Genomic DNA, 72,089 nt, shown 5'->3' with positions numbered 1-72,089 from the left:
AACCACCAGAACTGTTAAGACCAACATGAAACACTTTTAGTTTATTTATTCAATTTATGTGGCCATCCATCTCAGTCAAGTGGATTTGGGTAGCTAACAATTCAAAATCCTAGCAAAAAACCCTACCCCCCCACCCCCAAAATAGAAAAAAATAGAAAATTGGCAGGCCAAATAAAAATGTCAACTAAAACCAACAATCAATATAAATTCATTTCAAAAATTTCAATAACACTAATTGACAAACTTCAGTAGCCTGACCCCCAAGCTTGGGAACATGTTATATTTTCATGGCTTCGTGAAAGGCCAACAGGGTCATGGCAAATCAAATGTTTGAGAGGATGATGTTTGGGTCCTACTCTGTAGTATTCTTTAATGGATGGGACTCATAATGTGTTTCTCTTGTCAAATGGGATGGGTAGACAAAATCAGGGAGGAATGGTTAGCAAATAACCTGGCTTTATATCTTGAATGCATTGGACAACCAGTCCTGTTCACAGAATAGAGATATTTCTACCAACTGCAATTTCTATGTTCTTTTCAAGGCTAGTATTTATTTATTTATTTTTCATATTTTTATACCGCCCTTCTCCGAGGACTCAGGGCGGTGTACAGCATAAATAAAACATAGATATCGAAAAATTTTAAAATACAATATTCAATTAAAAATCTAATTCAATAAGCTGCATGTTAAAATTGTTGAATAAAAAGTGATAAATAAATCAAAACCCCTTAAAAAAAACCCTAAAAACCCTCAATATTAAAATTAAAAACCCCTAAAAACCCTCAATATTAAAAGTAATCATTAGGCCAGCCTAATTAGTATACTGTAGAAGGGGAGGAGGAGGAGGAGGAGGAGCTAGCAGTCTCAAGAAACTGTGTGCTTCTTTCAGAAAAAGAGCTCATTTTTTTCCCCAGATAGCCAAACTAGATTATGCTTCATCTGGAGAGACCTACCTCAAGGCCAAAGTCCAACATGCAGCAAAACCGTGACTTTATCCTGGAAATGGTGAGCATATTTCTCATGGTTGCACTGCAAGTAAACTTCCAATTCAACTCATTTTAGAAAGACCATGAACCAGGCTGTTGGGCAACTATCTGTGGATTAAAGGAAAGGGAGTCTCTGCATATTTTACTCTGCTAGTCATTGTAGACTATAAGAGACACAATTCATTTCCATTTCAAGGCCATTGAGCTAATGTTGTTGGAAAACATTTCCACAGTCATGGAGCACTGTTACCTTTCCACAGAAATGGTACTTATTTATCTACCCTCATTTGCATGCTTTTGAACTGCTATGTTGGATACTTTATAGGACGCTATAAAGGCAGAGAAATATTGAAGTTTTGCCACACTTAGTGGCACAAGGTAGATCCAAATAGCAATTTTAGCCTGTGCTTAGTGGTTTTTATTCTTTTACTGTCCTCCAGGAATGCTCTGAGTATGTCCTCAACCATTTAATTTCCTTTAATTCCCTGGTAAGGAGAGTTTGGAGATCTAACAGAAAAAAGAAGGATGCAGGGGGGCAATCTGAACCAAAACACCTGCTGTCTTCTTGTTCCAAGCAGTGGGCCTTTGTCAGACTGTGCACCAGACCTCACTGACAACCCCAAGTTTCCTCTGAAATCCATAATTACTTGGGGGCAGACCTATTAAATAATCCAGAGTCTCTGTAATGGAGACCAGTGAGCACCAGAAAACTCCAGGGCCAACAGAGTGATCTGATCATGTAATGGAATATGTGGATAATTTTGAGGAGTGAGAGAAAGAGATGCTGTCTAGTGAACAATCAGACATCAGAGAAAGGACACTGCAATTCTTAATGGTCATAGGAAATTAATTTAGGAAGGGTTCTCCCTCCCGCCTGCAAATGATCATATGGATAAAACTGGTGGCAGGAAATTTGTATCTTCAGGCTTTCAAGATGTTGTTAATGTATCTTTCAATAAAGTAGATTTATCTCACCTAGTCATGTTTTCTGTCTCATCTACTCAGGAGGCCTGACAGTTCATGACAGAGGGATGATAGCAATCTTCCCTAATTTCAAATCACATTCATATTGCTATGTTTTTTTAAAAAATGACCTCAGGCATATGTTGGGCCCTCAATGACTTGGGTCAGGCCAATGTCTGGCAGTTCTCATGCTGCCATGAACTCCAAGCTACTTCTGACTCAAGGAAGGCATGAAGGTTGGAGTCTCCAAGGACTATAAGCCTGGGAAACTTCAACACCAATGTAGCCATAGATCTCAGGCAGTGAGATTGCTATGCAGTTGAGAGACTGGTTCCCTAGAGTCCCACCTAACAAATAGGGTTCCATATCCATTTATTTGTGGAACAGTACCTCTGGATACTACCAGAATGTCTTTAATGAACACATCCACTTCTTCTCTCTTGCATGGGCTTCTTGGTTAATGCCACATCTGAAACCTAAGTGGGCACATCTCTGAAAGAACAACTGTCTCCAGGCCCAATTAGCCTTGATCATACATGCCAGGTCATACTTCTTATTTTTGATTAAATTACAGATGAGGGAGACCTTCTTATAGACTGATCTGGCATTCAGAAGCAGCAACCAAAAATACTTGACAAATACAGTAAGTGAATGGTTTCTAGCTATTTCATCTGTTTCTTCAAAGTCTTTTAATTATGCTGTTATAAATAAGTAAGTATAGAGATCTGATTAATTCAATTTGAATGCAGATGCCCCAAGGGAGTTCTGGAAAAGCTAACAGACCCATTCTAGCAAGCATATAATCATCATATCTGTTGACAGCAATTAAAATAGAGCAATCATCTGCTAACCACCATGTTATCTAAAAAGAAAGAAAGAAGGAAGGAAGGAAGGAAGGAAGGAAGGAAGGAAGGAAGGAAGGAAGGAAGGAAGGAAGGAAGGAAAAGGAGAATCTGGAGCATTGGATTGTACTCTTTCCTTAGAACCACTAAAGATACTGAAATAAAGGAGTTATGAAATGGATGTAACATTTAGAAAATGGAGCAACAGGCCTTGAAATTTCATCAATATGTTTAGTTTAAAGAAATTTAGAAGAAGAAAAAAAAAACAATTTACTGTTTACTACTTTTTGGAGCAGTTCAGCTTGCATGGAGAAAAATAATCTTGCAACAAGACCTGCCCTATAGGGGCTGTAAACTCTACCAAAGCACCATGGATGATTTAACACCATTTACAATTCAGTCTGAATTATCTGATGCCATTGCTTCTGATCGTTTGTGGTGGAATGCCCTCTCAATTATTAAAGAAGGCTCGGTTTTTAGACTATTTAACTGACCAATCTGTTTTATTTGCTTTCAGTACTGAAACTTGGTTATGCTCTGATGAGACTTGGTTATGCTCTGCAGTCACCTTTTCTGAAAATGGATTTCAATTAGGACAGGCTCTTACACTTTCAGGTTGGAGTAGTGACCTGACTTTATTGTTTAAGTACTGTAGGCTTGTGGCTACAGTACGTAGACAACATATTTGTCTTTGTCTGCAGCAGTTATTAGTTGTTCTTTCAAATCTTTAGTTCTTGAACTGAATTTTCTTTTACATTGTTTAATTGTAATTATATATCTAGCACCAATGATCAGTTTCTCTGTGACCTTTGTCATTGGTAGAACAGGACATTCTGTTGTTGGTCCTTGGGGAGATCAGTATTTTGGATATCTTGTCTAATTTTGGAAGTCAGATTTATTCTGCACTGGCTTCCTGTGGTTTTTCAGGTGTGCTTCAAGATTTTGGTTACCACCTTTAAAGCGCTCCATGGCTTAGGACCCGGGTACTTACGGGACCGCCTGCTGTTACCCTATGCCTCCCACCAACCCGTACGCTCTCACAGAGAGGGTCTCCTCAGGGTGCCGTCTGCCAAACAGTGTCGGCTAGCGGCCCCCAGGAGTAGGGCCTTCTCTGTGGGAGCAGTGACGCTCTGGAATGAACTTCCCCCTGGCCTACGTCAAGTGCCTGATCTTCGGACCTTTCGTCGTGAGCTTAAAACACACCTATTTATTCAAGCGGGACTGGCATAATAGTGTTGAATTTTAAATTTGGGGTTTATTAATATTTTAAAATTTTAAAATCTAAATTTTAATTTATCAGCCTTTATAATCTGCTATGTTTTAAATGTTGTTTTAATTGTATATATTTTGTTTTATCGTTGGCTGTACACCGCCCTGAGTCCTTCGGGAGAAGGGCGGTATAAAAATTTAATAAATAATAATAATAATAATAATAATAATAATAATAATAATAATAATAATAATAATAATAATAATAATAATAATATTCATGGTTAACTTCCTTTGATCTAAGGCTGTTAATAATTGCTGTTACCCATTTCCAAGATAATTTATATAGATATATACATATATGTGTACATAGATACACAGCACACACACACACACACACACACACCCATACCCCCACACACTTATTCTAACATTGAAATGATCCAGGTTTCATTTCTTATGCAGGGGACTAGCATTGTCTCTATTATGTCTATAATATAGTTTCTAATTTTTTTTCATTTCCTTTAGTTAAAGAATTAGTGAAAGCTAAAATGTTTTCCTTAAATTTTGTGTCATTTATATTTTTTCTTCTTCTTTGTTTTATGCATCTCTTCTTCCCTCTTTTCTACCCATTTTAACGAGACTGGTTAGTCAATCTTTTATGGTAGGATTTTTTAAATCTCCCTGAAACAGTTCTCCCTTCCAATCTCTCTCTCTCTCTCTCTTTCCCTCCCTCCCTCCCTCCCTCTCTCTCTCTCTCCTTTGAATATTTCAGTTTGTCTAGTGCCTTTTCTTTTACTTTTCCAGAATTATTGAATAAGTCCTTAATTTTTCCCTGATCTTTCAGCAAATTATTTCACTAACACAGTCCAATTATGATTCCACATGGATCATTCTACAGAGATAGGGCTGACTCCTCTTGTTAATGATTTTCCTGTGACCAAGGCTAACAACCTTTCCTCAGTACTGGTGCTGTTCGAACAGTCAGCAGCACCTGATTTCCTTAATCATTAAGCACACTTGTGTTTCTTGAGTTCTTTTGGTATTAAGGTCATGATTGCTTTCAGTCATATTTTCACTGAAAAGTTATATGAAAGTATTTCTGCTCTCAGAAATAAGTTAGAAATTAGTTAATTAATATCTATTTCTATTAAAAGACCTGAATATGCCAAAACTTACATATATGTGTGTGTGTGTGTGTGTGTGTGTGTGTGTATCTATATATCTATATATCTATATATCTATATCTATCTATCTATCTATCTATCTATCTATCTATCTATCTATCTATCTATGTAGGCCTTTGGTTATTCGGGTTTTCTCCCGCGTAAAATTGGAAGTGTCTTGGCGCTGTTTCGATGGTCTCATTTGCTCCTAGAAGCACGAAGCTGAAAACACCAGTCTGAAGATGATGAATGAGACTTCGTCAAAATGTCGCCAAGACACTTCCAATTTTATGTGGAAGAAAACACGAATAACCAAAGACCTACACCCGCAAAAACCTTAGAAAATATAAATATATATATATATGTTTTCTGAGGTTTTCGCGGGTGTTTGTATGTAGGTCTTTGGTTATTCGGGTTTTCTCCCGCGTAAAATTGGAAGTGTCTTGGCGACGTTTCGACGAAGTCTCATTCGTCATCTTCAGGCTTCAGCTTCGTGCTTCTGGGAGCAATGTGTGATTGCAGCTGTTTCTTCCTTTTTAACTGCTAGTGGGGGTTTGAACTGATTGGGTGGGAGATTGGCTGTGCTCTGATTGGATGGGGGGGGTTTTGTGCTCTGATTGGCTGGGGGTTTGTGCTCTGATTGGATGGGGGTTTGTGCTCTGATTGGATGGGGGTTTGTGCTCTGATTGGATGGGGGTTTGTGCTCTGATTGGATGGGGGGGGTTTTGTGCTCTGATTGGCTGGGTGTGTGTCCTGTTTGGGTGGGGGCTTGGTTGTGCTCAGATTAGTCTGATTTGCAGGGGGATTTGAGCTGGTGAGCTGCATTGCTGTTGTTTGGCTTCGTGTTTGTGGTCGTGCTACATCTTCATAGTGGGTGTCTGTCTGCTGTATGTATGGATTGGAGGGGTTTGAAATGGCTAATGTTGCAGCTGCGGTCTGGCTTCTGGTCCTTGGTCGTGCTTCCTGATCAGTGTGGGTTTGGGTCTGCTTTCTGGGTGGATGTGTGGTGGTGACATCCTGTGTGGACCTCGTGAGTGTGGGTCTGGTGTCATTCCTCGTGTTAGGGACTCGTTTGTATATATATATGTTTTCTGAGGTTTTCGGTGTTTGTATATATATATGTTTTCTGAGGTTTTCGGTGTTTGTATGTAGGTCTTTGGCTATTGGGTTTTCTCCCGTAAAATTGGAAGTGTCTTGGCGACGTTTCGACGAAGTCTCATTCGTCATCTTCAGGCTTCAGCTTCGTGCTTCTGGGAGCAATGTGATTGCAGCTGTTTCTTCCTTTTAACTGCTAGTGGGGTTTGAACTGATTGGGTGGGAGCTTGGCTGTGCTCTGATTGGATGGGGGTTTTGTGCTCTGATTGGATGGGGGTTTGTGCTCTGATTGGATGGGGGTTTGTGCTCTGATTGGCTGAGGGTGTGTCCTGTTTGGGTGGGGGCTTGGTTGTGCTCAGATTAGTCTGATTTGCAGGGGATTTGAGCTGGTGAGCTGCATTGCTGTTGTTTGGCTTCGTGTTTGTGGTCGTGCTACATCTTCATAGTGGGTGTCTGTCTGCTGCATGTATGGATTGGAGGGGTTTGAAATGGCTAATGTTGCAGCTGCGGTCTGGCTTCTGGTCCTTGGTCGTGCTTCCTGATCAGTGTGGGTTTGGGTCTGCTTTCTGGGTGGATGTGGTGGTGACACCCTGTGTGGACCTCGTGAGTGTGGGTCTGGTGTCATTCCTCGTGTTAGGGACTCGTTTGTATATATATATATGTCTTTGGTTGTTTGGGTTTCTCCGTGTAAATTGGAAGTGTCTTGGCGGCGTTTGGGAAGTCTCATTCGTCATCTTCAGGCTTCAAGCCTGAAGATGACGAATGAGCTTTGCTCCCACGCCGCCAAGACACTTCCAATTTTACACGGGAGAAAACCCAACAACCAAAGACCTATATACAAACACCCGTGTAAACCTCAGAAAACAAATATATATATATATATATATATATATATATATATATATATATATATATATATATATATATATATATATATATATATATATATATTTGTTTGGCTTTAGCCAAACAACAGCTATGCAGGTCACCAGCTCAAATCCCCTGCAGCACAGACTAGACTGAGCACAACCAAGCCCCCACCAACACAGGACACACCCCAGCCAATCAGAGCACAAAAAAAACCCCATCCAATCAGAGCACAGCCAAGCTCCCACCCAATCAGTTCAACCCCCCACTAGCAGTTAAAAGGAAGAAACAGCTGCGATCACACATTGCTCCCAGAAGCACGAAGCTGAAGCCTGAAGATGACGAATGAGACTTCGTCGAAACGTCGCCAAGACACTTCCAATTTTACACGGGAGAAAACCCGAACAACCAAAGACCTATATATATGCCCCACCACATACATTGGACAAACCAACAGAAGAATAAGTGCACGCATTGAAGAACACAAGAACTCATTCAAAAAAGAGGAACCAACTTCTTCCCTGGTCCAACACTTTAAAGTTACAGGACACGATATTGACTTTAAAAAGACCAGAACTATCGCCAAAACTGAACACTTTAACAACAGAATAATCAGAGAAGCCATCGAGATAGAAAAACGCCCACACAGCATGAACAAACGAGATGATACCTCCCGCCTACCAGCCATTTGGAAACCTGCCCTTATTGACAAACGTGTCCCTAACACGAGGAATGACACCAGACCCACACTCACGAGGTCCACACAGGATGTCACCACCACACATCCACCCAGAAAGCACACCCAAACCCACACTGATCAGGAAGCACGACCAAGGACCAGAAGCCAGACCGCAGCTGCAACATTAGCCATTTCAAACCCCTCCAATCCATACATGCAGCAGACTGACACCCACTACGAAGATGTAGCACGACCACGAACACGAAGCCAAACAGCAGCAGTGCAGCTCACCAGCTCAAATCCCCTGCAACTCAGACTAACTGAGCACAACCAAGCCCCCACCCAAACAGGACACACCCCAGCCAATCAGAGCACAAAAACCCCATCCAATCAGAGCACAGCCAAGCTCCCACCCAATCAGTTCAAACCCCACTAGCAGTTAAAAGGAAGAAACAGCTGCAATCACACATTGCTCCCAGAAGCACGGTTGAAGCCTGAAGATGACGAATGAGACTTCGTCGAAACGTCGCCAAGACACTTCCAATTTTACGCGGAGAAAACCCGATTAACCATAGACCTACATACAGACACACGTGAATACCTCAGAATATATATATATATATATATATATATATATATATATATATATATATATATATATATATATATATATATATATATATATATTTGGATAATTTTATTATGCTTCATGTTCTGGACATTATATTGAATTGTATAGCCAATTTAATAAATATTTCCATGTGTTAGAATAGTTATTTCAGATTTTATAGCCTCTCCTAGCTAATACAGGTAGTTCTTGACTTTCAACAGTTCATTTATGATCATTCAAAGTTGCAATGGTAGTGATAAATGTGACTTATATGACATTTTTCACAGTTACAACTTTTGTAGCATCCCCATGATCATGCGATCCAAGTTCAGATCCTTGGCAACTGGTTCATACCTATGACCATTGCTGTGTCCCAAGGTCATGACATCACCTTTTGCAACTTTTTGATTTATCAGCTGCTGTGATTCACTTAATAGAAAGGTCATAAAATAGGGCAAGAAAGGTCATAAAATAGGGCAAGACTCACTTAACAACTTAAGTTAATGACAGAAACTAATCAAGGAGAGAAGCAACCTATAACTAAGGAGAAATTTCCTGACAGTTAGAAATTAATCAGTGGAACAACTTGCCTGCAGAAGTTGTAAATGCTCCAACACTGGACATTTTTAAGAAAATGTTGGATAGCCATTTGTCTGAAATGGTGTAGGGTTTCCTGCCTGGGCAGGGGGTTGGATTAGAAGACCTCCAAGGTCCCTTCCAACTCTGATATTATTATTATTATAAACACACTCCCTGAATATTTATTCAGCGAATAGCTAAGTCTCTGTTGTTGTTGCTGTACGGTTTTTTTAAAAAATCATTCTTAAACAAAGTAGGAGTTCATATGATGTGAGCAGAACCAAATATTAATTTTCTTGAAATTTTGTGATTTCCTCAATTTTGTTTATGAGGGATTCAAAAAAGCAGCCGCTCTGCAAAAAAAGAAAAGAAAAGAAAAACCCAAACAAAGCAAAACACACAATCAAACTAATTGTGTTGTGTTTTGGTAACGGAAAAGCCAGGGTAGAAAGGTTGGGTGAGGAAATGAGTTATTTCAAACCCTTTCATGGAAGAATAGTGAGCCATAAATAATCTGTTGATTACATTCTCATCTCTAGCCTTTGTTAGTTCTAGCATACTGAGCATACATGTTTAGAATCTTTGGTGAAATCGGTGAAAAGCAATTGTTTGTTCTACCCTGATTTCTCCTCTTTCTCCCAACTTTCCAGTTCTTTCCCAAAAAGATTTTCTTTCCCATTTCAAAGCCATGTATTATTTTGATTCTGATTCTTACCTTCCCTGTGGTTTCACATAGTGATCTAGACAAATAAATATTATTCCTCATTGATGCCATTTTTATACTCGTCTGGTCCCCACATGTGAAGCTTTGTTTAAGGTTTCTCCTTTTGTTAATCTGCGCTGTGGAGACTTAGTTGAATAGATTTCATTTTTTTTTCTTTTTTGCCTGTTACTCCTCAACCCACATGTTGATCCTAATTATTATATTAGATTTCATTGCCTTTTCCTTTCCATCTGCAAATCAGCAATTCATTATAATAATTATACTTGTTATTTCTGGGTTCGCCCTATACTTTTTGTGGCTGTTTTATATACTTTGCAGGCACAGATTTGTTTGTTTTTTAATTACACACACATCCTTACAGCTGAAACCAGTGTGTAATAGTGGAAAACTAAGTAGTGTAACTTGGACAGCTGTTTGGTAGAATTGCCAGTAACCATCTGAGGTCTCTCACAAAAATGCTATGACGTTCAATCAGAGTTTTGAGGCAGGAGCTATTGGAACTCTAAGGAGGATATTAATAACATACACTCACTGCAAAAATGGCTTTTTGTAGAGGAGGCAGCAATGGTGGTAGTCCTCCTCCTCCTTCTCTTCAATCATTCTCTCAGCCAAAAAAATCAAAACAAACACCTTTGTCCACAATCGTACAATTTCATTTTATATATTCTGGCTTAAATAGATTTGAAAATTGTTCCTTTCTAATACAGGTAGTCCTTGACTCACATTACAGTCACATTAAAGACTGTTTGAAGTTACAATAGCACTGAAAAAAGTGATTTACAACCTACTTATAACCGTTGCAGCACTTCCACAGTCATGTGATCAAAATTCAGGTGCTTGGCTGCCAGCAATTGCAGCATCCTGTGATCACCATTTGTGACCTTCCCAGATGACTTCTAACAAGCAAAGTCAATGGGAGAAGCTGAAATCATTTAACAACCACCTGATTCATTTAACAACTACAGTGGTTCACTTAACAACCATGGCAAAAAAGGGTTGCCAAGTTGGGCACAACTCACTCAACAACCACCTTGTTTTATAATAATTCTGGTTGAGAACTGCCCGTACATCCAAGATCTTTGCTAAACACTTATTTTTTTATTTTTGTAGAAAGTGCTTGACTGTTTCAAACCAGAATTGGACAGCTCATCAGCCTTACAGATGGATAAACAATTGGATTTTCATGCCTGTAGTATTGATACAAATGAGAAATTGGACAGGAAATTTGTATATGCTGCACTCATACCCTTGCAAGAAATGCAAAGTAAAGCAAAAGTCTAAGTAACGGAAATAAAAAGTACTAGTTGATTCAATGCATTTCCTAGTATCTATATGAGGAATTCTTCTCTCCTTCTTTTTTATTTGTTAAAGAGCAGGTATTGTATTTTAATTAGGCCTACAAAAAACTTGCCCATTTCGTTGTTCAGATTGGACAGTAGTTTTTGCAAACGCCACCTTTCTTTTTTCAATATTTTTCAGATTTACCCAACCCAATTCAAAGCCATTAGGTTTAACTGCTTCTTGCTTTATCCTAGACCAGTGGTGGCAAACCCTTTCCTCACCGAGTGCCAAGCAAGTATGCGTTTCGTGCGCTTCGCACACGCCCTTGCTATCCATGCTAACACGCAGCTCCCCCCTCGTATGCTACATGCCCAAATGCACTATCTGCACATGAGCACAGCTTTCATGCACTCCCCTGTGTGCAGCAAATACGTGCACAAGTACAGGAGAGCTCCGAAGACAGCTGGGTCCCCTGAATTGCGCACATGCGCACCAGAGGCCTGAACACCAGCTGGAGTGCACACCCATGTGCAGCTGCAGATGAGTTGGGTGACAGCTCGCATGGCCAGAAAGATGGCTCTGTGTGCCACCTCGAGCATGTGTGCCATAGGTTCACCATCACAGTCCTAGACCAAATAAAATACTATACTATGCTATTAGAGCTGGTTACATGGCAAATACGTGGAGATATGAAACTGAATTACATGGATAATCCTAGGCATTTAGACCACTGGTTGCTTTTTGTAAACTTTCATCGATTGCCTCCTTTTAACTTATACTAGTTGTACTGAGGTAAATTTAGTAAAGTTAGGTAGTAGGTAGGTTAAGATTTTATTATTGAACTTTGTTTCATTGGGATTGTAACTATATAACATAACATAACATAACATAACATAACATAACATAACATAACATAACATAACATAACATAACATAACATAACATAACATAACATAACATAACATAACATAACATAACATAACATAACATAACATAACATAACATAACATAACAACAGAGTTGGAAGGGACCTTGGAGGCCTTCTAGTCCAACCCCCTGCCCAGGCAGGAAACCCTACACCATCTCAGTCAGATGGTTATCCAACATTTTCTTAAAAATGTCCAGTGTTGGAGCATTCACAACTTCTGAAGGCAAGTCATTTAATTGATTAATTGTTCTAACTGTCAGGAAATTTCTCCTTAGTTCTAAGTTGCTTCTTTCTTTGATCAGTTTCCACCCATTGCTTCTTGTTCTACCCTCAGGTGCTTTGGAGAACAGCCCAACTCCCTCTTCTTTGTGGCAACCCCTGAGATATTGGAACACAGCTATCATGTCTCCCCTAGTCCTTCTTTTTATTAAACTAGACATACCCAGTTCCTGCAACCGTTCTTCATATGTTTTAGCCTCCAGTCCCCTAATCATCTTTGTTGCTCTTCTCTGCACTCTTTCTAGAGTCTCAACATCTTTTTTACATCGTGGCGACCAAAACTGGATGCAATATTCCAAGTGTGGCCTTACCAAGGCATTATAAAGTGGTATTAACACTTCACGTGATCTTGATTCTATCCCTCTGTTTATGCAGCCCAGAACTGTGTTGGCTTTTTTAGCAGCTGCTGCACACTGCTGGCTCATATCTAAATGGTTATCCACTAGGACTCCAAGATCCCTCTCATAGGTACTACTATATAATACTATATAAAGGCATATATTAATTTAATTCTTCTGATGTGATTTTAGCTGTTGATTATTTCTTTTTTACTAAAATTTATTGTGTCGGTATCACATCCGACAGAAAGCATATTATAAAGAAAATGTTTATTGGTAACTTGAGTTTTGGATGTGACAAGATAGACTTAGGTTAAAAAGTTTCTTTTCTTTGCCACAAAACTCTAAAGGTTTTTGATAACAAAACATAGCATAATTTGTATGAAACAATAAGATAATCTCCATGTCTTTCTTTCTTTGAAGGAAGGGTGAGATTAACAAAATAAATTAGGTAGATAAATTCTGCATACATGGACCACAAAGCTAAAATTAATTAATGTCACTGTCGGTATATGTGTTGTGCAATAAAGATATTATGAATTTCATACCTAGGATTCAGGGTCCAGCTGATTTATTTGAGTGAAACACTCACAATTGTCATAAGAAATGAGCATTCTTTGATCTAAAATATACAAATTAAGAAACACTCTTAATTATTTTCACTCTTTTTTTATTGTGTAATTACCATGATGTGTTTTTCACAACTAATTAGAAATTAGTAGCATCAACCTAATTGGGTGAAATTACACCTCTGAAGGACCAGAAAGTGAATTTATCATTCCTTCATATTTACATGTGCTGTGTATAGAATAAAATGGCCAGTACTGTGAATATTTGTTCACTCTTTAATCCCTTTTGTTTTCTTGCAATCATTTTATAAATATGTCCTCTTTCACCATTCATTTTTGCCCCTCCACAATGAAATTTCTCCTCCACACTTTAGCTTAGCTTGCACTTAGTATAATCATTTTTGTCTAATTCGTCCTGACATGGTGAATAATAACTTGGTTTCTTTCCATGCTATCTCTATCACACAAAAAGCCTCTTCCAATCTATCTGTTCAGTCATTCTATTCATCCAGCAGTAAATTCATGCTTGAAGGGTTGATATATTAAGATTGCTTCTCTTTACAACAGAGATAGATGACGTATAGTCAGCCAATTATAGAATTGATATGATTTGTTTATTTGGGGTAGGTCTTTGGTGCCAACAGTAGAAATCTAGTGCTTCTCTGTTCCTGAACTGTCACAATACAAGAAACTAACATTCAGCTTTCATTAAAAAGACAAACTCCAAAATTTTAATTGAAAAGACAAAGTGTGAAGTTATTTGAATTAAAATGCTTGTTTCATTTTTGTTTTTTGTTTAAGTAATTCTTAACACAGCAATATCAATTTGGCACATTAGGTATCAGCCTTTTTTAACATAGATCTTTATTTTGAAAGGTATTTTTTACAAACAATTAAGAGGCTTCACACTGCCATTCTTTAAGATTATATTCTTGACTATTCTAATCTGTCAACAAATACTCAGCAAAACATTTTCCTAATTTGTTTGTGAAGGGATTGGCTATTTAGATACTTGAGGTATGTAGCAATTCAGGTTTAACAAATCTTATTTTAATCCATTCATTTGTGGAAGGATTATTGCTATCTTGCTTTAAATACCATTCTGTGGACAAAACAGGGGTGTATTTTATTTGTGTGATCTGTAAAATGTGAAAAAAAAAGTTTTTCTCATTCTCAATTTCCTAAATCTCAGGGCTATCCAACAAAATTGGATCAGCAGCCCAAGGAGCTGCTGATCCAATTCTACAGAGGAATTATTGAGTCTGTCATTTGCACCTCTATAACTGTCTGGTTCGGTTCTGCAACCCAACAAGAAAAACACAGACTTCAGAGGATAATTAGAACTGCAGAAAAAATAATTGCTACCAACCTGCCTTCCATTGAGGACCTTTATACTGCACGAATCAAGAAGAGGGCCGTGAAAATATTTGCAGATCCCTCGCATCCTGGACATAAACTGTTTCAACTCCTACCCTCAAAACGACGCTATAGAGCACTGCACACCAGAACAACTAGACACAAGAACAGTTTTTTCCCGAAGGCCATCACTCTGCTAAACAAATAATTCCCTCAACACTGTCAGACTATTTACTGAATCTGCACTACTATTAATCGTTTCATAGTTCCCATCACCAATCTCTTTCCACTTATGACTGTATGACTATAACTTGTTGCTGGCAATCCTTATGATTTATATTGATATATTGACCATCAATTGTGTTGTAAATGTTGTACCTTGATGAACGTATCTTTTCTTTTATGTACACTGAGAGCATATGCACCAAGACAAATTCCTTGTGTGTCCAATCACACTTGGCCAATAAAATTCTATTCTATTCTATTCTATTCTATTCTATTCTATTCAAAATTGACTAATAGGAGATTTAAAACAGATAAAAGCAAAGGTTTTACATGACACATAACTGAGAGTTGGTACACTGCAATATGCAGTGACATCAATTCAGACAGATCTAAAAGGAGATTAGAAAACTATATGGAGGAGTAAGTATATATGGATACTAGTCATGATGACAAAATATTATTTCCAGGATCAGAGAGGCAAAGTCTTTATATACTAGAGAAAAATATTGATAGATAATTATTGCTCTAATTTCCTGCTGATAGGCATCTTATAACATTCTTGTCAGTTACTCTAAACCAAGATATTAGACCGGATAAAAACCTTGGACTGACCCTAAACCACTAATCTGTATATACAAGATGCAACAGTGGCCTGGAGTATTTGGATACAAATTCAAGAGCATTTAAAAAAACCACAAACTGTCACTGAATTTTGAATGTGAGGGATGGAATGAAGATTAGGCACATGGAGAATAAGAATAGTATCTTCATTTAATTGATTCATTTTAAGACTCATCACAATTCCAAACAGTCTGAAATCAAATTACTTTTGATCCTGGCTCACTTATTTTGGGGAATACAAATACTGCACATCACTCCAATGATATGGTCCTTGGCCCAAGAAAGGATATGCAACTGTGCTATAGATATTGTCAGGAAATTGTTATTTGCCTAACTAGTTGGCCAGGCAATATATAAACTAACTATGTATGTTTATAGAAAGGCATGATATTGCTTTAAGGCTGTGCATTATGCAAGCATCCTGATTGGCTGAGCTCTGTAGCCATTGTATAAAAGGACTAGTAAACTATAGCTTGTTGGAAATCTACAGAGATGCTACAGCATTGTAACCTAATGACATGCTGCAGCTGTATATTTGGGCTTTATGATCGTTGCTTGATCATGGCTAGTTACTGATTCCTCAAGATACTGACTGTTGTGAATTGAACTGAACTGAAAGAAGACCTTGCTTGTTTGTTTTACAAGTCTACATTGGTAAAAAGACTGACTGACTTTATATGTGTATGACCTGGAATTGTTTTTGGACTATGACTTTGCCTTTTCCCTAAAAGTAAAGGAATATCCAACCCCAGTTTGTCTGCAAGTGACTGTTATTGTATACAACCAGTCTCAGTCGTTTTCATGTGTAGAGTGCTTTGCTCAACAGTCCACAACCTTAGTTGTGAACCCAGATTACTCTTAACAGATATGTTGACTCAATGTCAGAAAAGCATTCATTCTGGCTATGACACTATTCCCTATCCAGAAAATGTAGCCCTTGCAAGGCATGGAATGTCGCTAGGTTACATGCCCTTGGGCAGATTAAATTTGAAATATTAGGACATTTAGAGCATGTTCTTTAAAATGCCTCATTGCAAACAAGACAAAATGCTGGTAATGTGCCTTAAAAACTATCTTTGATGTACAGCTGTTTAAATAAAATGGATTTAAGAGGAGTGACCTGTGGGAACATTTATAGTTAAGCTTTCTCTTCTTCGGATAAGAAAACAGCTTTTTGTTTTTCAAGTGGCATCAAAGTGTTTGCTGAAAAAGAAGGGGGCAGATAGCAAAGACAATCAGTGGCCACGCACACTCAGAGGAAAAGGTCAAAATGAAACTATGATGAAGGTCTTCTCTCTGAGATAAAATTTGCCCTTAAAAACAGATTATACATTTCAGGGAGGTTCATCACAGTCAAATACACATGTAATATATCTGTAGACTTAACTGAAATCTCCATTTGGTCAAGATGAAGATCTTTGACTTCTGGAATGAATAGAACAAAATGCTAGGTTTGAATGGTTCTCAAATTCTCTATTAGTAGAATATATCATGTGGACATCGCTTAGATATTGTGTAATTGTTTTTGGACATTTAATCTTATGGATCTATTGTCAAATCCTTATTCAGTTCACCAGATGAACTTGTAAATCTGATCTACCTTGTAACATAGCTATGAGTAGGAAATAATAATAAGAGGTAGCCTGACTGGGTGGCTCAGTGGCTAAGATGCTGAGCTTGTCGATCAGAAAAGGTCGGCAGTTTGGCTGTTCGAATCCCTAGTACAGGTCTCCTGCGAGAACAGGGGGTTGGAATAGATGACCTCCAAGGTCCCTTCCAACTCTGTTACAGTTGTTGTTGCACCATAAATGCTACCTTAAGCACCTCCTCTAAGAAAGAGTAGATAGCATAGGTGATACCTACCTGTCTCAACAGCCATAATTGGGAGAAGGATCTAGGAATTCTAATGGAGAATAACTTAAGTCAGTGGTTCTCAACCTGTGGGTCGGGACCCCGTTGGAGGTCGAATGACAATTTGCCAGGGGTCGCCTAAGACCATCGGAAATATGGGAAGTATATTTGCGAGTCGAAGAATCGCGCTCCAATGGTTGACTCCACAAGCCAGCTGCAGGCTCTTCAAATCGCTAGCCGAATTCGGCTTCAGGCGCGATGATGAATTTAAAAAGAGAGAAATCTTTGCTCTGATGTCTCCCTCTCAAGCCAGCTGCAATCACTCCCAATCGCTAGCCTAATCTGGCTTCAGGCACGATAAACTTAATAGGGGAGGAGTGTCTGCTTTAATGCCTCCGTCCTCAAGGCAATTGCAAGCAGTTCAGATTGCTAGCCAATACGGCTTCAGGCGCGATAAATTCAAAACGAAAATAATTTTATGGTTGGGGTTGCCACATCATGGGGAATTCTATTAGAGGGGTCGCCACATCGTGGGGTATTGTATTAAAGGGGTCGCAGCACTATAAAGGTTGAGAACCATTGACTTAAGTCAACAGAGTGCTGCGTCTGACAAAAAAGCCAGTGCAGTCCTAGGCTGCATCAACAGAGGGATAATATCATGATCATGTGAAGTGTTAGCACAATTTTTGTTTGTTTGTTTACATTTATACCCCGCCCTTCTCCGAAGACTCAGGGCGGCTTACAGTGTATAAGGCAATAGTCTCATTCTATTTGTATATTTTTTTTTACAAAGTCAACTTATTGCCCCCCCAACAATCTGGGTCCTCATTTTACCTACCTTATAAAGGATGGAAGGCTGAGTCAACCTTGGGCCGGGCTCGAACCTGCAGTAATTGCAGGCTTTGTGTTCTTAATAACAGGTCTTACCAGCCTGAGCTAAACCGGCCCCTTTTACTGCACTAGTAAGACCACACTTGGAATACTGATCCAGTTTTGGTCACCATGATATAAAAAAAGATGCTGAGATTCTAGAAAGAATGCAACAAGAAAATAGCAACAACAATGACTAAAGAACGGGAGACTAAAACATATGAATGGTCACAAGAACTGGTTAGGTCTACTTTAGCAAAGAGATGGACAAAACGTTTAGCCTTCCAAGATAATTTAATGTAACCTTACAGATTCTCCTGGCTGTGTTTCTTGTATGGGCTGTCTCACAGGACAAATTGTGTGTGTATACATACACCTGCAGAGACACATACTGTACATACAGGCATGCATGCAAAAATACATATCCCAGATATTCTTCTATAATAAGCTTTTCCATTTAAATTTTTACTGTTGGATCAGTAATCCAGAGACAGGTAACAACTTATCTAAGATCATTCAGCAAATTTTAAACCTCAGTTGGGAATTAAAGTTCTTCTGATCCAATCTTATCACAGCTGTAAAATACTTGGAGGAGGGAATAAAAACCATCAATTCCTTATTACAAAGAAAAAGAAACCCCCAAAGAATGTGAAGAGAAGCATGTTATTTAACTCTTCTTTGGCACTTTGGCACTTCCAGAGCAAAACATCTGGAGACACCATCCAACCTTCTGTCTGCAAGACATTCAGGGAAGTGACCTTCTCTAAAGCAGCCTTGCTAGCAATTTCCATCTGTAGAAGAGAAAAGAAAGAAAAAAAATCACATGTTGAGATCGAAAATAGATTTCATCATTTTTTGCACTTGGCTATAATAGAATAAAAAGGATGATAAAGACAGAAAATGAAATTAGCTAAATATTTATGTGTAGTCTGCCTATAAGCTTTGTATTGGATTCCTTAGACAAACATGCAGAAATTAAATTTATTTATTTTTATTTTATTTTTATTCAATTTTTATACCGTCCTTCTCCCGAAGGACTCAGGTAAAAAATCACAGTATAAATATTAAAAGAAATTAAAACAAACATATTATAAGGTGGCCAAATTTAAAACGATTTAAAATATTAAAATATAAATAACCCCAATAAAATTTTAGGCCAGTCCCGCTTGAATAAATAGGTGCGTTTTCAGCTCACGGCGAAAGGTCCGAAGATCAGGCACTTGACGTAAACCAGGGGGAAGCTCGTTCCAGAGCGTGGGAGCTCCCACAGAGAAGGCCCTGCCCCTGGGGGCCGCCAGCCGACATTGTTTGGCGGACGGCACCCTGAGAAGGCCCTCTCTGTGAGAGCGTACGGTCGGTGGGAGGCAAACGGTAACAGCAGGCGGTCCCGTAAGTACCCGGGTCCTAAGCCATGGAGCGCTTTAAAGGTGGTAACCAAAATCTTAAAGCGCACCCGAAAGACCACAGGAAGCCAGTGCAGACTGTGCAGGAGTGGTGTTACATGGGAGCAACGAGTTGCTCCCACTATTACCCGTGCAGCTGCATTCTGGACTAACTGCAGCCTCCGGGTGCACTTCAAGGGCAGCCCCATGTAGAGAGCATTGCAATAATCCAGGCAGGAAGTCACAAGGGCATGAGTGACCGTGCATAAGGAATCCCGGTCAAGGAAGGGGCACAACTGGTGCACCAAGCGTACTTGGTGGAAGGCCCTCTTGGAGATGGCCGCCAAATGATCGTCAAACGACAGCCGCCCATCCAAGAGGACACCTAAGTTGCGCACACTCTCCGTTGGGGCCAATAACTCGCCCCCCACAGCCAGCTGCGGCTGCAGCTGACTGAACCGGGGTGCCGGCATCCACAGCCACTCCGTCTTGGAGGGATTGAGCTTGAGTCTGTTTCTCCCCATCCAGACCCGTACGGCTTCCAGACACCGGGACAGCACTTGGACAGCTTCGTTGGGGTGGTCCGGGGTGGAAAAGTACAGCTGCGTATCGTCAGCGTACAGATGATAACTCACCCCAAAACCACTGATGATCTCACCCAGCGGCTTCATGTAGATGTTGAACAGGAGGGGCGATAGAATCGACCCCTGAGGTACCCCACAAGTGAGGCGCCTCGTGGTCGACCTCTGCCCCCTGTCAACACTGTCTGTGACCGGTCGGAAAGATAGGAGGAGAACCACCGATAAACGGTGCCTCCCACTCCCAATCCCTCCAACCGGTGCAGCAGGATACCATGGTCGATGGTATCGAAAGCCGCTGAGAGATCTAATAGGACCAGGGCAGAGGAACACCCCCTGTCCCTGTCCCTCCAGAGGTCATCCACCAACATGACCAAAGCTGTCTCCGTACTGTGACCGGACCGGAAGCCGGACTGGAACGGGTCTAGATAGACAGCTTCATCCAGGTACTGGGGAAGCTGCCATGCAACCACACTCTCTACAACCTTCGCCACAAAGCGAAGGTTGGAGACTGGACGATAATTACCCAAAATAGCTGGGTCCAGGGAAGGCTTCTTGAGGAGGGGTCTCACCACCGCCTCTTTCAAGGCGGCGGGGAAAACCCCTTCCAACAATGAATCATTTATAATCTCCTGAAGCCAGCCTCGTGTCACTTCCTGAGTAGCCAGCACCAGCCAGGAAGGACACGGGTCCAGTAAACATGTGGTTGCATGTAACCTTCCCAGCAACCTGTCCACGTCCTTGAGAGTCACAGACTCAAACTCATCCCAAACAACCTCAACAAGACGTGCCTCTGCCATCCCATCTGGATCATCGCAATTTTGGTCTAAACTATCCCGAAGCTGAACGATTTTATCATATAGATAACCGTTAAACTCCTCAGCCCGTCCCTGTAGAGGGTCATCCCACCCCTCCTGACAATCGCAGGCAGGTATTCTTGTATGTATATTTCCTTTATTGCCACAGTGAAAAGTCACTTTTTAAAATCTCAGCGAATCTATATTGTATTTTTTTCATATTTTATAGTTAAGGGAGCCTTCCTTGGCCTGTACAAGCACACACATACACACAGAAGTTTGGGGACTGTAACTTACAGAGTTTCCACACAAAATCTCAAATGGAATGCTAGGTTGGGAATGATTGGTCTACAATCTTAGAATGGTAATACAACTTGAGAAGCTAAGATTCAAATCCCTTGAAAAGCTGAAGAATGGTTCAGATGTTATTTAGACTAGAGCAGGGCTGTCAAATTCCCAGGCTGCAGGCCAGATGCATCACACATTGGCCATACCCATGCAGTTTAGTGAAGGGAAAAAAATCACATGATGCCGCCATGATGACGTGAGTTTGATACCCTTAGACTAGAGCAGGGGTCTGCAACCTTAAACACTCAAGGACCCATTTCCCACAGAAAAGAAAACACCTGGAGTCACAAAATCTGGGTGGGTGTGGCCAACTCTACATCACTCACTCTCACCCAGTCACGTGGCACCCCCCCACAGCCATGCCTACCCAGGTTTTGTAGCTCCAGGTATTTTCTTTTCAATCGGAAACAGATATCTCTTTCTCTCTCATCTCTCCCTCCCCCCATCTCTTTCTCCCTCTCTCTTTCCCTCTCTCCCATCTCTCTTTCTGTATTTCTCTCTCTCTCTCTCTCTCCATCTCTCTCTTCCCCCTATGTCTTTCTCTCTCTCTTTCTCTTTCTTTCTTTCTCTCTCTTGCTCTCTCCCTCCTTTCTTCCCTCCCTGGGCACCCCTGAAGACACTTGACAGGCCCCCTTCTCCATCACCAAGGCAGTGTCCACTGAATCCTTGCAAAATTGGGCAAAGGCAGAGAGAGGGGAGCAGACAGAGCCAAATCAAGCTGAATCTCTCTCTCTCCCCCCCCCCCGCCAATTGCACAGGAAATGGCAGTCAGCTATTTCTGGCTCTGTTGGTGCTGGACATGTGACCTGCTCTCTACCCTGAGAGAGAGAGACAGAGAGTTGCCAGGGGCGAGTGGGGCAGGGAATGGGCTCCAGGAGAAGGAGGGGACCCAGTCTCCCCCATTGTGAAGCAAAAGCAGCAGGCAGGCCATGGAGGGGATATTAGGTCTTCCTTCTGCCCCACGCCAAAAGAAAGCCAGCCAGTCTTCTCTGAAGCCCCACTACCCTCCCTGCACTCCCTGTATTCCCTGCTCCCTGCTCCCTTCTCCATACCCTCCACTCAATCTCAGTTCGGGACAGTGTGCATTGGAAATGCGTGTTGCGGTGACCCTCCAGTGCTCTACCCACAACTCTCCACTCTCCTCCAGGCCCAGGTTGCTGAGAAGGGGGGAAGCAGCCCTGATGCCTCTTCTGCCCCCCCCAGCCCCCCCATCACTGCCTGGCTTCTTTAAAGGTGCGGCGTATTTCAAAGGTGGCAGTTGGAGGTGCTGAACAGCAGGATAGCTGTGAGAGCTGGGCCAGGCCGCTCCACCATCTGACTCACCAATGGGGGTGCTTCTGCCAGGCTACACTCCCACTGGGCCTTTGTGCTTGGTGCTTGGCTGGGGAGGAGAGCACTTCCCCAAGTCACCCCCCTTCTTTCTCTTGGCCCCACCGATGAAGGAGGAGGAAGGCCAGGCTTGGGAGCTGGCCCCTACCCTGTAAGATTTGTCCCTGCCATTCTCTCCCAACCCTCTTTGCTGGCGGCAACAACAAATGTACCAGGTGGAATCCTGTTGGTGCACAAAGGCAATTACAGGGGTATTTCACTCCTGCAATAAGGTGACAGGGTGACAGCTCTTTCATCCCTCTGCTGTGACAGGGCCACAGGGAACAGGTTGCAGACACCCGGACTAGAGGAACTAACATTGTATAGAAACTTTCTCAACCTTGTGTGTCCCAGATGTGTCAGACTGCCAGTCATCTGGATGGAGATGGGTAGATGTAAAATATTAGAGAAGAATTATCTATGTATTGGCATCAGTGGAGTAATTTTATGGTAAAAACCAAAAATTTGAAACTGATACAGGGAAGACTTAATCAACTTGAAATCTTCATAGTTTTGCCTTATACTTAGAAGAACCATATTGTTCAGTAAATTCTCACCAGGATCAGAAATGGCAGGACTGCTACCATATAGTATATCTTGATTAGGTAAAATGGTCTTTCATGGTTACTGAGCAGCTGATAAAAACAGTGAAGCACCAATATATAAAAGATGGGAAAATAATGTCAGTGAAGATTCTCAGTCATCCAAGTAGAGTTGTATGACGTTAAGTCATGGCAAAGTCCAGTTGTCATGAGTTAATTTTCAGACACATAAAAATAGTGTTCTCCCTTACAGTCTAACTTTCCCCAACCTGGCTCCTTTCCATGAAATGGAGCTAAAATTCTGGAATTTTCCATTTTCCTAACTATTCTGGGAATTGCAATCAAAAGTTATTGGAAACTCTGGAGAAGACTGCTTTGATGACTTTCTAAAGCACCCCAATTATCAATTAATTGCGAAGTGTGTCATAATTTTTTTTATTGGCCATCACTTAATAAGTAAATAGGTTTATGGTTCTAACCACAAGTCATAACAATGTAGCATAGCATAAAATACTATAAAGCAAAATAACAAGAAAAGAAAGCTATAAAGAGTGCTAAATATAAGTTTGGATCAAGAGAAAACCAGGACTACAATTAAGAATTTAAACATTTCTTTTTACATTTAAATGATAACAAAGCAAAACTAACAATTTGACTACTAATAGTGAGAAACACACTTTCAAAATGATAATTCAGTTATTCAAGATCTGAGCCCTTGAGTTCACCTACCATCAGTAATTTGTCCCTGTCCTCATCATAAATGGTATAACACCCACTTAGTGGCTTATTGTTAAATGGAAATGCATGATTTACCTTTTCAAACAAGTAAAATCCATGAAAAAACCAAGAACAATAATATCTGGCTAGCAACATGAAAATACTTGGATTTAGTGAAAGCGGATTTCATAAATATCCTGGAGGAGATACAGACACTCTTTTCATATACATTTAAGATTAATAATGCATACAAATTAAATATCTGTCCTAAACTGTCTTCCAATTTGCCCCTCCAAATTGTCATCCTCTGTGAAAGAAATTTCCAATTTTTCTCCCTCATACAAAATTGTTTCAAGATATTGAAGCAATGACTTCTTTTGCCTATATAACAGATGTAGGCTATGCCTATGTTTTCTGGGAAACTTCTCAGGCAAATAAACCACTCAAAATTCAGAGTCTAAAAAAAAAAATATCAAAGATAGTTCTAAGTCCTCCCTATAATTTTCTCTTTCCTAAGGCAGCTGACCTTTCCAACATTAATGTGAGCAAATAGGACCTAATGAAACATAGTTTAGGCAGAAACATTTCCTGCAGGTTCGCAACCATTTCACTTAATAATGACTCCTAGGAAAATTTCAGTCCCATATGGCCCAGCAAGAAACCTGTTATTTCCAATGAACTCAGTCTATTCTATCTTACTATTTTTTATTTTTATCATCTGACTATAATAATAAGCAAACTCAGCATGCTTTCAAAAGGACAGGACAGTGATTTGGGTCCCCACCACTTTCTCCAGAAGGCAAAAAGAAAATTCAAAATGACTTTTCGGAAGTTAGACCAATAGAATTGAATACAAACAGGTAAAAGAAACTGAATTTACATATGCAGGACAAGGAATGCATATGCAGGAGAATGATACAAATACAATAATACATTTTAACAAGGAATTGTAGCTGATCACCAGCTGAATATGAACTAGTGGAATATATTCCTGTTAATTGTCCAAAGAAACTTTAAACTTTATCAGTGGGAATTTAGTTAGTGAGATTATTCAAAAGGATATTGATTATTTATCCAAATAATAGAAATAGAAAAAGGAATAGAAATGGAATGGAATGGAGCAGACTAGAATAGAATAGGAATTCATGTTATTTCTCAACATTTGACATCTTTCTTGGTTTTTTATTTTTTTAACAAAAGGAGAATTGTGGCATCAGCTTTCATTTTAAAATTTATTTTTTACTATATATCTTCTCATGCTTGTTCTTTTTTTCAGTTTTAGTTTTAATATTATTTCACATTATTAACAAGTTATCTGTATACACTATATGCATTATAATTAATTTGATGTGCTTTTTTAAAAATGTAATTTGCAGCTAAAAGGCTGGGATATTTAAAATCATTTCAGATTTTTGTTTATTAATAATCAACACCAATGCAAACTATATGGCAGTATGATCATTATAGCTTATAATATAATAAAATTGGAAAATTCTTCATAATTTTTAATGAAACCTTGTAATTCTTACTTCTCTACCTTAAACCATTCTTGTTTACACTTTAAAAGATTTGCAATTAATTTGCTTCCATAAATAGATCTGATACTTGGTTGTTTGCCTTTCATGCTTGCATTAATGAACAACAAATTATAAATGGTCTCATTTCTATAAATGTATTTTTAATTTTTCATCTTATTAATCTATTGACTTATACAAGGAGTCATCAGTTTATGATCACAACTGAGCCCAAAGTTTCTGTTGCTAAGTGAGACTGTTGTTAAGTGATTTTTTTCCATTTTCCATTTCTTGCTACAATTGTTAAATGAATCATGATACAGGTAGCTGTTAAGTTAGTAACACGGTTGTAAAATGAATCTGGACTCCCTATTGATTTTGCTTGTCAGAAAGTCGAAAAAGGTGATCACATGATCTTGGGACACTGCAACTGTCATAAATATGACTCAGTGGCCAAGCATCTGAATTTTGATCACATGTCCATGGGGATCCTGCAATAGTCATAAATGTGAAATTGGTCATAAGTCACTTTTTTCAGTGCTATTGAAACTTTGAGCAGTCACTAAGTGAACTGTTTTAAGTCGAGGACTACTTATATTAATTATTAAAGCAGGTTATTTTTCCAAACCTATGTATTTTCTAATGACAAACTATTTTCATCCTGACTGCTGTCAACAATGACAAATACAAGAATTGATGCAATAACTGTTTTTGAGTATCATTGTAGATAGATAAAGTTCTTGTATTTGATTGCTGTGTGTTGTGATTTGATTATACATTTGTATAAGCAAATGTAAATCTTGTCAATGTTTGGACATGCTCACATGTCTACCACATGTGAAATAAGTGTTCTCTAGTAAAACAGCTTCTTGCAAATTGGTTATAATTCTTACTTAATGTGATTTCATTTCACTCTGGCTTAAATGATGTCTGACTATAAGTTTTAAGTCAGCTGCTTTGTCTGTGGCCTCTTCTTCCAATCCTTCTGTCATCTAGAATTTATCTGTAAAGATAAGACATAAAATAATTAGGATAAAGTATTTTTAGTTTTGCTAATATGAGTTAGCTCTTATTTGTTTGATAATCCTGTCATATACTGTCTAAAAGATGAAATGATATGAAGGTTCTTAATTTTTATTTGCTTACAATAATTCTTAGATTCACTAATGTATTCAAATGCAGATATCTGAACTGTGGATTCAAAATGTAACATAACATAATATTACAACATAATAATCTATTAAGATGTACCAATATGCATGTTATTTGGGATGAGTTTGAGACTGTGGCTCTCGAGGACGTGGACAGGTTACTGGGGAGGCTACATGCGACCACATGTTTACTGGACCCGTGTCCTTCCTGGCTAGTGCTGGCTACTCAGGAAGTGACACGAGGCTGGCTCCGGGGAATTATAAATACTTCATTGATGGAAGCGGTTTTCCCCGCTGCTTTGAAAGAGGCAGTGGTAAGACCCCTCCTCAAGAAGCCTTCCCTGGACCCAGCTATTTTGGGAAATTATCGTCCTGTCTCCAACCTTCGCTTTGTGGCGAAGGTTGTAGAGAGTGTGGTTGCATGGCAGCTTCCCCGGTACCTGGATGAAGCTGTCTATCTAGACCCGTTCCAGTCCGGCTTCCAGGCCGGTCACAGTATGGAGACAGCTTTGGTCGCGTTGGTGGATGACCTCTGGAGGGCCAGGGATAGGGGTTGTTCCTCTGCCCTGGTCCTATTAGATCTCTCAGCGGCGTTTGATACCATCGACCATGGTATCTTGCTGCACCGGTTGGAGGGGTTGGGAGTGGGAGGCACCGTTTATCGGTGGTTCTCCTCCTATCTCTCCGACCGGTCGCAGACGGTGTTGACAGGGGGGCAGAGGTCGACCGCGAGGCACCTCACTTGTGGGGTGCCTCAGGGGTCGATTCTCTCGCCCCTCCTGTTCAACATCTACATGAAGCCGCTGGGTGAGGTCATCAGTGGTTTCGGGGTGAGTTATCATCTGTACGCTGATGATACTCAGCTGTACTTTTCCACCCCAAACCACCCCAACGAAGCTGTCAAAGTGCTGTCCCGGTGTCTGGAAGCTGTACGGGTCTGGATGGGGAGAAACAGACTCAAGTTCAATCCCTCCAAGACGGAGTGGCTGTGGATACTGGCACCCCGGTACAGTCAGCTGCAGCCACAGCTGGCTGTGGGGGGCGAGTTATTGGCCCCAACGGAGAGGGTGCGCAACTTGGGTGTCCTCTGGGATGGGCGACTGTCGTTTGACGATCATTTGGTGGCCGTTTCCAAGAGGGCCTTCCACCAAGTGCGCTTGGTGCGCCAGTTGCGCCCCTTTCTTGACCGGGATGCCTTATGCACGGTCACTCATGCCCTTGTCACTTCCTGCTTGGACTATTGCAATGCTCTCTACATGGGGCTGCCCTTGAAGTGCACCCGGAGGCTGCAGCTAGTCCAGAATGCAGCTGCGCGGGTAATAGTGGGGGCAACTCGTTGCTCCCATGTAACACCAATCCTGCGCAGCTTGCACTGGCTTCCTGTGGTCTTTTGGGTGCGCTTCAAGATTCTGGTTACCACCTTTAAAGTGCTCCATGGCTTAGGACCCGGGTACTTACGGGACCGCCTGCTGTTACCCTATGCCTCCCACCGACCCGTACGCTCACACAGAGAGGGCCTTCTCAGTGTGCCGTCCGCCAAGCAATGTTGGCTGGCGGCCCCCAGGGGAAGGGCCTTCTCTGTTGGAGCTCCTATGCTCTGGAATGAACTTCCCCCCGGTTTATGTCAATTGCCTGATCTTCGGACCTTTCCGCGTGAGCTGAAAACGCACCTATTTATTCAAGCGGGACTGGATTGAAATTTTATTGGGGTATTTATGTTTTAAGATTTTAAATGGTTTTAAAATTTCGGCCACATTATAATATTTCTTTTAACTTCTTTTTAATGTTTATATATTGAATTTTTACTTGGCTGTACACCACCCTGAGTCCTCCGGGAGAAGGGCGGTATAAAAATCGAAATAAATAAATAAATAAATAAATAAATGTTCTCGATACTAATTAAGGAAAATTAGTAGGTCTAAATTTACCATGTTTTATATAGTAACATGCCTTTTAAAAATGTCTTGATAGTTTTGAATATTTGTTTTGAAGTCTTTCCTCTATAATTAATGTGAGAAAGTTAGTCCCCCATATTGTGGTGGAGAGCACAATAATCTGCATAATAAATTTCATAAAGTAAGATAAGGAATTAATAATTTTAATCCAAACAATAAAAAAAACCCTAGCATTATTTAACAGAACTTTCAAAATCGGAATACTAAGAATTTATCTTAAGAGTAACAGAAATGTGAGATGTGATTAATGGTTATGTCTGGAATTATAATTCAAAATGGTTTCTACATTGAATTAAATTATGAGTGAGGTTTATTTTGGATATTGAGGAATACTGTCTTAATTACCCTTCGGGTCAGTCTTTTGGTAGAGAGATGGGCATCATAACAAATTTTATAAATAAAACAAATCCCCTATAGCTCTTGAATAAAAGCAAATACATTGATGTGCTTCTTGGCCATAAAAGATTATCTGCTACTTTTCTGTGGCTTGTAAAATAGTAAGACATATCACTAAACACCTTATTTCATATACATTAACCATTCTTTTCCACGCTCAGCCCTCCAGTTGGCTGCTAATCTATTGCCTATATTTGATCATGGTGACTGGAAAAGAACAACCAGTGAACGTTTTTTTTTGGGGGGGGGAATGTGCATGTGGATCACTGGCAACTAATATGCAGATAGGCATATTAGTTTACTTAAGAATAGAAGGTAAGCAAAAACTAACCAAAAAAGAAAAGAAAAAACAATTGCTACCAACCTGCCTTCCATTGAGGACCTGTATACTGCACAAGTCAAAAAGAGGGCTGTGAAAATATTTACAGACCCCTCACATCCTGGACATAAGCTGTTTCAACTCCTACCCTCAAAACAACACTATAGAGCACTGCACACCAGAACAACTAGACACAAGAACAGTTTTTTCCCCGAATGCCATCACTCTGCTAAACAAATAATTCCCTCAACACTGTCAAACTATTTACTAAGTCTGCATTACTATTAATCTTCTCATTGTTCCTATCACCCATCTCCTCCTACTTATGACTGTATGACTGTAAACTTGTTGCTGGTATCCTTAAGATTTATATTGACTCTTTCCCTATGACTATCATTAAGTTTTGTACCTTATGATTCTTGACGAATGTATTATTTCTTTTATGTACAGTGAGAGCATATGCACCAAGATAAATTCCTTGTGTGTCCAATCACACTTGGTCAATAAAGAATTCTATTCTATTCTATTCTATTCTATTCTATTCTATTCTATTCTATTCTATTCTATTCCTGCAAAAAAAATCATGTTGACATGAATCTGAAGGATTGCACTAGCTTTCCCTTTTGTTTGGATAGCAGACTGGTCAGCCATGCCATGCGCAATGAGGAAATAAAGATACTTCCATTTTCTGATTCATTAGGGCTTCAAGAATACCAAAATTGGAAGGGATCTTGGAGGTCTTCTAGTCCAGAGGTCTCCAACCTTGGCAACTTTAAGGCTTGTGGACTTCAACTCCCAGAGTTCTTAAATTTGCCAAGGTTGGAGACCCCATCTAGTGCAATCCTGCAGTTTGGAAGAAGAGTAGGAAGACATAATGTGAAAGAATTTTTCTTTCTGTATAAGAAAGATACATTTTTAAAAGAAAAAATCATATCACACTTTAAGAGAAATTAGGAATAATGAATTTTGGCAATATTTTCTTGAGGTGACATTAAACATCTTACTGTAGATAGATAGATAGATAGATAGATAGATAGATAGATAGATAGATAGATAGATAGATAGATAGATAGATCGATCAATAGATACAAGGGCAGAATAGGATATGAACCTGCCTATAAACAGAAATGCTGCAGAATTTTATGAACATATTTTTCCAATCTGCTAAGCACATCTTTTTTTACACCATTCTTTTTGTTTGGAGTTCTTGAAAATCAGCATGGGACTTACAGACATTTTTTTTTTGCAATATTTATATCTCACACTTATTTTGAGACATCCAATTTCCCTTGTCTTCACAGCTTTGTTGAGGAACTCTGCTTTTAAGCTGCAGTTATGGTGAACAAATTCTAGAAATGAAGCCATTTCACTCTATTTGCAACAAAACAAACAAAACAATTCTGTGAACCAGATGTTTTGTAGCATCTACATGTTTACCCATAGGAGAAATATTTAAATCATGTAAGAATATAAAGAGGACTGTAGGAGAAAAGAATCTTTTGAAATTTTATCAAAGAGTCAGAAATCCCAAAAGGAATGTACAATGTATTTTGTAAAGCTCTGTCTACAGTGTGGTCTCAAATGCCAATTGCCTTTCTACATCTATAACATATCTGGCATATTTATAAGGAAATTAATTTATGATTGCTGTTTTGGTCTTCTCACAAAGACCTTTATCGGGCAAGATATTTTAACAAATAGGGATTAACACTTAAGGTTTATAATTGTTTCCCCCACAGAAATAGCATTAAAAAAAACCCTGTTTAAATCAATTTTGTCAAAATAGGCAATTTTAAGATAAGTTGACAATGTATTTGGCAATTTATGACAGATAATACTACTAAAAACCTTCCTTCCTTCCTTCCTTCCTTCCTTCCTTCCTTCCTTCCTTCCTTCCTTCCTTCCTTCCTTCCTTCCTTCCTTCCTTCCTTCTTTCCTTCCTTCTTTCCCTCCCTCCCTCCCTCCCTGCCTCCCTTTGTCCGTCCCTTCCTTCTCTTGGAATTTTATCGTAAAAATCTTTTAATCAGTGTTAAATATGTCTACCATATCTGATGAGGTCAGAACTAAATATTTCTGGGCTGGAATATTTTAACTATGAAACATGTTCATTTCTCTAAAACAGGATATGATAGAATTATTCAGTGACATTGAAGATCCCAATTTATGCTTAGATATTAGGTTGCCATATCTGATCTGCAAAGTGAAGATGACCATTACACAGATATATCCCATTGCTGCTAGCTATTGATCATCCTAATTTTGCAGCCGACTTTCAAATACCTTGTTCACAAAAGCTATTTTAAAATTAATTATATCTGATCAGAGAAATATGAGTTGGGGATGGAATGGACACATTTGTGCTACCTGGGTTTTTTTTCGAGATCGAGATCATAATTAAGAGTAATAATAGCCCAGATCTTTTCTATGAACTATATTTGCAGCAATGACTATTAATTGGTTTCAGATTTTCTATTATCTTTAAAAATACTTTGCTTTCTCAAATGAAGTAACAACTTTCAACTCTGTGCAGATCTGGATTCCTCCTTATTTGGAAGATACATGATTGCTTTGGCTTGTATAACTGTGTGTAGCTAGCTCTGCCTGTGAATATGATTGCATCCCTACACAGAAGCCTTAGGGAATCGCACAAGCAGAATGAATGACAATTCTCCTTGGTAAGTATTTTTTCTTTGACAGTGCTGTTATACCTATTATAGTACTCTGGAAAATAGAAATCTTATTTCCAGATTCCTTTGCTGATATTCATAGACAGGTCTCTATTCTGCCCCTGGAGTGTACCAGAACCTGCATATACTTCTTAGTTATTGGGATTTGGGCAAATTGGATTAAAGATTTTAGCATGCATATAATAGAATGAGCATGCTGGGTAAAGCTGAAGTTTGGTTGGACATAATAGAATACTGGACCGATTAACATTGTCCTTGTCATTAGCAGGGAAGGTTGTATGTGCATAGGGACAATAAAAGTAGGTACTGCCTATCTTATTAAAACACATTGTCCATTTATTTAAATTTATTGACCAGCCAACTCCAGTGGAGTCTGGAGTTATGTGAAAGCCTTGCTTGGCTAAAGCCATAACAGGTAACAAAGATTAATATCTGTGGTTTAATTTATTGATAATTGCAATGTAAAATGAGCAAATGGTAAAGAATAGCAATAGCAATAGCACTTAGACCTATATACCGCTTCTTAGTGCTTTACAGCCCTCTCTAAGTGGTTTACAGAGTCCGAATATTGCCCTCCAACAATCTGGGTCCTCATTTTACTGATCTCGGAAGGAAGGCACCTTGAGTCGATGAGACAGGAACTGTGGTCTCACAGGAAACAAGAAATACAACCAGATGAGCAAATTCCACTTCCTTGTAACTACATTATATGAAGATTCAAAGGCTGCATATATGAAGGTGCAAACTTCCCATCTGATCAATCAGGGCAGGTACATCCTAAATTTCTTTCTCTGACAATTTAGTCACTGGGTGCTCTCCTTGCTCTTGTTGGATCATTCCCTAGGCAACATTTTGTCCCTCATCTCCCAAGGTCATCCACACATTCTCCCTCCCTTTCCTCCCTCTCCCCTGCTCCCTCTCCCCTCCTAGTAATAAGCAGTCAAGGTAAAAAAAACAACAAGCCGCCAACAAATCAACATAATCATTTCATGGGCTCCTTCATACTTAATTAATGTATGTAATAAGAGACGCAATCAGGAATGAATTGCAAAGTTATTGAATAAATGTGGATTGAATGCACATTTTGTCTTGGAGCATGTTTAAGCTCTGTTTTTGTCAAATAGAAAAAATGAATTAGGGTTAAATTATAAAATAAGTATACAAAGAAAGAATGTATAATTCAAAAAGAAGGGGCAAACTGTGAAATTCATACCTAGATGAAGTTGATGAGATTCAAACAATGAGAGGTGAGAAATTTAATGAACAAAATTCAGTCTATATTCATGGATATGGTAGAAGCACTGATACTTTGCAAGGATAAAAAGGAGTGATATGCTGAAAAGTGTTGCTGTAAATTGAGTGTGTGTGTGTGTGTGTGAGTGTGTGTGTGTGTGTGTTCTGAGGCTTTTGATGGGTGTTTGTATGTAGGTCTTTGGTTATTCGGGTTTTCTCCCGCGCAAAATTGGAAGTGTCTTGGCAACGTTTCGAGAAGTCCCATTTGTCATCTTCAGGCTAGGTGTTTACAGCTTTGTGCTTCTAGGAGAAAATATAATATAAATATATAAAAATATAAATATAATATATTTTTTCCTAGAAGCACGAAGCTGTAAACATCTAGGCTGAAGATGACAAATGGGACTTCGTCAAAACGTCGCCAAGACACTTCCAATTTTACGCGGGAGAAAACCCGAATAACAAAAGATGTACACACACACACACACGCGCGCGCGCACACACAAAGACACACACACACACACACACACACACACATATATACACATACATACATACATATATATATTCTTTTTTTCTCACACCTTTAATGTTTTTATTTACTTTTCTGCACTAAGCATAATATTCCTTACCCCAAAAGGGAATAGTATGATGGACATGAACCTTTCTAATCACTTTTCAAGACCACACCAAACATTCAAACTTCTTGTCTTGTGAATTTGATAAGGCAATTGAGCAAATTATTGAGAAATCCTCAAAACATTACTAATAAATGTCACTATGATAAAACAATATATGTACTTCTATTTTAAGAACATAATGCTGCTCCATGCAGAAATCCATTGCCAGGTATAAAACATCTGGTGTACAAAAAGACTCAATCAAATTCACACATTATGAATAGAAATTAATCTGATGACCTGTTAATATTTTATCTTATATATTTTTATATTTTTGTGATACAACATATGTTAGTTTCTCCTTATTCTGTCTCTGGCAAACATTATTTTCACACATTATTAAAATTGTGTTAGGGATGAGTTAGGACAGAGTAGCTTGCTTTTCTCTTTCTATTGCACTCCATGTGCATCTATTGTTACTTTCTACATATTAGAGGTGAAATATCTGCAGCAGAGAAAATTCTCATGGGTTTTAGAATTCTTTATGTTCAAAGTTCTAAATAATTTAGAGAAACCACATGAGTTTTGCTGATTTTGTACTACAGAGCTGACAACAAAATGTACAAAGGGCACAGATTTAGCTAATAGAGTTGGCTCTTCTCTTTGTGGAAAAGGACAAGAAGTAGCTAGAACTATTAGAAATTTTCCATAGATATCACTATCTACCTTTTAGTAACATGATAGTTATAATAAACTCTTAGGTCAATATTACTGATTATTCTAAAATAATAAATGATGCATAGTTGAACAGTTGAACTTACAACTTCTTCATTGCAAAAATATATGGACTACTAATCTTGATCAAGGCAAAACAATAGAAGCAATTTACATAGACTTCTGTAAAGCTTTTGATTCAGTGGTACACTGAAACTTCTTTAGTTTAAGGAGAAACTTCTCCTCAAACTAAAATCCTACGGCATCTCCGGATGCCTCCACAATTGGATAACAGTGTTTCTGTCAAATAGACAACAAGTGGTCAAAATAGGCAGTGCCCTATCAAATCCTGTTCCTGTCAATAGTGCCGTTCCCCAAGGCAGTGTTCTTGAACCAACACTCTTCATTAATGATCTCTGCGACCATATTAAAAATAATTGTGTTCACTTTGCTGACGATGTCAAACTATTTAATGCTACCAACAATACAGCTACACTTCAAAAAGACCTTGACTTTGTGTCAGAATGGTCTAAAACCTGGCAACTCCAAATCTCAACCAGCAAAGGATCAGTCTTACATATTGGAAAAAAGAATCTAAACACTAAATACAAACTCGACGGACATTATCTTACAGATGACCCCCACCCTGTCAAAGACCTTGGAGTCTTCATAGCTAAGGACCTAAGTGCCAAAGCCCACTGCAACTACATCACAAAAAAGGCATTAAGAGTTGTAAACCTAATCTTACGTAGCTACTTCTCCAGAAACACTATACTACTAACCAGAGCTTACAAAACATTTGCTAGACCAATTCTTGAATACAGCTCACCTGTCTGGAACCCATGCCACATTTCAGACATCAATACAATTGAACGAGTCCAGAAATATTTTACAAGAAGAGTTCTCCAGTCTTCTGAATACAACAAAATACCTTATGCCAGCAGACTTGAAATCCTGGGTTTAGAAAACTTAGAACTCCGCCGCCTTTGACATGACCTGTGTTTAACTCACAGAATCATCTATTGCAATGTCCTTCCTGTTGAAGACTACTTCAGCTTTAATTGCAATAATACAAGAGCAAACAATAGTTTTAAACTTAATGTTAACCGCTCCAATCTTGATTGCAGAAAATATGACTTCAGTAACAGAGTTGTTAATGCTTGGAATACACTACCTGATTCTGTGGTCTCTTCTCAAAGTCCCCAAAGCTTTAACCAAAAACTGTCTACTATTGACCTCACCCCTTTCCTAAGAGGTCTATAAGGGGCGTGCATAAGAGCACAAACGTGCCTACCATTCCTGTCCTGCTGTTGCTTCATGCTTATGCTTATGTATGCTGTTATGATAAATAAAATAAAATAAAAATAAAAAATAAAAAATTAAGACACCAAGCTAGAAACAAAGAGTATGAATTATAGTCCCGCCTTAAACATGAAAACTGGTTGGATGACTTTGGGCCAGTAACTCTCAGCCCAACCACACAGGGTTGTTATTGGAAAGGAAATACAGGTAGAAGGAGGAAGAGGGAGTATTAGATATGTTCACCACCTTGAGGTATTTATAAAAAATAATAACACTGACGGAAAAAATCTAAAATCTCCAGAGTTTACAGATCCATTTTCAAAAACAGAGTACTTGGTTAATGTTTCTGACTTCTCACCGATTTTCTGCCATTTTCTCCCTCAAAGAGAATTTCAGGAGCCTATTTTACATTATTCCATCAGCTGGCCAGCTTTGAGGAGATCAAAGCTATTCTGATGTTTTTTCAGCTCGCCCTCATCATATTCTATACCAAAGACAAGTTTTTCTTTTTAAAAAAGTGCACACCGACATTATTTTACCATGTTTTCTGTTACCATAAAAGTGTTATATTTTCCATACAAGCAGTTTTCCAGTTCATGCTTTCTGGAATCTGCTTCCATCTAGATCTATTGCTAATAAAGCATTTGCTATCCCCCTTTTAATAGCTATATCAGTGGTTCCCAACATGGGGCCCACGACCCACAGGGGCACAATTTAATTTTTAATGGGGACAATTGGAACCTTGTTTAAACCAAGTTAATAGCCTTTTAGGCTTCCTCTGCATGAGTAGGAGTCACTTTTTGAATAGTAAAAATTATGTCACTGGGAGGGGTGGGTGTGGCATCAGGATTTTAGAAATACTTAAATGGGGCATGGCCACTAATCTATATATTCCATGGCCACAGATATGTGACCTTTGGACAGACATGCAGAAAACCTCAAAAAGATGGATATTTAGATAGTTAGTTAGATAGATAGAGAGATAGAGAGAGAGAGAGAGAGAGAGAGAGAGAGAGAGAGAGAGAGAGAGACAGACAGACAGACAGACAGACAGAAAGACAGACAGAATGTAGTTATTACTATATATATGATAATAATGTAGACAAATAATTTCAAAGACTATGTAAAAGGGATTTAAGATTTTATGGTTCAAGGTATTTTTTTTAAAAAAAACAAGCCATATTACCCCCATCTCTCTCTCTCACACACACACAACCTTAAACTCACACAAACACACACACATACCCCACTCACATTCCTCTCAAAAAAGAAAGCAGAAATGAGAGTCCTATCCAAGTATTTCCACAGATAGAAGTTATCAGTAAAAAATTACAAAGCTAGGGGAAATGTAGTGACTCCCACATTTTTAAAAAAATATATAGTATAGATCTGGAATTTTGGAATTGCTCAGTTTGGAGAAACTTACTTCAAAGTACTTGCATGTTACTTTGAAAAAATTCTGTCTTTTTCAAGCAGGTTAAATTTAGTTTAGAGTTTATCTAAATGGAATGCACATAGTTGCTTCTTTGATATTAAAATCCTAAACAGGAGAACAACCTCTTGGATCTCAGCAAGATTTATGTTCAAATCCTTCCACATAGAATTGCCGTGGGTCAGACTATCTATTACATGTTTATATTTTTCACAATACTGGCACTTATAGACTGAAGAAAAACAATAGTTTTGGAACTCTAATCTGGAACATACCATACGGCTATATACATTAAGAATTTCACATCAATAGAATTTTTCATCCTTTCCACCTAATATTTGACCACAATATGTTATCTATGAATAAGATAATCCCTTTCCTGTTGATAATTTACTTACAGTTTAAAAGTAGTCAATATCACCATACTTTCTGCAAAAACCTGCACATCATAACTTTATGGAATGGCCTTCAATTGCGTTGGAATGTTTGTGGCAGTATCATGTTTCTGCCCATCTTTCCTAGTAAATTATCCACCCAGTCTTTCCTTTACGTGCTTTCCTTTCTCAAGGGTTTCAGTTCTTCTTTGTAACCTCTACACACTTTTCCCAGATGTGTGACAAAACACTACAGTTTTAGGACTGATTTCTGAAAACAAAAACATTCCAGAGCTTGTGATGTCTTAGATCCTCGGGGGGTTTTGTGTACTGATGCCAGATGAGTTCAGAAAAATCTGTGGGGTCTCTCTTTAAACCATCCACAAAGACTAGTAACGTGAATGCAGCTTGTATACATAGCATGGCTGGGAAATGTGCTTTTTTAACAAGGGAGGAAAGTAATAGCAGTTGCAATAACATTGCTCTTGGTTTGTTGGTTTCTTTCAAGAGTTGTAGGAACAAGCTATAAAATTCACATGCTGTTTATCACGTTAAGTGGAAGCAATTGATCCAAAGCTGGATCTGTTACCAGTTTATGATATGAACACAAAACAGGAAACTGCAGTCATATTTACTGGGAAAGTGAACCAGTTTACAGTGCGGAATTAATATTGGCAACAACTTTTTATTTTTCTTGACAATTCTTTTTCTTAATAGCAGGCACAACCAATTGAATCCTTTCCAAGTAGGAAATTCTTCACATATGAGTTTGGCTGATGCACTGATGGAACTTATGGTGGGAACTTATTTTGTGTATTTTATTTTTACTTTAGCGTTTAAGAAACTGTAAAGATTCCACTGTTGGTGTCAGATTTATAACCAAGTTTACTATTTTCTAGAAGACCATGACTCTGAGTTCTACAAAACTGAGTCCTTCCTTTTATGATTGCTGCATACAAGATCTGCTTGTTAATATCCAGCTATTGCAACCCCTTTGCTCTAAATCAGGGGTTGGTAACTTCTATTTCCATGGATCTCTTTGAAAGTCTGCTGAAACCTAAAGATTCCTTCTCAATATACATAGAGGCAGGTGTAAGATGAAGGCAGGAATAGCATAGACTGAACAGCATGACCAAGTAGCTGGCATTTTGTTCAGAAACATCTGCACAATATATGCCTTAGATCAGTGGTAGTCAACCTGGTCCCTACTGCCCACTAGTGGGCGTTCCAGCTTTCATGGTGGGCGGTAGGGGTTTTGCCCGATACTGAAGCACTTTCCTTTTTTTTAATTTAATTGACTTTTAAAAAAAAATTCATATCATTATTAAAAAAAAAATTCATTAGGTTTTCATAAAATTCCCTGTGACAATTTAAATTTCTGAAAATATACTATTTGTATCACCTGCACACAAGTTTAGTTCACGTTACGTAAGTGAAATTAAATGACGCTATAGTGCAACCGCAAACAGAAGAGCCTCGTCCCAGAATAGCTTGCGCATCTCCTCCCACACCACCCAGCTGTAATAGACAAGTAGAGCTGGTAGCTGGTGCCCCCTCCAAACCCAATCCATGCTGCGCGAGAGGCATGCGCAGATGACGATACACGGTGCATTACTGTGGAACCAGTGGGCGGTTAGAAAATTTTACTACTAACAGAGATACAAAAGTGGGCGGTAGGTATAAAAAGGTTGACTACCCCTGCCTTAGATCCTCCCATGTCCAGATGGGAGATTCCACAAAAGGTAGTGGAAAATAAGAGGGCTAAGATCCTATGCGACTTATAGATCCAGACAGACAAGCAAGGTACTAGCCAATCAGCCAGATATTGTGGTAGTAAACTATAGCCATAAAACAGCAGTGGTGATAGATGAAGCAATGCCAAGTGATAGCAACATCAGAAAAGATGTATGAGAAGCCGGAAAGTAACAGTCCATGAAGGAGGAACTTGAGGGGTTATGGAAAGTAAAAGCAAAGTAGTCCCAAATATGCTTTTTCAAAAAGCAACTGGATTTTCTTGGTTTTCTTTGAAAACGTTTGCTTCAGTGACACTTCACTATTGAAGACAGGCACAGGAGCTTCTTGGATGAGAGCTGAAACATCTTCAAACATCTTTAGCTATGCACTTTGGGATGAACATCCTTCGAATGGTACAGGAGTATGAATGGATTTCCAAAAAATTGCAAACTACAGGGACCATTTGTGCTTCAGTTTGAGATGGAGACAATACAGACTCATTCCCAATAGTCTGTGCCTGTCTTTAGGAAGGGACACAGGGCAGAAAACATCCTGCAGAAAGCACAGCTCCACAACACAATCTTTTCAGCAGTTCCAAGAATACTCTATACCCATTTGCACTACTCAGGTGACCCTGAGGACAAAGACAAATCCCCAACTGCCCTCAATGACTCTCTAAAAGAATGCAAATGACCAGCTATCTGCAAGGAATATAAATCCTTCCATTCCCTATCATCCAGTCAGAGCTGAAGAAGCTTCTTACATGAGAAGTGAAATATTTTCAAAGAAAAATAAAAACGTCCAGTTGCCTCTTGAAAAAGCACCTTTGGGACAATCATGACCTGGATGACTGAGCGTCTCCATAGACATTTAAAACCAAAGTAGTTCAGAGGTAGTAGGAGCATTCAGGACTGTGACTCCTAAGCTTGAAGGGTGGTTCCAACATATCTCAGAAACAATGTCAAAGCTCTCTGCCCAGAAAAGGAACAGTGAGGAACAACTAAGATATTGTGCAAAACTCTAAAACGCCCAGGCCTGTGGTAGAGGACCTTAGATTGAGTAACACTCATAGGAATAATGAAGGATTTTTTTAAAAAATACATAGAGCTTTTATTACAAAGAAAACCAATTATCCTCAAAAATATTATCAAATCATTAAAAAAACGATTTTGAGGACATGCTAATTTTAGATAGTGAGATTTATTGAAGTTAACAAATATTTTTGGCATCTAGGGGTCATAAATTACTTTCTACCTATCTACTGTACTGAATGAAAACCTAAATTTCAGATATTTTTTTCTCCATTCAAGTTCATGGATTACCTGAAATCTATCTATGGACTTCCCAGGGGGTCTCTAGACCCAGGTTAAGACCCCACTGTAAGTCAAGCTGTGAAATCTTTTGGTGATGAATGACACTGTTGATGGACTGATGATGACTACAAAGCTTGCTCCAAATCTTTCCCCTTTTAAAAAAATTATTTAACAAAAAAGGTTCCCCCCACTTTGTTGACCATCTTAAGGTTTAGATTACATTTTCTGCACTTTTAACTAGTAGAAAACCTATTGCTGATTTTCATCCATGAGAGAGGGAAACTATAAAGTAGTTTAAATAAATAAAACTTGCTTCTTACCACTAATGTTTGATTGTTTCTTGCTGTGATTTCACATACTTTCAAATTGTTAGCTGAATTGGCACCATTTGTGTATATCACATGCAAGTTACATGAAATATTTAGTGGCAGAAACCAAACATGACATAGCAGAAGCACAAATAGCTAAGAAACTGAAATTCTTAAATATGCTGAAAATATATTTGAGACCATCTGTTACATTCAGAATTCTAGTGACTTAAATTCTATTGAATAATATTGGATATTATTTATTAATAATCAATTCAATAATTTATACAAAATTCATTAGATAAGCTCCCTGGCCATAATCTTGATTATTAAAGTTATATATAAAAGGCATCACTTGTATTACAATTTGTAGATGCCAGGCTATTTGCCAGGACTCCCAATAATATTTGTGCCATCTATTAAATTAATGCCTAAACAATTAGAATTAAGTAAATGCAGATAACTATCTTCTTCATAAAATGGCAAAACTTTCAAGAGTTGGCCATCATACAGTCTGTAGTAATGTCAAAATCTCTCACAAAATTCTTTTGGAGCTCACAAGATTTGGAATAGAGGCCTGTGCTTTGGCCTTTGTTCAAAAGTGGTACCCTAAGCTACAAAAGATTGCCACTATTTATTTATAGAGTTTCCTGCTTTTCTTGCCACACTTAATAGCATTCAGTTCCTAAATGGAGATTACACAAATGTATCATCAGTATAATGTAAGTGCAAGAAGCCCCTATTCCAGTGGTGGGATCCTTCCAGTTTAACAACTAGTTCGGTGATTGCACGCTTTGCTCCGCGCTTTGCTGTGCGTGCGTGCGCACTTTGAAGAAATCTTCATTTCTGTGTTTCTTCTCAGCTGAGGCACAGCAATCAAATCAGCTGAGAAGATAAAGGTAGGAAAATAGTGCGGGCGGGCAGGTGGGCCTATCTGATCATCGGGAACAACCAGTTTGCTCCCAGCTGATTGTTAGGAATACCGGTTTGTCTGAACCGGTGCTAACTGTAGAATCCCACCCGTCCTGTTCACCTTAACTGAGTAAAGAGATTTCTTTCTTTCTTTCTTTCTTTCTTTCTTTCTTTCTTTCTTTCTTTCTTTCTTTCTTTCTTTCTTTCCTTCCTTCCTTCCTTCCTTCCTTCCTTCCTTCCTTCCTTCCTTCTTTCTCTTTTTTCTTTCTCTCTCTCTCTCTCTCTCCTTCCTTCCTTCCTTTCTTCTCTTTCTCTCTCTCTCTCTCTCTCTCTCTCTCTCTCTCTCACACACACACACACACACACACACACACACACACACACACCCCTATCCTTCAATCTTATGTGCATCAGTAGGGGAACTCAACCTCAGTTTGCCATCAGAGAAAGAAACCTTTCTGAGCCATGTTTGGCTCAGGTTTGAAGGTTGATTTGGAAACCTTATACTAATTCTTGTGCAATACCTTTTGCAATGACATTTGCTTTTCATAAGGAAATAGATGCTACAGCACTTACTGCAGGAAATTCTTTTTAATTTGGTTAATGCAGAAACAATGCATTAGGATTACAGATTATAATGAGTCTAAGGTTGACTTCATAAACAACTCCGTGCATTGACTTACCTTGTATCTTTGTTTTTCTCCTCCCCATTGCAACATTCCCCTTCACACATACACACAGAAGAGTGCAAGACTTTTCTCATGAAGTACTTCTGAACCCGCTCACTTGTATTGATGTCAGATATATGGTGGGGATTCCAAACAGTAGAACAATACTTTAAGATTGGTCTAGCATAAGTTTTATAAGCTCTAATTAGCAAGACAATGTTTCCAGAAAAAAAAACCTGCGCAAAATTAAATTTACATCTCTTAATGCTTTTTTTTAGCAACCCTGTTATAATACTGTTACTATTCAGCAGGTAATACTTCCTGCCATTATAGCAGTAATAGGTAGAAAATACTTAGGGATCTACTGATAGATCTCTGAATGTATAGCAGTGGATCTGTAAGGCACTCCCCGATATTTCACAAAAGGAAGAATAATCAGACTTCTCTTGAATCTGCCCTCTAAATTAGCCTGCTGAAAAGATGAAAGCTTAGAGTTCAGAGGTGCAGTATGTGAGGAGACTACATCTTCGGTTCTGAGATTGAAAACAAATTCTTGATCTGATTCATAGTTTTATAGCCCCCCTGAGTCAACATTTTGCAGCTGATTTTCATCCATGAGAGAGAAACTATAAAGTAGTTTAAATAAATAAATAAATAAATAAATAAATAAATAAATAAATAAATAAATAAATAAATAAATAAATAAATAAATAAATAAATAAATAAATAAATAAATAAATAAATAAATAAATAAATAAATAAATAAATAAATAAATAAATAAATAAATAAATAAATAAATAAATAAATAAATAAATAAATAAATAAATAAATAAATAAATAAATAAATAAATAAATAAATAAATAAATAAATAAATAAATAAATAAATAAATAAATAAATAAATAAATAAATAAATAAATAAATAAATAAATAAATAAATAAATAAATAAATAAATAAATAAATAAATAAATAAATAAATAAATAAATAAATAAATAAATAAATAAATAAATAAATAAATAAATAAATAAATAAATAAATAAATAAATAAATAAATAAATAAATAAATAAATAAATAAATAAATAAATAAATAAATAAATAAATAAATAAATAAATAAATAAATAAATAAATAAATAAATAAATAAATAAATAAATAAATAAATAAATAAATAAATAAATAAATAAATAAATAAATAAATAAATAAATAAATAAATAAATAAATAAATAAATAAATAAATAAATAAATAAAACTTGCTTCTTACCACTAAGGTTTGATTGTTTCTTGCTGTGATTTCACATACTTTCAAATTGTTAGCTGAATTGGCACCATTTGTGTATATCACATGCAAGTTACATGAAATATTTAGTGGCAGAAACCAAACATGACATAGCAGAAGCACAAATAGCTAAGAAACTGAAATTCTTAAATATGCTGAAAATATATTTGAGACCATCTGTTACATTCAGAATTCTAGTGACTTAAATTCTATTGAATAATATTGGATATTATTTATTAATAATCAATTCAATAATTTATACAAAATTCATTAGATAAGCTCCCTGGCCATAATCTTGATTATTAAAGTTATATATAAAAGGCATCACTTGTATTACAATTAGAAATGAATGACTTTGAGAATGCTGTGATAATACAGGTATTTGCAGCAAGCAGAGCATGGAATTCTACACCATAGTTACAAATTATTCATTGTCTGTTGAACAACCTTAAAGTATGTTTATGCACAGTAACTAATTACTCCTCACTTTTGAAGAAATCTTCATTTCTGTGTTTCTTCTCAGCTGAGGCACAGCAATCAAATCAGCTGAGAAGATAAAGGTAGGAAAATAACACGGGCGGGCAGGTGGGCCTATCTGATCATCGGGAACAACCAGTTTGCTCCCAGCTGATTGTTGGGAATACCGGTTTGTCTGAACCGGTGCTAACTGGGAGAATCCCACCCCTGTCCTATTCACCTTAACTGAGTAAAGAGATTTCTTTCTTTCCCTTCCTTCACCGGCAGAAAAAATTTCTTCTTGAATTCATGTTTGGCCATTTGGAGCAGGCCAAAGAATAAAGATGAAATTTCATAAAGTTACAATTAGAAAAGGCGGAAATTTGGGATGTTTAATTACAATTAGAAATGAATGACTTTGAGAATGCTGTGATAATACAGGTATTTGCAGCAAGCAGAGCATAGAATTCTACACCATAGTTACAAATTATTCATTGTCTGTTGAACAACCTTAAAGTATGTTTATGCACAGTAACTAATTACTCCCCACTTTTGAAGCGCTGCCTGCTCACATTTGATGGTTATGGGTGATCCTAAACTTTCCCCTTTCTCTTATTTCCCACCCCCAAGTGCATTTATTTTTCCCTTCCTTCACCGGCAGAAAAAATTTCTTCTTAAATTCATGTTTGGCCATTTGGAGCAAGCCAAAGAATAAAGATGAAATTTCATAAAGTTACAATTAGAAAAGGCAGGAATTTGGGATGTTTAATTACAATTAAACTCAGTAGTACATGATAAACTTCTCCTTAAACTAACATCCTATGGCATCTCAGGACCCCTCCACAAATGGATATCTGCTTTTCTGTCTAACAGACAACAAGTGGTCAAAATTGGCAATGCTTTATCAAATCCTGTTCCTGTCAAGAGTGGCGTTCCTCAAGGCAGCGTCCTTGGACCAACACTTTTTATACTATACATTAATGATCTTTGTGACCATATCTCAAGTAATTGTGTTCTCTTTGCTGATGATGTCAAACTATTTAACACCACAGACAACACTTCTATCATTCAAAACAACCTTGACCATCTAACCACTTGGTCTAAAAATTGGCAGCTCCAAATTTCAACCAGCAAATGCTCAGTCTTACATATAGGAAAAAAGAACCCAAAAACTAAGTACATACTAGATGGACATTACCTTACAGACGACCCCATCCCGTTAAAGACCTTGGAGTTTTCATGTCAAATGATCTAAGTGCCAAAGCCCACTGTAACTACATAGCAAAAAAAGCTCTAAGAGTTGTAAACCTAATTTTGCGTAGCTTCTTTTCCAAAAACACCACACTACTAACCAGAGCATATAAAACATTTGCTAGACCAATTCTAGAATACAGCTCACCTGTTTGGAACCCTCACCACATCTCTGACATCAATACAATTGAACGTGTCCAGAAATATTTTACAAGAAGAGTTCTCCATTCCTCTGAAAACAACAAAATACCTTATCCCACCAGACTTGAAATCCTAGGCTTAGAAAACTTGGAACTCCGTCGCCTTCGACAAGACCTAAGTTTAACTCACAGAATCATCTATTGTAATGTCCTTCCTGTCAAAGACTACTTCAGCTTTAATTGCAATAATACAAGGGCAACCAATAGATTTAAACTTAATGTTAACCGCTTTAATCTAGATTGCAGAAAATATGACTTCTGCAACAGAATCATCAGTGCTTGGAATACTTTACCTGACTCTGTGGTCTCTTCCCATAATCCTAAAAGCTTTAACCAAAAACTTTCTACTATTGACCTCACCCCATTCCTAAGAGGACCATAAGGGGCGTGCATAAGCGCACAAACGTGCCTACCGTTCCTGTCCTATTGTTTTTCTTTTCTTCTTCCTATATATGTTTATATGGTTATATACTATATAATCTTTTTGTATGATGTTGTGACAAAATAAATAAATTAAATAAATAAAAAAAAATTAGAAATGAATGACTTTGAGAATGCTGTGATAATGCAGGTATTTGCAGCAAGCAGAAAAAGCACTAAAACCATGATAATATTTTAGAGTTTTTCAAAACAAACAAACAAAAAAATAGTTGAAACAAGGAAAGCTATCAAGGTTGACTACTGATACATGCTGTTTAGCTTTGTTTAAACTAATCAAGCTGGTTTCCATGTTTGGCAGTGCAAACCAGCTTAATTAGTTTTTGAGAAGAGGATTTCCCAATCCTTTTAGAGATACCAGGGACTGAACTTTTTCATGGTCTTTTCCTTGTGGTGTAGTCTGTATGAGATTTTCAAGAGATATGTAGTAGTAATATATAGTCATAATATAAAAGCCAATTTATATTAAATTTAGGAATTTAGAATTTAGGAATTGGCCTTTCTGCTGAACCCTCTGTAGATGTTACATCTCAATACTAAATCTTATTCTGAATTGCCATGCTCTGTAAAATAAAATATTAATCATCTAAAGAAAGGAATGCAGTGGAGAGATCAAGGTCAGCTTCAAGAAAGCCTCCACTGTCTTCAACTGTGCCCTTAGAGTACAACTTCCATAGGAGGCATTTTTATTGTTGTTGTCTATCGAGTCAGCATTGACTCCTCGTGACTATAGGGACAAGTTCCTTCAGTTCTCTTGAAAACATGTTTTTGGGAAGTGGTTTTGCCGATAATATTTTTTTCATATTCATATTTTTTCATATTCATGAGAGAGAGAATGACTGGCCCAAAGTCACCCAGCTGGCGTCTCTGCCAATATTATTGTGCCATAAGAGGGCTAACAAAAGTGGCTTTGATAAATACTTTTTCCAGCATTATCAAAGAAACTATAAATGAATACAATTAATGCAATAGGGTGAAGTGGTTTGAGCAAGACTGAGAAAGTGAAATGGCACCCTGTTCAAAGAGATCAAATTAAACTGCTTGATTCCCCCCCCACACACCCCACACCCAAACATGCTTAATTGTGGGTTCTTTTTCTGTTTGCTAGTAAGAAGTAGATTCATACAGTGTACCCAGGCTGATCAATGAATTTTAAATGCAACCCTTCTGAGGTAAGCAGTAACACACATTACATGCTTTTTGCCGAGACCTTAAACAAAAATCATGTCCGTTTCTAGTTATATGGACATAAATTATTCACTGGAAAGTTGATGATTAAACAAACAAGAAGGCATCACCTGATGTCACTAGAGAACTATTGGCAAGATGTCATCTTTCTTTCCCCAAAAATTGAAATGTTATATTATTAATCTGACATTTGTCATTAATTACTTAGTCAAAGAAAATTGGTTTCACACTTACAGATAAAATGCAACATGTGTAGAGGTTTGCAATTTTTTGCTTCCATCTCTCAAGGCATCAGCTCATCTAAATTTCCATTCCTATTTAGCAACCCCAGATACTTTTGTGGATAATATAGAGCTGCTTGCTGAAATTATTTATGTTGCCCCTATGCCAAGATGCCCAATTGCCTTACTTAATATTTATGATGTTGATCTTTGAGGCATCTCTCTATGAGTTAAGGGGATTTTTAACTGCCTTATTACAGACGGCAAAGAGAAAAGGTTATAAAATAGATTTTCAAAAATCCAGCTGAAACACAAACATTAATCCCAGGATACAGAAACCAAGCAGGTGATTCATATGCTATAAAGGCATATGTCCTTCCCTTACCAGTAATAGATTTTAATCCCTGCTAATCCAATTTTGCATTTTACTGATGATTCATTTGTTTGGTACTTCAATTTTGTTTGAGAGGTCATCTCTTCAGTATGCCTTATAAGTATCTACACTTTGTAAACTCTAAAGGGTTGTATTTTATTGCTAAGCTTGTTGCACTATGTATATTTTCTGACTCTCTTGCCATTACTTGCAGTGGAATTAACAATTACAGCTGCCATGAAGTAAGGATGGTAAGCTTTGAATGGTAGTAGTCATTTTCATAGGATGAGCCAGGCCTGTGGTTGTTTGGTCATTCAAAATATGAGGCAATAGTTTTTAAGCTACATAGATTTATTTCTTTTCTTTACTGCTGAAGACTTGTACAAATGTGGATTTAATGTCCATAAATGGCAGACCACGTCATGACAGTTATCTGCATCTCATTCCTACACCTATTTGGGAATACTACCTTCAAAAGAGTTTTGAAATGTTATATGACAGCATCTGAACATGGGAGAAAAAAACATGTGTATTTTATAAGGCAGTCACCAAAGCTTTAGTGCTACTTTACTGCTTTTTTCAAAGACAAAATTTCAATTTCAATGTTAAGGAACAGCTTTGATTTAGAATTACAGTCACTGTGACTTTTGCTCTAAATATTTTATTAAGCTCCATCAAGGAATATATAAAAATCTGAAAAACTGCCTTATGAAGAATCCATATAACCTATTAGAATTATTACTATCACACCTGTCCAGCATGAAGTGATACATAGTTGTGCTAATCCGGCCTTTTGAATGTTTGTTTTTTTACTCTCACAAACCACTGCTAGGCTAATGTGGTTATTAGGGCAGAGAGACTGTACATATCCTCACATTGCAAATAATGTACATTTGTACATTCACACAACAAATAAAGCACAATCTGCACAAAGTAAGAAAATTCACTAAAAAGTTTTCCTTCAACTAAAGTTTATGCACAAAATTCAGCAACAAAGTGATGGCTGGAAATACACACAACCACACAAGTAGGTGAGTGAAAAGTCGTATTTCCATGATATTTATATGTGACTTTTAGTTAAGGAAAAGAAATTCATTGGCTTCATTCTGTAATAAACAAAAACACAGGATACATCACATAAGATGTTCCTTATCATCTTAGTGACCTGGTTTGAAAAGACAATAGACAATTCACTGCTGGATCATTAAGGTTTGCAGCATTAACTTTTTTTCCTCCATCTGTATAACATAGAACTTTGAAGCCTAATTCAAGCCAAGCAAAGGTTTTTCTGAGCAACATACTCTGTATGTATGTAGATAGACAGACAAACAGACCAGTGGTGGGTTTCAAATTTTTTTACTACCGGTTCTGTGGGTGTGGCTTGGTGGGATTGGCATGGCTTGGTGGGCATGGTTTGATGTGCATGGCAGGGGAAGGATACTGTAAAATCTCCATTCCCACCCCACTCCAGGGGAAGGTAACTGCAAAATCCCCATTTCCTCCCCATAAGCTGGTACTTGGGTGGCAGAGAATAGATGAGGGCAGGGCCAGTCAGAATTTTTAGTACCAGTTCTCTGAACTACTCAGAATTTCCACTACCGGTTCTCCAGAACTGGTCAGAACCTGCTGAAACCCACCTCTGAAACAGACAGACAAACTTACAAACAACATGCATACATACATATATAGACTTTGAGAAAAAGCTGTACCTAAATAAAAATGTGTTTGAACTTGGTTTTTGCATGTATGTACTTCATTACCTGACTAGGTAACATCATCAGTATTATTAAGTTTGGAGTTTGTTCTGTGTTTATATACAATAGCTATCAGGGGTGGATTTCTCCTTGGTAGATCCTTGATTAGGGTACTGTTTTCTGCTAACAGTTTGTCTGATGTTAATTCCTGTGTATTTGGTTATAGGCTGATGGGCAGGATGTGTTCTGATCTTTTTGTTTTCTTCTTAGCTTTTTTTATTGTCTCTATTGAATGGTGTGTAAATGTGGTTTATCTTCATATGTCTATGTCTATTGATGGCTAATTTGTCTGAATGCCAAGTTTCCAAGGATTCTCATAGTTTCAGAAAACCATGTCACCACCAAAGCTGGCAGGGCAAGCTATTGTATACAAAAAGGGAACAAGCCCACATCACTAGCACTAATGATATTACCTAGTTGCAGAGGTGGTATTCAGCCAGTTTGTACCAGTTCAGGTGAACCAGCAGTGGCCACTGAGGGTGGGCCTGCCCACCCGCCCTGGTGTAATGCCGTCCTATTTAGCCACATTTCGAGGCGGGTGCATGTGTGAAAGGCGAGTGTGTGAGCAAAGCACATGCACGGAAGACTGGGTACAAGAGTGGAAGGTGTGTGTGTGTGTGTGCACGCGGCAAATTGGCGGTAAGAATATGTGAAATCCACCACTGCCTAGTTGGGTAATAAACATCAGTAAGCAAGCAAACAAGTTTGGAGCACCAAAGCCTCTATAGTTCAACCATGAGCTACAAATATTCTCTTCTATCATTAGTAAACTAAAATTTATCATGCATGTTTGAATTACATCATTTTGGTTTAATGATGAGTATGAAATTACTGTTTGGTTTTATGTGAATTTAGTATTTTATGTAATGTTAATAGTTCCTGTTTGCATAAAATTAGCACAAGGCTGCCAAGCTAGTAAAAAGCTTTCTAATATGAATTATTAACATTCTATCGTAACTTATTTTACCTCAGATTATCTTGCAATCAAATGCTATTTGCCAATTTTTGGAAAAATAAGTGCCTTTTTAGAGTTTCAATATAAACTTCCTTTTTGGATTCACACCTAATTGACATCCTGACTAGTTCTAGTAAGACGATAGAACGTTTTAAGGAAATCCTTGGTCTCCTACTCCTGTTATCACTCTTTTATAAATTGCAAAATGGTGAGATATTTAACCTGGTCACAATTTTTATCTTGTATATAACAGCAATCAATTCATTTTTAGCTCTTTGGGATTCTTGCTGAAAGTAGAGAGAACCTGGATAGATCATGTAATAGTATTAATACTGCAGTTGCCTTTGGTGCTTTTGCTGTCAGGGTGGAGCTGGGGTCATTGTGCCTCTATTTCCTTTGCATGATAATTGATCTCAGACCTTGGTCAGGAGTATAATAACAACTGAGTGTGGAGTTGCATGTGGCAATTTATGGGCTATAACTTCAGGTGGGAAGGGAGGGAGGGGAATTCTATTGTATTGTCAGGACTGCACCATTCATTTTAAATTGCTATATTAAATCCAACCTGTTGGGGGAATATTTGGTATATTGGTTACTGGGAGATAAGATTTCTAGTCCTGCCTTAGATACAAAGCCAGCAGGATGAATTAGGACTAGTCCTCTCTCCAAGTCCTAGGAAGCAGGCAATGGTAAGTCGCTTCTAAAAATGTTGCCATGGAAATTACATGGGCTTCTCCAGGCAGTCACTGACCAAAAAAGCTTGTTATAGTCTCCATTGCTAGTGTACCTCATTTTATTTTTTTCTCACTCTCTTTTATGGGCATCATGCCTCATAAGGCATGGAGAAAACCTAAGTTTAGTTTCCAACTTTTGGCAATCAAGACTAAGAAAACCTTTTCTTGAGCCTATGAGTAACCATTAGAATAAACGGTGCAAAGCTATATATTTAGGATCAATGCCAATGTGTCATTTTGTTCTTTCACTCTTCAGATATGTGGAATGTTTATTAATATTGCCCAAAGGTACCATTGTTTTGGGAAGCAGTTTAGCAATATGTTAAGTGTCAGTGACTCAACCGTCTGTCTACAAAGTTCGGGAAACCTCATGTGCTAGAAAGCATTGCTAAGATATGCCACACCTCACATGGGGGAGTTGGTATCTGCTCTGATTAAATTAGCCCTTTTGTTTGCTTTCATTAAACTGTTGTGAAGAATTTAATAGAAGAAACCCCCATGACGTGTTTTCTTGGCATGAGAATCATATTCCCCCTATAGGCTGTCCTTTTAATTTATTCCTCCATCCTCTTATGTTCTCAGAATAAGGAAAAAAAAACTCCAAATCTTTGTAAATGAGAAGAATAAAGTAGAAGTGGCCTTTAGTCTTCCAGACAAAAAGTTAAATATGCTATTTCTGAGGGAATCTTTTATACGTAGAGTTCCTCCTTTTTGACATTTCAACTGCATCAACTTTTTGAATGCGTTTAAATAGGAAAAAAAGTCAGCAATATCTGATGATCACATAAATTCAGTGCTGACATTGTGCTTCAATTGCATACATGCAATGCTTGTAAGGAACAGTGAGGTTATACAGTGACCCTATCACCTATTCAGGTAAAGTGTTTAGCTATACTTAAATAGCGACACATGAAAGCTACTTTCTACCATGCTATTGAGTAAAAATCACCAGGGACTAGAAGACAGTTCAAGTCTGCACGTTAGGAATAGGGTCTATGTCCATGTTATAAAATCAATCCAAGGATAAATTTATACGTGCAAGATTTTATTGTTTTTATAGTTTTGCAATTGTAAGCTTCTTAGTCATTGAAATTGAATAAATAAATAAAATATAAATAAAAAACACAATTATCTAACATGATTCAATATTTTAACATAGGGTTTCCTCAGTGATGGGATTCAACCAGTGTAACAACCAGTTTGCTGAGCGTGCACTTTGCTTGTACATGCAACAGACGTGTGTGGCATGTGCACCCAGTGCATTTGAAAACAGCTCTAAAATTTACTGTCTTCTGCAGCGCTGGTGATTAAAACAGCTGAGGCGTGGCAATCCACTTTGCCGCGCCAATCAGCTGGGCTTCAAACAAAGGAAATATAAGTCAGTATAGCTCAGGGGCAGGCAGGAGGGCCCACCTGATAGTCGGAGCTACTGATTCACCCAAACCAGTCTGAATAGACTGAATCACACCCCTGGGTTTCCTGCCTAAGCAGGCGGTTGGACTAGAAGACCTTCAAAGTCCCTTCCAACTCTGTTATTCTATTCTATTCTATTCTATTCTATTCTATTCTATTCTATTCTATTCTATTCTATTCTATTCTATTCTTTCAGGATAGGGTGATCCTTTGCAAAGATAACATACTTTATAGAGTTAACATTCCTTATCTGTGATGAGTTATCAGTAAAAAGTATAAGTAATGCTTTGTTGGCTCACATTAAATGTTCAGCTGTTTTGATTTCCCATAGAAGTCAGCCAGATGCCACCACAGAAAATTCTTAAGCAGGATATTAATACAATGCTCCCACCCTCTTTTGTTATTGCTTTCTTGTAATTGGTATTCTATGGCATGCTGCCCATTCAAAAGTCTGACAAGCTGCTTTTTGGATGCAAATTTTAGATTTGATGTTTTGCTGGAACATCTTTTAGCTGCCACCTGAACTTACAATGAATCTTGAACTAGTGATTAAAATGCTATTGGTGTTAGATTGCTGTGTCACCTTATGGGCATTACGGAAACCTGGTTGGGTCCAGAGGGGGTTCCCCTTGTTGAGCTGTGCCTCCAGGTTTCCGAGCATTTCATCAGCCGAGGCCCAAGGTAGGGGTGGAGGGTGGCGGTTGTCATTAAGGAAGATCTAGAGCCGAGGAGGCCACTGTTCCTCAGATTGCCGGCTGTGAATCCTCTATGTGAGGTGGGGCCATAGGAATCAGTTGGGCTTGTTGATCGCGTACCTGGCTCCTTGCTGCGTGACCACAGCCCTGCCCGAGCTGTTGGAGGTACTGCCGCTGTGGCGGTTGAGACCCCAGACTTATAGTCATGGGGATTTCAACCTGCCATCAGCTGGCCTGTTATCGACTGCAGCTCGGGAGTTCCAGGCTCCATGACGGCCTTGGACCTGATTCGAGTAAATGATGGCCCCACGCACATGGGGAGGCACGCTGGATTTGATTTATATCTCTGGACAGTGGTTAAATGATCTGGTATTAGATGATATAGTAACAGAACCAATGTCATGGACCGATCATTTCTCCTTCGCCTAGACTTCGAACCGCCACCACCATCGCAGGGAGACGGAACCTATTCGCTGGTTCCGTCCCAGGCGCCTGATGGACCCCGAGAGGTTCCTGACGGAGCTTGGGCCATTTCCTGAGGATCTGGCCCACGGCACGACTGAGGAACTAGTTGTGGCCTGGGAACAGGCGCGGCTGGGGCCTTGGACCGTGTCGCGCCTTTGCGGCCTCTGACCCGGCGCAGATCTCGCCCGCCCTTGGTTCTCCGAGGGGCTGAGGGAGATGAAACGCCGGAGAAGACGCCTAGAGAGCACCTGGAGGTCCAGCCGTTCGAGCTGATCGGACACTAGTTAGGACCTATTCTAGGACCTACCTAGTGGCAATGAGGGAGGCGAGGCGCCTACGCCCACCCTCATTGCGCCGGCAGATAACCGCCCGGCCGCCCTGTTTCGGGTGACCCGCTCCCTCCTTCATCAGGAGGTGCGGGATGACCCGTTGCAGGGACGTGCCGAGGAGTTTAGTGGTTATCTATACGATAAAATCGCTCAGCTCCGGGATGGTCTGGACCGAAATTGGGATGATCCAAGCGAGGGAGAGGAGGCACGTCTTGTTGAGTCTGTTTGGGATGAGTTTGACCCTGTGGCTCCCGAGGACGTGGACAGGTTGTTGGGGAGGCTTCACGCCACTACATGTTTACTGGACCCGTGTCCTTCCTGGCTGGTACTGGCCACTCAGGAGGTGACACGAGGCTGGCTCCAGAGGATTATCAATGCTTCCTTGTTGGAAGGGGTTTTCCCTGCCGCCTTGAAAGAGGCGGTGGTGAGACCCCTCCTCAAGAAGCCCTCTTTGGACCCAGCTATTTTGGGTAAATATGGTCGAGTCTCCAACCTTCGCTTTGTTGCGAAGGTTGTAGAGAGTGCTGTGGCGCGACAGCTACCCCAATACCTGGATGAATCCGTCTATCTAGACCTGCTCCAGTCCGGCTTCCGACCCGGATACAGCACGGAGACAGCTTTGGTCACATTGGTGGATGATCTCTGGAGGGCCAGGGACAGGGGTTACTCCTCTGCCCTGGTCCTATTAGACCTCTCAGCGGCTTTTGATACCATCGACCATGGTATCTTGCTGCGCCGGTTGGGGGATTGGGAGTGGGAGGCACCGTGTATCGGTGGTTCTCCTCCTATCTCTCTGATCAATCGCAGACGGTGTTGACAGGGGGCAGAGGTCGACCGCGAGGTGCCTCACTTGTGGGGTGCCGCGGGGTCGATTCTCTCGCCTTCTGTTCAACATCTATATGAAGCCGCTGGGTGAGATCATCAGTGGCTTGGGGTGAGATACCAGCAGTACGCTGATGACACTCAGCTGTACTTTTCCACCCCGGCCACCCCAATGAAGTTGTTGAAGTGCTGTCCCGGTGTTTGGAGGCCGACGGGTCTGGATGGGGAGAAACAGGCTCAAGCTTAATCCTCCAAGACGGAGTGGCTGTGGATGCCGGCATCCCGATTCAGTCAGCTGCAGCCGCAGCTGACTGTTGAGGCGAGTTATTGGCCCCAAAGGATAGGGTGCGAACTTAGGTGTCCTCCTGGATGAACGGCTGTCGCTTGAAGATCATTTGACGGCCGCTCCAGGAGGGCCTTCCACCAGGTTCGCCTGGTTCGGCAGTTGCGCCTTCCTTGATCGGGATGCCTTGTGCACAGTCACTCACGCCTGCTACCTCTCGCTGGATTATTGTAATGCTCTCTACATGGGGCTCCCTTGAGGTGCACTCGGAGGCTTCAGTTAGTCCAGAATGCAGCTGCGGGTGATAGAGGAGCTACGTAGCTCCCACGTAACACCGCCTCCTGCGCAGACTGCACTGGCTGCCTGTGGCCTTCTCGAGTGCACTTTAAGGTGTTGGTTACGACCTTTAAAGCGCCCATGGCTTAGGGCCTGGGTACTTACGGGACCGCCTGCTGTTACCTCATGCCTCCCACCGACCCGCACGCCTCACAGAGAGGGACTTCTCAGGTGCCGTCCGCCAAGCAATGTCGGCTGGCGGCCCCAGGGGAGGTCCTTCTATGTGGGGGCTCCCACACTCTGGAACGAGCTTCCCCCGGGTTTACGCCAAATACCTGACCTTCGGACCTTCCGCCGCGAACTGAAGACACATCTTTTCATTCGCGCGGGGCTGGCTTGAATTTTATTGAATTTTATTGGTTTTTTAAATTTTTTAAATTTTTAATATTAATCTTAAATGGGATTTTAGTTTTTTATATATTTTAAAGTTTCGGGCTAATTATAATAAGTTTTTTAATTCACATTTTAAATTGTACATTGTATTGTCTTTTTTACTTCTGCCTGTACACCGCCCTGAGTCCTTCGGGAGAAGGGCGGTATAAAAATCAAATAAAATAAAAATAAATAAATAAATAAATTTTAAATTGCTATATTAAATCCAACCTGTTGGGGGAATATTTGGTATATTGGTTACTGGGAGATAAGATTTCTAGTCCTGCCTTAGATACAAAGCCAGCAGGATGAATTAGGACTAGTCCCTCTCTCCAAGTCCTAGGAAGCAGGCAATGGTAAGTCGCTTCTGAAAATGTTGCCATGGAAATTACATGGGCTTCTCCAGGCAGTCACTGACCAAAAAAGCTTGTTATAGTCTCCATTGCTAGTGTACATGCTTTTATTTTTTTCTCACTCTCTTTTATGGGCATCATGCCTCATAAGGCATGGAGAAAACCTAGGTTTAGTTTCCAACTTTTGGCGATCAAGACTAAGAAAACCTTTTCCTGAGCACATGAGTAACCATTGCCAGTTAGAATAAATGGTGCAAAGCTATATATTTAGGATCAATGCCAATGTGTCATTTTGTTCTATCACTCTTCAAATATGTGGAATGTTTATTAATATTGCCCAAAGGTACCATTGTTTTGGGAAGCAGTTTAGTAATATGTTAAGTGTCAGTGACTCAACCGTCTGTCTACAAAGTTCGGGAAACCTCATGTGCTAGAAAGCATTGCTGAGATATGCCACACCTCACATGGGGGAGTTGGTATCTGCTCTGATTAAATTAGCCCTTTTGTTTGCTTTCATTAAACTGTTGTGAAGAATTTAATAGAAGAAACCCCCATGACGTGTTTTCTTGGCATGAGAATCATATTCCCCCTATAGGCTGTCCTTTTAATTTATTCCTCCATCCTCTTATGTTCTCAGAATAAGAAAAAAAACCTCCAAATCTTTGTAAATGAGAAGAATAAAGTAGAAGTGGCCTTTAGTCTTCCAGACAAAAAGTTAAATATGCTATTTCTGAGGGAATCTTTTATACGTAGAGTTCCTCCTTTTTGACATTTCAACTGCATCAACTTTTTGAATGTGTTTAAATAGGAAAAAAAGTCAGCAATATCTGATGATCACATAAATTCAGTGCTGACATTGTGCTTCAATTGCATACATGCAATGCTTGTAAGGAACAGTGAGGTTGTACAGTGACCCTATCACCTATTCAGGTAAAGTGTTTAGCTATACTTAAATAGCGATACATGAAAGCTACTTTCTACCATGCTATTGAGTAAAAATCACCAGGGACTAGAAGACAGTTCAAGTCTGCACGTTAGGAATAGGGTCTATGTCCATGTTCTCCTGGCCCCTTCACACATTTATAAAATCAATCCAAGGATAATATTTATACGTGCAAGATTTTATTGTTTTTATAGTTTTGCAATTGTAAGCTTCTTAGTCATTGAAATTGAATAAATAAATAAAATATAAATAAAAAACACAATTCTCTAACATGATTCAATATTTTAATATAGGGTTTCCTCAGTGATGGAATTCAACCAGTGTAACAACCAGTTTGCTGAGCGTGCACTTTGCTTGTACGTGCAACAGATGTGTGTGGCATGTGCGCCCAGTGCATTTGAAAACAGCTCTAAAATTTACCGTCTTCTGCAGCGCTGGTGATTAAAACAGCTGAGGCGCGGCAATCCTCTTTGCCGCACCAATCAGCTGGGCTTCAAACAAAGGAAATATAAGTCAGTATAGCTCAGGGGCAGGCAGGAGGGCCCACCTGATAGTCGGAGCTACTGATTCACCCAAACCAGTCCGAATAGACTGAATCACACCCCTGGGTTTCCTGCCTAAGCAGGCAGTTGGACTAGAAGACCTTCAAAGTCCCTTTCAACTCTGTTATTCTATTCTATTCTATTCTATTCTATTCTATTCTATTCTATTCTATTCTATTCTATTCTATTCTTTCAGGATAGGGTGATCCTTTGCAAAGATAACATACTTTATAGAGTTAACATTCCTTATCTGTGATGAGTTATCAGTAAAAAGTATAAGTAATGCTTTGTTGGCTCACATTAAATGTTCAGCTGTTTTGATTTCCCATAGAAGTCAGCCAGATGCCACCACAGGAAATTCTTAAGCAGGATATTAATACAATGCTCCCACCCTCTTTTGTTATTGCTTTCTTGTAATTGGTATTCTATGGCATGCTGCCCATTCAAAAGTCTGACAAGCTGCTTTTTGGATGCAAATTTTAGATTTGATGTTTTGCTGGAACATCTTTTAGCTGCCACCTGAACTTACAATGAATCTTGAACTAGTGATTAAAATGCTATTGGTGTTAGATTGCTGTGTCACGTTTGGCCAAAGGAGTAGAAAAATAGGATTGGGAATAAAACAGACTGTAGGGAAATATATATTTCTGATAGGGGGACTCCTAAACCAAGAATCATTTTAAAATGAATTGAATGGAAGTCAAGGAAGAATTTGCATTCATGTCTAATGAACACAAGCCTTTTATAACAATTAACAGAACAGTTCAAGGGATGGGTGTTGGTTTGTTAGATTTTCCAAATACATGGTGGGTTTGACTGGGGAAATTCAACTTATATGGCCAATGGTGGGACATCAGTCACACATGGTTCATGACTCTTTGCAAAAAATGCTTGTATTAAATTTGTAGTTGAAATTCTGGAATTTATTAATAAGTAAGAGCCAGAATCCGAGTTACATGAATAGAACTGCATTGTTGGCCCTTTTATGAGTCATGGTGAGGACTCCATCTCAGGCAAAAAATCAGAGCTGCTCGCCTTCCCTTCTTTCCACCCTGGTGTTTCAGTCTGGCTATATCCTTAGCAATTTCTGCTAAATTACAGGTGTTACTATTTAGCCTTCTGAAATAAAAATACCCTATCCTAGAAATAATAGCAGTCTTTATTTCTTAAAACCTGCCTTATCTGAGATTGAGTTAAAGAGATAAATGTACCTAGGATAAATGATGGATGTTAGTAATAAATAGAGATAACAAATAACCATTTATGTGTGTGTGCATCTCTCTGTGTGTATTTTTCTTTAAACAGTGTTTGCTTTTATGCCAACATTGATAGGATACCCCTTGAACCCTTTAGGATATCAATATCTTGCTCTGACAAAATAAGCCATTATACAGTGACCTCGGCAACCCATCTGAATTATGTCAACCTTAAATGTAACTTTTAGATATATACTGTATGTAGCTGCAGCAAAATATTGCCTATTGTAGAGGAAAGTAGTAGAATATATGGTACTATCAGGGGTAGGGGAAGGAGGGAATAACAGCCAGACCTAGAGATGACTTTGAGAACACCTAAGATCATGGCATTCTTTATTTCCTAAGGGTTGTTTCAAAAAATTCAGAGTCCAAATCCAAACATGAGGTACAGCTATAAGTTATAGTGGTTTCTGTTTATTGCTCATTGTACCATGGGGGTTGGGGGAGGATGGTGAAAGTAACGTTGTGACACAAAGTACACTCCTTTTGTACAGGTATCATCACCTTGCCACCATGGTGCAACACCATTTTGTTTTGTCATTTTGAAGAAAACCTTTATTCAAACAGATGATTTTACTCCTATCACATCAACTGTTGTCACCTTTTCACAAAAAGAAATACTGATGCAATTAACCTATTTATTTTTACACTGGTGGGTGGTTTTATTTCTAGAGTGCTATTTTCACTCTTCATAGTCATATCTTAGCAATAAATCTCAAGTAAGCCCCCACCTTGCATGCAGTCCAATGATTGTGAAACTTCCTGTTCTGCTAATGGGGCCAAACTCAGTCAGACTGCAGCCATATTGTGAGTTTTTCCAGCACCATCTGAGTCCCAGGATATAAGGTTATAAGACCAACACAGGACTTTATACTTAAGATGAAAAGCAAACATATGTGATTACTTAAATGAGTGTATGTTACACGTCACTATCTTTTATTATCTACATCTTCAACCACCAGCTCTCTTCTTTACTCAGGATTCTTATTTCCTTAACATAACATAACACAATAACAGAGTTGGAAGGGACCTTGGAGGTCTTCTAGTCTAACCCCCTGCCCAGGCAGGAAACCCTACACCATTTCAGACAAATGGCTATCCAACATTTTCTTTAAAATTTCCAGTGTTGGAGCATTCACAACTTCTGCAGGCAAGTTGTTCCACTTATTGATTGTTCTAACTGTCAGGAAATTTCTCCTTAGTTCTAAGTTGTTTCTCTCCTTGATTAGTTTCCACCCATTGCTTCTTGTTCTACCCTCAGGTGCTTTGGAGAATAGTTTGACTCCCTCTTCTTTGTGGCAACCCCTGAGATATTGGAACACTGCTATCATGTCTCCCCTAGTCCTTCTTTTCATTAAACTAGGCATACCGAGTTCTTGCAACCGTTCTTCATATGGTTTAGCCTCCAGTCCCCTAATCATCTTTGTTGCTCTTCTCTGCACTCTTTCTAGAGTCTCAGAATTTTTTTTACATTGCGGCGACCAAAACTGAATGCAATATTCCAAGTGTGGCCTTACCAAGGCATTATAAAGTGGTATTAACACTTCACGTGATCTTGATTCTGTCCCTCTGTTTATGCAGCTCAGAACTGTGTTGGCTTTTTTGGCAGCTGCTGCACACTGCTGGCTCATATCTAAATGGTTGTCCATAGGACTCCAAGTTCCCTCTCACAGTTACTACTATTGAGCAAGGTACCACATATACATTACCTGTGCATTTTGGTTTTTTTTGCCTAAATGTAGAACCTTACCTTTTTCACTGTTGAATTTCATTTTGTTAGATAGTGCCCAATGTTCAAGTCTGTCAAGATCTTTCTGTATCTTGAGCCTATCTTCTGGAGTGTTGGCTATTCCTGCCAGCTTGGTGTCATCTGCAAATTTGATGAGTTCCCCATCTATCCCCTCGTCCAAGTCATTGATGAAGATGTTGAAGAGTACTGGGCCTAAAACAGAGCCTTGGGGTACTCCACTGCATACTTCCCTCCATGTGGATGTAGTTCTGTTGAGGACTACACGTTGAGTGCGGTTGGTCAGCCAGTTACGAATCCATCTGGTGGTGGTGCTGTCTAACCCACATTTTTCTACTTTATCTAGTAGTAGGTTATGGTCTACTTTATCAAATGCTTTACTGAAGTCCAAGTAAATTATATCGACAGCATTCCTCTGGTCCACTAATTTTGTCACTTTGTCAAAGAATGCAATAAGATTAGTCTGGCATGATCTGTTTTTGACAAACCCATGTTGGCTTTTGGTTATTACTTTGTTTGCTTCTAGGTGTTCGGTGATTCGTTGCTTGATTATCTTTTCCAGAATCTTCCCTGGTATTGAGGTCAGGCTGATAGGTCTGTAGTTTCCTGGATCTGTTTTTTTTTTCCTTTTTTGAAGATGGGAACTACATCAGCTCTTTTCCAGTCCTCTGGCAGTTCCCCTGTGCTCCAGGATCTTTGAAAGATATAGTTCAGTGGTTCTGAGATCTCATCTGCCAGTTCCTTCAGAACCTTGGGGTGTAATCCATCCGGTCCTGGTGATTTGAACTTGTCTAGGGTAGACAGGTGTTCACTTACCATTTTTTTTTATATTTTAACTTGTGTTCCTATATTTTAACTTGTTTCCTAATCTGTTTTTTGTGGTGCTGTTTTTGATAGGTTGGATTGTTTTTTTCCTTTTGTGTAAAGACAGATGCAAAAAATGAGTTAAGTAGATCTGTTTTCTCCCTGTTGCTTGTCACCTTCTTGCCACTTTCTCCTAGCAATTGTTTCCTTGACTTTTTTCTTGTTTTTAACATGTTGGAAGAAGCTTTTTTAAAATTATTTTTTACTTTTGTCGTTAGCCTTTGTTCATTGTGAGCCTTAGCTTTCCTCACTTCATCTTTATAGGCTCGGGCTATTTGCTGATATTCTGCCTTAGTTATTTGCCCCTCTTTCCACTTTTTATACTTGTCCTTTTGTCTTTCAATTTTTCAGATAGTTCTTTATGCATTCATGCTGGTTTCTTTTGAGATTTATTATTTTTCTTCTTCATTGGTATTGTGCTAGACTGGGCTTTTATAATCTCACTTTTCAAAATATAATCTTGTCTATAAAGCTCTATTCTTTTGGAATATAATAACTTTGTATTTATATTGTGTCATTTATCCTTACTGCTGAAATACTTTTCTGGGCTGTTGGCAATATTTTAAGACTGATATTGCTTGAAAGGGAAACATGACGGTAACTTTGTGTTGGGGGTGGTGGTTTGATGAGTTATAAAAATACAACTTCATCTTTTTTCACATGGTAGTGTTCAAACAAGGTCATTCTTTCAAACTTTGGATGATAATATTATTACATAAAGTACAATTTTACTCTACTGTATATAAAATATATAAAAATGTAATTCCACTGCTGTGAAAAAACATGGCATTCAGTGGGAACACTTTTGTAAGCAAGAGGTGAAGAATATGGGTAATGCAAATGTTCAATACCGTTTGTGCACTATAATCCTTTGAATGTTTATTCAGACATCACTCCTGCTATGTTCACTGGAGCTGAAGATGAATATGCATATCATTTTAGCCACAATATAGAATTACACAGTTGTTGTTTTTTTTGGTTTGGCTGGTTTGTTTTAACACAGCAATAAATCCCCCAACTCTATTCCACACACAATGAACATCCCCAAGTTAATGAACAAGATGTCATAAATTGTTCATGCATTAATACTTATGTCAGGAGAAGACAGAAAACACTATTTTATATTGGAATAATTGGGATGAATTTAGAATGGGCTGGGAATGAGAGATGTCCTTAGAAAATGATTAATGGGATGTCTTCATGTCAGGGTTATCAGGATGGAGTGACAGACTGCACAACTTTTACTGGAAAGTTAAGGAAATGTTCTGTTCTTGAAAATTGTTTTTGAATATATATTTCAAAGGGAAGTTGGGCTTACATACAGAAAGTTTGAGAAAGATAGCCAAAATTAAACACATTCACATCCCAAGATTTAGACTCTACACCCACCCACCTCCCCAAAAAAAATCCTTCAGAAATTCATATTGAATTGTAATTTTTAATGTGATGGGGGAGGAAGATATTATTAGATATGTGATAGAAGACTAGGCACATTATTACTTTTCTATACTATGACACTTGATATCTCTTAGTAAAGCCTTACAAAATATACTGGGGTCAATATTAGAACTTTTTTTGCCAAATCATATTTCTTATATTAAACGTAATCTGAATACAGATAGAATCCCTTACAAGATTACAGTATGCACTTGGGTATTTGACATTCCAGAATAAGAAATGTTAAACTACATCATATCTGGTAGAAAAACAAATTAATATAGCAGGTGCATAGCATTATACATCCCTGTTTCAAAAATGCTTTCTGAAATTCAGTGGCCCTTATTTGCAGGTATAGAGTATTTCTGCAGCAATCAACCTTTAAAGAACTAAAGAAAGTAAGTCATTGCCCTGAACTCAAAAGATACAGCCAAAAATACTGGGTTAAAAAAAAAAGACAACTTTCTTAATTACCGTAGAAATATGACACCAGTGGTCACAGAGCCACAGTCACACCCCAAAATTTAGCGCATACACTCCCAAAATCTTTTGAAAGTTCATATTGAATTGTAATTTTGAATGTGATGCAGGAAGGGAGACATTATTAGATATCTGATAGAAGACTAAGCCATTAATTTATTTAACTTTATGGTAATAAAATAGACAAGTTGTCAGCTCCAGCATTCCCAACGGCCCAGAGCTGCCATTTGGGCGGGAATGGCCATCGCTAAAGCTACAGAGGACAGGGGCCCTGCACGCTACCTTGCCAGTTGCTGAGGACTCAGGACGGAGGGCAAGGAGTCATTCCATCAGGAAGAGAGTGACAACACTTCATCACGACTCGCCCTGCTGTCCTCTTTCGATCCCAGAGCTGACTGTTAGGCTCAGAGCCAGGATTGAGCAGCATGTTCCAAAAAAACCCACATAAACACTTCCCCTTTAAGAGACTGGCTTTAATAATTACAGTTACTGGAGTAGAACTTCCCCCTTAAGGAACTGACTGTCATACTTACAGTCAGAGTAGAACACATTAACCGTGTTTCTGGGTCACGTGGGCAGGGTAGGTGTTGGGGATTGGTTAATGGGGGCTGGGTTCACTGGTGTATTGTATAAAAGGTGATGGGAATCAGTGATGGGTTTCAAATTTTTTTACTACCAGTTCTGTTGGTGTGGCTTGGTGGGATTGGCATGGCTTGATGGGTGAGCGTGGCAGAGGAAGGATACTGTAAAATCTCCATTCCCTCCCCAATCTGGGGGAAGGTTACTGCAAAATCCCCATTTCCTCCCCATCAGCTGGGACTTGGGAGGCAGAGCATAGATGAGGGCGGGGCCAGTCAGAATTTTTACTACTGGTTCTCCGAACTACTCAAAATTTCTGCTACCGGTTCTCCAGAACTAGTAAGAACCTGCTGAAACCCACCTCTGATGGGAATCCCGGGCAGGCAGCCCTAACAATAATTCCTTCTAAGAGTGTCAGTGAGTACCAAGAATAAAGAGAGGCAGCAGAATATCTGGTTTGTTTATGTCCTTCAATTTTTGATCAGTTTGGAACCTGACACAAGTACCTGTACATTAAAAAAAAAATTATCCTCTTTGGCTTCAACTACTACATGGGTAACACTCCTCTCAGCCCATTCTCATTTCAAATTTTCTGTTATTAAGATAGAGTAAATATATTTTCTGCGATGGAGTTTGGAGATGCCAAAATATTTTGGGATCAGGACATTCTAAACCTAATGAAAATGGTCTGTCTCCAGGAATAAAATACTGTAGTTCAGAGCTGGTATATATTCTGACTTTGAAATTTTGCATTCCTCTAAAAGAGATCCTGAGAGGATTAAATAGTAATATTAAAAACTTCTAACATTTATACCTTTTAGAAGTCCTGAATCACTTCTTTGCTGCCATCTAATGTTCTTCTGTATTTTTGCAGAAAATCCAGCTCTGTAACCCCAGGTATCATACATTTCCATATTCTAAGGTGGAGGCGCTAGGATCCCACAGCCCCCCCCCACCCAAATGTAAGTGTAAATGCTTTTTACTTCCAAAAAAATGTTACTAAAATGGTAATGTGGCAGAAGAAGCAAATCATTAATGTATGATTGGGGAGTATTTAATTAACTTTTATTTCAATGAAAAGTAAAATAAATGCAATCCATGTTGATTTTGACCTGAAAAATATGTATGGCTACACCATAAAGATAGGAAAAGCAACACCATCATTAGTCAGAAATAGCTTTGTCTGAAACATTTGGAAAAGCTAGAAGTTGAAATGATTTTTGTCATTTTTTACATTAAGCCTTAAAAGTCTTAGTTAAATATAAAAAGTACTTCAAAGTTTTTTCTTTAATTTTAAAAAAACAAAACCAGAATAAATCTGAGATGCGGGTTCATTAAAATAAGTTTTAGGAAGATTAAAAGCTTCCTTTAAAAAAAATCTGCCTGAATCATTATCTCTTTTCCCACATGGTTCTTTGTCTTCTTTCCTGTGTCAGGTTTGCCTTTTATGAAGTATCTCCAGGATTCTATGGTGAGTTCATCAGTTTCTTCAAGGGCTTCAAGGATTGCATAATCTGTTTTTTGTGGTGCTGTTTTTGATAGGTTGGATTGTTTTTTTCCTTTTGTGTAAAGACAGATGCAAAAAATGAGTTAAATAGATCTGCTTTCTCCCTGTTGCTTGTCACCTTCTTGCCACTTTCTCCTAGCAATTGTTTCCTTGGCTTTTTTCTTGTTTTTAACATGTTGGAAGAAGCTTTTTTTGTTATTTTTTACTTTTGTCACTAGCCTTTGTTCAGTTGTGAGCCTTAGCTTTCCTCACTTCATCTTTACAGGCTTGGGCTATTTGCTAATATTCTGCCTTAGTTATTTGCCCCTCTTTCCACTTTTTACACTTGTCCTTTTTGTCTTTCAATTTCAAACATCACGTGACATGATCGAGTTTGACACCCGTTTATATACATACATATACATACATACTAACTTTATACGTACTTGTAGCAACAGGGTTGAGTTTTTACAGTAAAAGGTGGAAGGTATGAAATGCTGTTTCTCAGAAGTCACCTGAACTGCACATCCAAACTCTTCCCTGGCCTGTGACTTAATAATTATTATTTCTGATAACCACCATAGAACATTTGCTTATTAATATGGATTGATGAGATGTTAGAGAGCGGATTATAGAGAATGGGGGAAAATATGGAATGAAGTTTGATTGTGTTTTAAGAGATAATGATAAATTGTTAATGTTGGTTATTTATTTATTTAAAACATTTATATAGCCTCCCATATTATAACAAATTCTGGCAATTCTCCCAATCAAAACGATACTTGCTGAAGATAAAGGGAAGTTATTTTTCCCCCTGCATTTCTATTTTTTTGTTTTAATGTATTCTGTTCTGTGTAATTGTATTAGTTTTATTTGTATAAAATTTAATAAAATTATTGGGAAAAAACTTACAAAGAAAAACAACTGAGTTTAGCATAGTTCTTTTTTCCCTAATGCTCTAGAGCCATGAGGGCAAACCTATGGCACGCATGCCCAAATTGGTACTCGAAGCCAGGTCGCCCGGCACATGCGGCCTTGCCTGCTTGTCTTCTGGGTTTCTGGTGTGCATGTATGTGTGATGATCAGCTGTCTTTCACCTACACAGCAGTGCCGAAAACCAGTATGTGTATCTGCACTGGCCACCTGATTGGTGGGTGTGCATGCACACCAGAACCAGGAAGTTCAGCTTTTCCGGAAAGCAATTCCTTCACACATGCATGGCAGTGCCGAAAACTGGCCTGTGCATACGCGCCAGCCAGCTGATTGGGTGGGTATCTGTGCTAGAACCCGGCAGTTTGGCTTTTCTGGAGTGCAGCCCTGATGAACACACATGCACGCATGTTTCCGTGCAACCTTTTTGGTACTCGGTGATGGCACTTTTTTTGGCACTTGGCACTTGGTGCCGAAAAGGTTTGTCATCACAGCTCTAGAAAATAGATGACACTTGGAATAGATATTACCTCTATATCATTTTGTTACCTGGAAAATCCTTCTTCCTGCAAATTTCAACTTTAGTTGGGGGAAGAATCTTCATTTTCTTTCTTGCTCTCTTTTCTTCCTCTGGGCCCCAAATTTGGTACCTGACTTCTTTCTTGTTTCCCTCATGGCAAAAAACTGCTTATAACTTTCAAAGAACAAAATCTTGTGTACCTAAAGAGGGAGAGATTTTACAGGTTCTCTCCTTTGCCTATATACTAGCATCTCTCATCAGGTATCTATGGAGATTCTCAGTCATCCAGGTCATGTTTGTTCCAAAGTTTCTTTGAATGTCCAGTTGCCCCTTGAAAAACCACCTTTGGTACCCTCATCAGGTTGATCTGTTTGTATAGGGAGCAATTATATAAATCTAGTGATGGTGAATGCATCACAAAAGTATCTAAAAATAAAAATTAAAGGAGATGAAGCTTGCAACATTTCCTTTATATGATGGACTAGATTGCTTAAATCAGCTTCATCAACCTAATGCCCTTGACATCTGGAGGTTATGTCTTGGCTACTCCAAATGGAACTGGAGGTGCCTTTGTAAATTTAGATGTGAAATGTCTGATTAAGATGGTGTGGTATACAGTACTGTAGATGGTGGAAATGGTAGTATGGGTTTTTGTGCATAGCTAGTTCTCAATGCCATCTCCAAAAATAGGACAAGGTTTTCATAAATCTGAGCTGTTCATAGCTATGGCATACCCTGATATTTTGTATTGATGGATAAGCTTTGTAATAGAATCTTTTAGCCTTCCAGGTTTACTTCTTTATAAGTTGAATGCAGTCCTCTTTCCCCAAGGAACCCATTTTAACTATTTCTCAGATTTCCAGGGTTTTTATTGTTTCGGATTTCCAGGGTCAGCAAATGTTGCTGCTTTTTCTAGAACAAGGCTACTAGTGCTATGCCATAAAAAGTCGGGGGGGGGGTCCATTTTTAAACTATGGATCCCCAAACTGGAAAGAACAAGCACAATCTCTGCATACTTAATAATTAGATCACAGCACAGAAATGTGAGTGTAGATCATTTCTATACCACACGTACCCTCATGGTTAATTCCACCTCCCTATGCACAACTGGATTTAAATGCTCATTTTCCAACTTCAATAACACTGAACACATGTCAAAAATCAGGAGCAACCTCTTCTCATTTCTGCATTTCCCCTTCCCTTCATCTTGAACCTCAAAAGGAAAAGCTGTAATGTGTGTCCAAAATTACCTCCAGGCAGACTGTCTTAAAAAAAAAAAGGCAGGTAAAGTCAATTAAATATCTCGCAAAATCCTCAACTGGACTATCTGGAGCATCAAATGGTAACAAAACCCCTTCACCTTCAAGCTTCCTCTCCCCACTTCTTCTCTGCCAAATGAGACTTCTTTGTTCTGTTCCCTATCACTTTGAGATTAAAGCTCTGATCTCTCTTTGAAAATGATGTCACTTTTCTTTTTGCCATGGCACAGAGAGAAAGTTCATTACACATCTTCAGTGTGACTGATGGCTTTAAATAGACATGGGCGGAGAAGGGGAAGAACAAGCAAAGGTGTAAAACTCAAAAGGGACAAGCTGACAGTTCAAGCTAGAAATGAAAAAAAAAAAGAGTAAGAAGAAATTGTTGTTCAATGTAAATATCTCTCCTATCATTTAATGTAGAGCCATTGAAGATGGGCATTTTTATTCCCTTGGTGGTTTCAATTTTGATTAAGGGCCACAGATTAATGATTGTTGGAACAGTCACGTTAGAAAAGCCAGGCACTTTGAATTCTATCCATACAGAAGCAGATCAACATAAAGATACCATGTTAAATAAGACCCTGTCTTATATTTTTTTGAGCCCCAAAATAAGTGCTTGGAGGTTTTATTATTTTGGGGTGCATGAAGCAAGGTGGGGCTTCTCTTGCTGTCTTACCTGATTTCCAGCTCTGCGTTTAAATATTTTTGTGGAAGGCTTATTTTAGCTCATGCACTCAAAAGCCCAACTGGGCTTATTATCAGGGGATGTCTTATTTTTGGGAGAAAAGGGTATTTGGGGGCCAGAATGCATTCCTTCTTCCTTAGTAGAGGTCAGGAAAATATTTGTTTTGATACAAATAAACTTTATTAGGGATTTGTGAAGACTGGCACATGGAGATCAGAAAACATACACCAGTGAGATGTGTGTGTCTCTTTGTAGGCTCATATAGGATTAAACAGAAGTTACATAATAGGAACCATGGTGGCACAATGGACAGAATGCAATATAACAGGCTAATTCTGCCCACTGACAGGCTCAATCCTGACAGGCTCAAGGTTGACTGAGCTTTCCACCCTTTCAAGATTGATAAAATGAGGAACCAGATTGTTGGGGGCAGTATGCTGACATTGTAAACAGCTCAAGGACTGCTATAAAGCACTATGGAGTGGTAAATGTTGAAATGTTATTGCTATATTTATTGAAATATATTCTTAAGCAATTTGGAAATATGCTTTATTTTTTAAGCTGATATTTAATATTGGATGCTAATCATATTTAAAATATCATTAATGAAACAAATTTGAAGTAAATTTGCCTAACACAGACACATGAACATGCATGCATGTATCCATAGAGGTACTCTGACAAGACTGAATATACAAGATATTTTGCATACAAAAATAATAATAATAGCTTTTTGTTAACTTTTCAAAGTGAAAATAGGCCCAGTACACTAACTGGTGGAATACTACTTTGTAATCACACTTCCTCTTTTCTATTTTTATCAAACAAACAGAACTACAACAAGATAGGCCACAGATTAGGTTTTTTAAAAAAGAAACTACTGTATACATTTTTAATTGAGTTAAATAAACATCTCATCCCCAATGAACTATTGCAAAATATTTCAGTGCTGTAGTAACACAATCAGGGACTCAACCAGGGCCCCATCCTTTACATATTTGCTCAGTAACGAATTTCAAATTCTCAATACTCAGAAAAGGTGATATATTTAAAAAGGCCACTCAGTAATGCATTGCTTATTGAACTTGTATATATTGGCAATTCTGAAGCATTTATCCTTTATTTACAAAATAATTTCAGGGATACAGGGACATCTGTACACAAAGAGACCTCCTCACTGAAACTTATAATCTTAAACCCATGGGATGCAGTCATTAACTGTACTTAATAGAATTTAATTTACATGTAATAATTTAGCTTTTGTTCCCGCTTCATTCATTTTTCTGAATAGTCCCTCTTGGTTTAACAGATCTTTCATCCTCTAAAAGAATCCACGTACTATCTCATACGTTCTCAAACAAAACTTATGTTAGGAGAAATCTATATGATCAACTAGGTATCTCCTCAAATTATGAGACCCAGCATGGAACCTGATTTTTTTTCCCCTCTGTAATACTGCTATGGAAGATATATAAGATCATGAAGTAACAATTAATGGTTCCCTTCTGTCAAACACTGTATCTCTACTCTCCAAACACTGTTGGATCCCCATGTAATGAAGTACTTTATGAACAGAGCTCAAAAATGATTCCAGCTTTTGGAAACGGCCAATATACTTAATTGGAATTATAAATTGGAAAATTTATTAATTGGAAAAATAAAATCAAAGCAGATTAATTTTACTTCCCAGACAAAATAAGGTTTCTCCTCACTTATTTCATGACAATATTTTCCCAGACTATTTATGCTGATGTGCAATAGGATCTTAACTTTGACCCCTATCCAACATTGTAAAGATGAATTACATCCCCCCTGCCCCAATCGTCTCTATTATTTTCCCCTGTGATTTTTAAATTCACTGGGACAGCAAATAAGTCATAAGCAGGGATCAGAAATCACTTTACATTATAGTTATATTTATTTATTCTGTAAGACTATATCCTCTATATTAATGCCTTTACTAAAAGGCAACATCCAATTTCCTATACAAATGTAAGGAGTTATTAGACTAGGACAAATATACATATTAGTCTACAGTGGGAGAGAAAACAGTCTTGCAAATTCCTGAAGATGTGGTGCTCCCCCAGACAACCATGTTGGAGATCCTAAATAAAGAATATCCTTTTATTAATGAAACTATGTCCCCCACCCCACCCCAATACACACAAAATCTCATTCAGAAACAGCCCTCGGACAGGGATTGAAATTAATGCAAAAGTGTGAACCAAATAAATAGATGTCTTACATACTGGGATACATTACAGCTCTTAGGTTCCCATTTCCCGACTATGACAAAAATCCTTAAATAAATTGTTTCCCAAGAACAGCAGTGCCCTTACCACTAGCAGTTGCTCAACATCCTTGCATAGGGGCTAATAAAGCCCACTCAAGAATGGAGGGAAAATTTCAAAATTGCTATCTTTATAATAACTTTGAGTCTACCTTCCATTTTTCACACTATTGGGAGAGCATATTAGTTAGCTGTTACTGTTTTGAAAGTGATCTGAGCCATATCTCAACATTTGCACACATGCTATGGAAAATTTTTACAGCCATCAAAACTATCGGACCCAATAGAAAAACAGCAAACAAATTTGCAGAGCCAGCTAACATGCAAGTTTCAGAAACACATCTTTATTTACAAAGATTTCTTGCCAGAGGCAAGAAACAGAGAAATTTTTAAATAATAATTTCCTTTTTTAGTTTGCTTATCGTGCTTCTAGCACACCTTCTAAGGTCCTTTACCAAATATTTTCTCAGTGGAGAAGCACTCTTTGCCAAGTAAATGATTGTCCAAGTCTATAGAAACACCGATGAAATATATTCACAAAGTGTATTTTAAATTTGTTTTCCTTTTCATAGTTGTGTATCATTAAAAAAAATACCCTTCTTTCCACTCCACCCCCTCTTGCAAAGCTAAATGATGTATATCTTTGACTTTGTACTATGATTTTTTGTGGTCCAATTTGTAGACTGGGACAGTTTCCATGAAACGGCCCATTTAATATAAACTGTGCAGGTGTGACCTTTTTAATGTTCCT

General features: G+C 38.6%; 1 long non-coding RNA gene across 2 annotated transcripts; it reads right to left on the bottom strand.

Annotated features, from left to right (window-relative positions):
- Window positions 1–18,124: 18,124 nt before the first annotated feature.
- On the bottom strand, window positions 18,125–42,912 carry LOC131190685 (uncharacterized). Of its 2 annotated transcripts, none has more exons than XR_009153300.1 (3): window positions 42,419–42,912; window positions 26,179–26,288; window positions 18,125–18,830 (listed from the first exon to the last, which is right to left on the bottom strand). It is a non-coding gene; the product is annotated as an uncharacterized LOC131190685 (long non-coding RNA). The 2 variants fall into 2 exon arrangements; XR_009153301.1 differs by lacking the exon at window positions 42,419–42,912 and adding an exon at window positions 37,493–37,650.
- Between the last annotated feature and the right edge of the window lie 29,177 nt (window positions 42,913–72,089).

Source organism: Ahaetulla prasina, chromosome 1, assembly GCF_028640845.1.
Source record: "Ahaetulla prasina isolate Xishuangbanna chromosome 1, ASM2864084v1, whole genome shotgun sequence".
Classification (NCBI taxonomy): domain Eukaryota; kingdom Metazoa; phylum Chordata; class Lepidosauria; order Squamata; family Colubridae; genus Ahaetulla; species Ahaetulla prasina.
The sequence above is the reverse complement of the archived record's forward strand: the minus strand, read 5'-3'. Positions and strand labels throughout refer to the sequence as shown.